Genomic DNA, 71,663 nt, shown 5'->3' with positions numbered 1-71,663 from the left:
GGCGGAGCGGGAAAAGGGCAATGCTAGGGGTGTGGTTTTTTGGGGGGGAGAAAGAAAGATTGACCTTCGGGGAGGCGCGACGGGTGCGCGTGCGCACAGCCAAGTGCCTGCGCGCACGCAAAAAAAAAAATGATAGGAGAGTCTCGGTGTTTCCTTCGGAAGGATATTTCTTTCATGGTTTGGGAGCATGCGCTCTTGCGAACGACGCGCGAAGTGGGCGGGCGCGTCTTAGACCTTCTTTTTAAAGAGCTGAATCGGCTCAGCTTTAGAGCTCGTTGGCTCCTCTCGCTGGTCAAGGCTTCATCCCGACCCCTCAGCCTCCGCAAACACACACGCCCCAAAATCATCCTCCTCTACTGTGGAGGATGATTGTTTGCACTACTGAACGTTGACGCGTTTCTACTCACGCTCTGGACTTGGAGGCCCAGTAGGCAGGAATTCAACGGGTGAAGCTTTTTCCTGAGTGCCAGCTTTACAAGTTGAATTTCGGCCTTTAGCAAGCTCCTAGCAGCTTAATATTTTTTGGTCCCGCTTTAGGTAAACGTTGAAACGCACATGCGTTTTCAACCAGAGGTTATTTCACCATTAATTGATAGTAATTTTATAGAGAAGAGGACTATAAAGCAGCATATAAATACAAAGTATAAGATCAAAAGGTGACCCAACGCAATTAAATAATTGCAGCAACGCTTGTAACAACTCCAGGAACACTGCTTCAATCACAGGAATGCTGTAAAAATTACAAAATCACATATTCAGTGAACAGGAGTTCATTGCAGGGAAACAAATCAGATTACAGTACAGTGGTACCTTGGGTTACATACGCTTCAGGTTACACACTCCGCTAACCCAGAAATAGTGCTTCAGGATAAGAACAGAGATCGTGCTCCGGTGGCACGGCAGCAGCAGGAGGCCCCATTAGCTAAAGTGGTGCTTCAGGTTAAGAACAGTTTCAGGTTAAGAACAGACCTCCGGAACGAATTAAGTACTTAACCACTGAGGTACCACTGTACAGACATCGTGCAGACATCCCCACCCTCACTGGTCTGCACATCAACCTAAGAATGCAGCTTTAAAAAAAAAAATCGATTTTTTTTTAATTAAAAGTTTTCAACAGAGAATACAATAAAAGCCAAACGAAGCTAAATTAAAATAAAGCAGAGAGAAAAGATAGAATAAGAGAAATATGATGAAGAAGTATAAATTAATACAAAGCCCTCTATCAAGGCTGTGTCTTAACCTTTATTCCACCCAAGAAGGGTGAGCCCTCACAGCCCCCACTTGGGAGCTTCTCCCTTTTCTCCCCAGCCTCCCACCTTCAAAGGTCCTCTCTACCCTTTCCCTCACTCAGGGCCCTTTATCTTCCACTCATTACCATCTTGTGTGTATCCCCATTAATCCAAAATAGGAAACATCAAAGAAGAAAACATAAATATAGAGTTAGCAGAAGAAAACAAGAATTAGAATTCATAGAAGAAAGAGAGATAAGATATAAGAAGGGCTTCCAATTCTCCATCTACCAATTATGTACATAAAGATTATTCAATAAAGTACATAAAGTACAGTGGTACCTCGGTTTAAGAACAGTCCGGTTTAAGAACGATTTGGTTTACAAACTCCACAAAACTGGAAGTAGTATCCCGGTTTGAGAACTTTACCTCAGTCTAAGAACAGAATCCAAACAGTGAAAGGGCACCGGCAGCGGGAGGCCTCATTAGCGAAAGCACGCCTCACTTTAAGAACGGTTTTGGTTTAAGAACGTACTTCCGGAACGGATTAAGTTCGTAAACCAAGGTACCACTGTATTCAAAATATACACTCCAGGATAACATCTAGCTGTGTTTCAATATAATATCCAGCTATTTCTCAATCTGCTCAGCAGTGTTTTCCCAATCTTCAGTCCCAGTCATCACAAGTTTGTTCTTTTTTTTCCACCCCAAAAAGTCCAAAAGGAGCCTGTTAATTAGTGCTTTTTCATCCTCCAGCAGTCTTTGTTTTCTGGGTGCTAATTAACTGGCAGATAGAAAATCCATTTCATACTTGCTTCCAGTCTCAAAAATAATTAAAAGAAGGAGGTTTTGCTGACCCGGTGCCTTGAATTAAGGGCTATTATGTGGTGCATGGACCCAATAAAGTGTCCATGAATATTCCTCCATTCCCCCCTCAAAAAAAAAGTTCACATAGAAAGCTATCTTTCAAGGTGAAGTGATTTGACCTAGCCACTCCATGACCTGCTAATTTTCTATGTGCAAGGGAGAAGGGGGTGCCACAAATTTCTCATAATGTATTGTTTGGGTTTCAGGCTATAGCTGGATACTGAATAAGCATGGAAACCAAAAAGCTCAAATCATATTAAAAATAATTTGGAGTTTGTTACCAGCAAGGTGATGGTGTCCTCTAAATCCAACTGCCAGGGATTCAACTATATATAAAATGACCAGACTGGAGTCGGGGGTAACAGAGAGGAAGAGAGACAGAGGAAGCTGTCTTATATTGAGTCAGAGCATTGGCCCATGTAGTTCAGTATTGTTTACACTGACTGGTAGAAGCTCTTCAGGGTTGGAATGGAATCCTGAAGCTCCCTTCAAAAAGAGTATGTTGTGGTAATGGACCAATCATCCTGATAAAAAAAGACCTGAAGAATGACAACTCTATCTAACTCAAACTAGTAAATTAGAACAAAGCATTCCCAATTCTCAAAAATCGTGACAAGCAAAGGGCAAACACAATTCATATTTATTTTATAACATATGGCAAATGTTTATTGAATACATAAATTGTTCAGACTGTGGCAGGAATCCACCCAGTACTCATAGGAAAATGTGGCTTGATCTCTTAGAGGAATCAAATTAAACTTGTAACACATGGTATGATAAAAGTCTGTAGTTTTATCAGGAAAAATTTTTTGTTGTTTACTGTGGTAACAATTGTTTTCTCAAAATTTACCTTCTGTTCCATGAAAATAAATAAAATCAGTATTTTAAAAGATAGGGGTAGGGTGGGAATAGTGACCAGCAGTGAGTTATCAGAGACAAGTTCCAGAAAACAATGGGCACAATTGCAATAATCTTCTTGACTAAGCAGTGAAGCAATTCAATTATGTTAGACTCTAGTCTTAAATAACCTCCTTACCAGCACTCGTTTTGATGGTGTTGCAGGAATTTATGTATAGGTTGGGGGGGTTGCCCCTCCAGCAGATATCATGCACATGCAGCCCACTACCAAAATCAGCACAATCACTTTTGTGACTTTTGTGATTTGTCCCCACAAAACACTTCATCACAGTTTCTTCCTATCTATTCAAAGGGCCTTTGCTGCACGATACCAAATGTAACAATTCACTCATAAATGTATCTATGTACTGGCTCACAGGGAAAACTTCAGAAATTCATATAGACATGTGAGCTCAGCTATTCAGCAGCCCCTCTGCCTGGGTGATAATCCCTGGCATCTTGATACCTGAGTGCCAGACAGGTAGCCATTCCAGAAATAACAAACCCAGATGAAGACAAAAGGGTGTGATTAGCTGGGAAATGGGGAAATGTAAATATCTCTTTTGTTACACTTGATGGGTGTTTGGTGGAGGGCAAGGAGAACCATGGGGCAGGGTCCAGGATGCTCAGATTACTGCCACCAGACCTCCCCTTTCATGATGTAACCATGATGTATGAGTGAGGTAGTTTGGGGGCGGGTGTAACATGGGGATAAGCAGCTAATAAAAGTTTGGGGGCTCTTTTGTTCAGGGCTTCCATTTTGTTCCACCTTATGGCAGGTGGGTTTTTTTGTCCAAGGGAGCCCTCGGATTTCTCCATTAACAATGGTAATGTGCATGACGTTAGATACAGTAAAGGTAAAGGTAAAGGGACCCCTGACCATTAGGTCCAGTTGTGGCGAACTCTGGGGTTGTGACGCTCATCTCGCTTTATTGGCCGAGGGAGCCGGCGCACAGCTTCCGGGTCATGTGGCCAGCATGACTAAGCTACTTCTGGCGAACCAGAGCAGCACACAGAAACGCTGTTTACCTTCCCGCCGGAGCAGTACCTATTTATCTACTTGCACTTTGAAGTGCTTTCAAACTGCTAGGTTGGCAGGAGCAGGGACCGTTGCGGGGATTCGTACTGCCAACCTTCTGATCGGCAAGTCCTAGGCTCTGTGGTTTAACCCACAGCACCACCTGCGTCCCAGATACAGTAAGTAAAGGTAAAGGGACCCCTGACCATTAGGTCCAGTCGTGACCGACTCTGGGATTGCGGCGCTCATCTCGCTTTATTGGCCGAGGGAGCCGGCGTTTGTCCGCAGACAGCTTCCGGGTTATGTGGCCAGCATGACTAAACACCATTTACCTTCCCGCCGGAGTGGTATTTATCTACTTGCACTTTGACGTGCTTTCAAACTGCTAGGTTGGCAGGAGCAGGGACCGAGCAACGAAAGCTCACCCTGTTGCAGGGATTCGAACCACCGACCCTCTGATCGGCAAGTCCTAGGCTCTGTGGTTTAACCCACAGCGCCACCCGCGTCCCAGATACAGTACTGTACTTCAAAATGTGGCACACAAGCCCTGCTGTGTTTGTGGGCCCTCTTGCTGATTCTGCTAGGTGTGGGCCAGGATGTCTGCCTCAAAATCCTTTCCCACTACGGCTAAACAAATCTAAACCTGGGCTTTCCTCCTTTCTTCATCAACCCAATCCAACTCCAACACACTATCCACTGCACCACACAGAAACACTCACAAAAATCAGCTCCTAAATCAGCTCACGAAGGAGCAACACAACATAACGTGTTGGCAGATATGATAGAACATCATCAGGGAATCACAAACTGGTAGGAAGAGCATTTGGGGTGATTGAGCCACATGTGCCCAAACATCATATGAGAAAATGAGGCAATTGTGTGATCACCATCAGTTGTATTGTGGTTGAATTGATTCTGGCAATATATATATATATATATATATATATATATATATATATATATCTGTCACTGCTAGAGGGCAGCCAAGCACCACAGCAGAAAGGCTGGAGAAGAAACTGTATCAGCTTCGACAGAGTGAAAAATAAAATAAAAGCTGGGCATTAGGGAAGGCAAGAGGTTCAACTGGCAAGTTTTAGAATTAAATTATGCCAAGCTAAACAAAAATGTGCAGCAACAAAAGTTGCAGCCTTTGGTCACGGTGGCACATGGCAAGCACATTATGGGATTATATTTCAATCTCTGGGCCAGTTTCTAAATAAACAGAAGCAAAAGCAGGCCTGTAGCTGGAGGTAGGGATGCTTAATGAAACAAATAATCCTTGCAGAACAGAAATGCAGGCCACTAAATATATTTACAACCTATTGTTGAAAAATGAAGTTTTTTATTAATGTAAAATTGAAAGTACTGTACAAACAAGAAAAAATGCAATCAAAATTACAAAACATAGCAGTGCGGAGTTGTATTTCCTCAGTGCTTTTTTCTGGGGTGATGCATACCACTAAATATTTTGTGAATCTATGTTTGGCCTCATTGAGGGGCAGTATTTCAATATGAGTAGGAAAATGAGAGTATCCCTAAACTTTTTTTTTTTTTTTTTTAGAAAAAAGGTCTGTATTTCCCAATAAAGAGAGAGCATATAATGTAGAAAAGTAAGAGCAGAAAAAAACACATTATGAAAGCCAAACTGGTTGAGGAAAAGTTTTGTACAGTATGTCTGAATTTGGCACGTGAAGAAATGAAATCCCACCGAATGGGGTAGAGATTGGGAAGCCTTATACTGCAATCCTAAACATTTTTACTTAGAACTATGCCCTACTGAGCTCAATAGGATTTCCTGTCTGGTAGGTTCCTGATTTTTCTCAGTTTCCGTTGTTGTTTCCTGCCTTTTTCCCTGACAGGGACTCAAGGCAGTTTACAGCTAAATTTTTATTTAATTCCATTTATCTGTTGAAGGTGTTCTACATGATCCCTTCCCTCACACATTTTTTTCTTTACAACAACCCTGTGAGGTAGGTTAAGCTGAGAGGTTGTAATTGGCTCAAGGTGGCAGATGTGTACATGTATATGACATCTATGTATGTGGCGAGATCAAATGTGGGAGAAGCTTCCTGGTGTAGAATAGAACGTCTCTATTTTCATTGGGATGGTGACAGCAGCCACGAAATCAAAAGACGCCTGCTTTTTGGGAGAAAAGCAATGACAAACCTAGACAGCATCTTAAAAAGCAGAGACATCACCTTGCCAACAAAGGTCCATATAGTTAAAGCTATGGTTTTCCCAGTAGTGATGTATGGAAGTGAGAGCTGGACCATAAAGAAGGCTGATCGCTGAAGAATTGATGCTTTTGAATTAAGGTACTGGAGCAGACTCTTGAGAGTCCCATGGACTGCAAGAAGATCAAACCTCTCCATTCTGAAGGAAATCAGCCCTGAGTGCTCCCTGGAAGGACAGATCCTGAAGCTGAGGCTCCAAGACTTTGGCCACCTCATGAGAAGAGAAGACTCCCTGGAAAAGACCCTGGTGTTGGGAAAGATGGAGGGCACAAGGAGAAGGGGACGACAGAGGACGAGATGGTTGGACAGTGTCCTCAAAGCTACAAACATGAGTTTGACCAAACTGCAGGAGGCAGTGGAAGACAGGAGTGCCTGGCGTGCTCTGGTCCATGGGGTCACAAAGAGTCAGACACGACTAGACAACAAACAACAACAACAATTTTCATTGGAGAACAGTTGGAGGGTATGCAATTGCTGGAGATCTTGAACAGGAGAGTGCGATTGTGTTCATCCTCTGCCGACTGGCATGCTGAGAGCAGGCTGCCGGACTGGATGGGCCATTGGCCTTATCCAGCAGGACTCTTTTTAAGCTCTTACACTGCATAAAAGTTTTTATTGCTCTTAATCTTGCCAAGGTGAAACAAAGACAGCTTTCAAAGGTATTCTGTCTTGATAAGAACATATCCTTTGTCTCAAAAAGCACTGGACTGATGCAGCCTCTATTGTGTTCCTTAGGGCATGGCTTCAGCCTTTAGTCTATCAGTTTTTATTTTTATGAGACACATACACACCTTCAAAAGACTAGGAGGAGGAGGAAGGCTGAGCCTTCTGCAAACACAGCACAGTGGAAAATATCTCCACTAGGTTGAACAGGATTAAAATCCTGAACAGATTTACAAGAGTGGAACAGAAAAGGCCAGTGGAATGGTTCCATGCAACCAGATTCAATGCATGTTTTCTTGGAAGTAAGTTCCACACTGCAGTCAATTCCATTCCTCATGTTCTCAATCTTAAATTCAGTTTGCATTTTTGCAGCAATTTGCAAGTTTCTTCTTAAAAATTTGCATCAGAATTAACTAGCATTTTCATGTAAACACATTTTTATATGCACATTTGACTAATATACATTTTTTGCAAACATTTTCTCCCAATACAATGTATATTTATATGCTATTTTCACTAATATATGCATTCCTATGCAATTTTCTCTTAATATGCCTCTTTAGATGTACTGTACTCTTTTGCATTGCAAAATTTGGGAAAATGCATAGTTTGAAGGACAGCCATGTCAGTTCAAACATTGATTTGAGAAGTACAAATCAGGTAGTTACTCATTAAAATGCAAACAAAATCAAATTTCTCCTCCATCTGGATGCAGAGGAGAGATGGGAGGCACCACTTGGGGAACCCCCAGGGGAAGAAGGCTCAGAGCTGGGGATGGGACAACAATGGCTTTTGTAATTCCAGGACTGTCCTTGGAAAATAGTCCCCAGTGCATATGAGCCACCACTGAGTGCCTGAGGCAACTATGAGGAAGTGGTATATATATATGTGATGAAAGAGCTAGACATGTGGAAAATTCTTTTAAACACACAGAAAATGTTAGGCCCTCATCAAACCACTTCCCTCTCCTTCAGTTGCTGCTGATGGGTTTCTTGGGGCTTTCAACTCCACTGCATAAGTCTTGTGGTTTCTAGAAACCTTCACCTGTTGCTAATCTTTGTTTCTGTTTGTTTCCTTGCTTGAGATGCAACTCAAATCTTTCCACCTCTCTCCAATGTCGTTTTTACTAACCCTGACAATTACCATGGTGGGGGGGACCACATCGCTTAAATAGGATGCACAAGTGAGTTTCAGCAATACTAACAAATTCAAACCCAGGCCTGTCATGGCATCATCATGTTTTTAGCTGTTTGTGGCAATAGACTATGCTGTTGATTTAAATTGTTGCTTAGGCTTGAATCAGGATAGTAGTTTCCCATCCTAGATATTGACTCTACTTCCTTGGAGTTTTTAAACAGAGGTTGGATGGCCATCAGTCATGGATGCTTTGGTTGCGATTCTTGCATTTGCAAAGATTTGGACTAGATGACTCTAGAGGTCTCTTCTAATGCTACATTCCATGAATAGTGCACTAGAAAGAAGAAACAATAATTCAAAGGACTTGGGTGTATTGTTATTCACTCACTAAACAAAGCCCTCTCCCATTTCCATAGAGTTTACTTGGGTTTAAACTATACTTAAAGCCTGAATTTTCTATCTAAGTCAGCTCAGAGCCCTATCAGGAACCCCTCTTAGCTCCAATGTGATTTGAAGGACCACTCCTCACTTTTCTGGCTCACAGACCAAAGAATGGGTGCGAGACTGTTGCCTTCCTGGCAGAGAATTCTGAAGATGGGAGCTTAACTCTTGTAGAAGGCACAGATCTCAAATCAATGTCTTTGTGTTCCGCTTGCTCCAAGATCACATGTAAAAGTAAAGGGACCCCTGACCATTAGGTCCAGTCGTGGCCGACTCTGGGGTTGCGGCGCTCATCTCGCTTTATTGGCCGAGGGAGCTGGCGTACAGCTTCTGGGTCATGTGGCCAGCATGACTAAGCCGCTTCTGGTGAACCAGAGCAGCGCACGGAAATGCCGTTTACCTTCCCGCCGGAGTGGTACCTATTTATCTACTTGCACTTTGACGTGCTTTCGAACTGCTAGGTTGGCAGGAGCAACGGGAGCTCACCCCATCGTGGAGATTCAAACTGCCAACCTTCTGATCAGCAAGTCCTAGGCTCTGTGGTTTAATCCACAGTGCCACCCGCGTCCAATAGATCACATGTACTCCTCCCCTATTTTTATTTCTTTTCGTGTGAGTCACAAATTGTTGCACTCACTCTCCATACTTTTTGCATAGTTAGGGATCCCTTTTTCTCTATAATCAAGGTGTGTGTTGATGTAAACAAAATCTGCTCCTTTTCCCTTATCCAAGGGTATCCAAGAGCCCATATAGTGTCCTTAAGTGGGTTCCCTATCGGTAGGTGAAAATAACAGAGACCAGCCAGAGAATATTGAATAGTAAGCCTGATCTTTATTAAAGCTGTTGCAACAGGGTCCTCACTCACCACATGCAGGAGGGAGGAGGAACCCAGAACAATGGTGTGCAAGCCCTTATATAGACTTTTGAAATTGCCCACCCTGTAGCTCATGACCATCCCCCAAAACATCATACATACATCACAGAAAGAGGTGGTCTAGAACAGAAATCCTGTCTGCCAGGATACCTGACGATGGCCAGTGATTGCTCACTTGGGCAGCCTGGCCATCTTTTGTGATGGTAAATATTTTAATTCCTGAATCCAGGTCACAGGCTCACCCTATTCATACACAAAGATGCCCTAAAGACCAGTAAGCAAAGGACAATGGAGAGGCTTTCCCATTTCCTTCCTCCTTGCAGAGAAACATTTGAGGTCAATTTGGGAGTGTCAAAATGGTTTCAGGATTGTTCTCCTGTACTATTTCAGACAAGTCGTTTACAAACTTATGTATGTGTTTGCTGTGTAAATTTATGAACATTTAATTTACAGTCATACCTTGGGTTGCGAACATGATCCGTGTGGGAGGCACATTTGCAACCCGCAGCATTTGCAGCCTGAAGCGCCGCGTCTGCGCACATGTGTGATGCAATTCAGTGCTTCTGTGCACGTTGTCATTTTGTGCTTTTGCGCATGCACGAGCACCGAAACCCGGAAGTAACCTGGTACTTCCAGGTTCCAGTACTTCCAGGTTCAGCACGGTCTGCAACCCAAAAACGCACAACCTGTAATGTTCGTAACCCGAGATATGACTGTACAGTGGTACCTCAGGTTAAGTACTTAATTCGTTCCGGAGGTCCGTTCTTAACCTGAAACTGTTCTTAACCTCAAGCACCACTTTAGCTAATGGGGCCTCCTGCTGCCACCGTACCGCCAGAGCACAATTTCTGTTCTCATCCTGAAGCAAAGTTCTGAATCTGAAGCACTATTTCTGGGTTAGCGGAGTCTCTAACCTGAAGCGTATGTAACCCAAGGTACCACTGTATATATTTGAGACCTTAAATTCTTATTACAGTGTACATACTGAATGATTATTTGATGCCTGCATATTTGCACCCTTGCTGTCAGAAGCAGCACATGAATATTCTGTCTCTTTTCATTTCTGTGTGATAAACCAAACTTTTTCTAAGGTATACATGTGTTTTTAATTGATGGATAGCCTGGCTCTACACAAAAGATTGTACCCTTCTTAGAACTATACGTACATTGAGTTCACATGTTAAGTGGATATATACCTCATAACACATCCTCCCCCCATCTAATAAGTACATATTTATTACATATATATCACATCTTTCCTCCAGTGAACTTACAGTGGCACACAGCGTTCTCCACCTTCCCATTTTATCGTCACAACAACCCTGTGAGGAAGGTTAGATGATGATTGGTACAGTATAAGCTTACCCAATGAGCTTTATAGCAGAGTAGTGATATGAATCTTGGTCCCCAAGATGCTGGTACAACCACTATGCCACACTATCCCTCTGTCTTTAGAGGAGAGGAGAGGATAATGCTTAATGAATCTGATAAATTGTTTTCTTCCAGTCCACTAAAACTAAAGACATAATATATCTGTTTTTATTAAAGATGCAAGAAACCTCTCTGCTCTTTTTGCAGTTCCAGATTAACCAACATTCATGCATGGACCAGATCTGGACCAGCTTAGCTGCAGCAAACTGGGCCTATTTGTGATGAGGATTCTTGAGATCATAAAGGTATTTAATACATAGTACAGTGGTATCTCGGGTTACTTACGCTTCAGGTTACATACACTTCAGGTTACAGCCTCTGCTAACCCAGAAATAGTGCTTCAGGTTAAAAACTTTGCTTCAGGATGAGAACAGAAATCGTGCTCCAGCAGCGCAGCAGCAGCAGGAGGCCCCATTAGCTAAAGTGGTGCTTGAGGTTAAGAACAGTTTCAGGTTAAGAACGGACCTCCGGAACGAATTACGTACTTAACCTGAGGTACCACTGTAATGAGAATGTGTCCGCAGTTCATGCCCCAGAACTCAAATCATGTGGTTCAGTATCCAAAATATTCCAAATGATTTAAAAACAACAACACACCTTTGCTGCCAACATAGTGGGTTGCCCATCACACTTAAATTAAGCTATGGTTTAAAGGTATATGCTCAGCATTCTAGGAATTATGAAAGTGGCAGATTTATTTTCAACCCGCTTCCAATTATGGCCTACTCCTATACATAAGCATACCAAACTATTTTAGACATTTCTTTTGTCACATGGAAGGGTTGCCAACTATTTTGTCTAGCACAGCGCCTCTCCCTTCAACAGCCAGAGCTTTTCCTGGGGAACCTGCACCAGCTGGATTTCTGCCCTCGGCTGCTAGCTACTCTGTCCCATGTCCTGCAATCTGAAAAAAGATAGTGCAGCAAGATAGTGAACTGTGCCAACACCACATCCAATTTGTCTCAAAGCTGTCTGCAAGAGATTCCTCACCCCCAAGAAAACAGATGTTTGCATAACTATTCTAAGAGAGGTGCATCAATCAGATCGTGGGTCAAAATAGTAATAAACACATAAATAATAAATAAAAATTTCTTCCCTTTAATAAGGTAGCACATTTCACTCAGAAGTACTGTATACCCAGCTGAGCTGGTGGTACTTATTCTCTCTAGTAGGTGGGCACAGGCAGTTCCATTCTTACTTGGAAAGCCCAATTTACTCAGCTGAGGACACACCAGATGCTGAGTGCCACGCGCCATGTACCTCCCTTTTGTACATGTATGATGCTGGTTTGGCTACATAAGGAACCACCTCTGGAGAACTGACTTTGCTGTTAGTATAAATATGCTAAATGGAACCTCCACAGTCAGAGGCTGTCTACCTTTGTACTAGACACTGGGACAAAAGAAAACAGAAGGAACACAGAAAGCTGTCCTACTGAGTCACACCAGTGATCCCATCATGCTCAGTATTGTCTACAGGTGAGTGGCAGCCGCTTTTCTTAGGGTTTCAGGGATGGCTAGTTTCCAGCCCAAGGCCAGGGATCTAACCTGGGACCTTCTGCATGCAAAGCAAATGCTCTGCCCCTCTAGGCCACCCGAGGACCAGAATCATTGAAACTGAGTAGGAGGGGATCCAAGGGGTCATCAAAGCTAGTCTGAAGGAGCGTCTCCACCCCCATCATTCTGCCCGGACATTGAGGTCCAGTGTTGAGGGCCTTCTGGCGGTTCCCTCCCTGCGAGAAGCCAAATTACAGGGAACCAGGCAGAGGGCCTTCTCGGTAGTGGCGCCTGCCCTGTGGAACGCCCTCCCACCAGATATCCAAGAGAAAAATAACTACCAAACTTTTAGAAGACATCTGAAGGCAGCCCTGTTTAGGGAAGCTTTTAATGTTTAATAGGTTATTGTATTATAGTGTTTTGTTGGAAGCTGCCCAGAGTGGCTGGGTAAACCCAGCCAGATGGGCGGGGTATAAATACATTATTATTGTTGTTGTTGTTGTTGTTGTTATTTATTACTGAGTTCCGGAGCGGGTGGGGAAAGGGAGAGGCTTTGCTGGACTAGACGGTTCTGACTCTTAGGGCTCTCTCGTCGCCACGTCTCTCCTGCCCACATGCCCCTTCCGAAAGATCAGCTACCAGACGCTCAGGTCCAGCTCTCTGCAACACCAAAATGCTCCACCCCTAAGCGCTTCTGAGTGGCCTGTGGGTCTCCAATGCGCTGGGCGGGGCGCACAGAGGCAGAGGAGGCGGAAGATGCCCTGCCCCTCCCAGCCCAGCCCAGCGCTCCTTTCCTCCCTCCCTCGCTCCCTCTTTTCTTCTTCTCTTCTTCCTCTCAGCTGAGCTCAGTTCGGACCGGCCCACTCGTATCTTACTTCGGTGGGTTGGAATCAGCTTGAGCTCCTTTTTGCTTTTCCATTGCAACCCCAGGTAAGACCCCTGAGCAGGCCGCTTGGAAGGGAGAAAGAGAGGGAGGGGGCGGAGACGGGCGCAACAGATCCGGGTTTGGGGTCCCCCTCCTCCTCCTTTCCCCTCCTCCGGGCGATCTGACGTGTCGGTCCCTCCCCTCTGGGTCTGGGAGATGCTCTTGATGGGGTGGGAGTTATGTGGGTTGGGGGCGCGATCTTGCTACTTTTGGGGGGGGGGTTGTTCGAGCTGTATCCGCAACTTGGAAGAAATCATCAAGGCTTTGACCAAAGAGCCCCTTAAAAGCGAACAGATTTATTGCGGTATAGAAGTTTTCGCGGACTCCCACGGTCCGTGAGAACCAGAAGTTTAGGGAGTCGGCGTGTACTAGGCAGGGAAAAGGCAGAGTGGAGGGCGGGGGTGCGCGCGCTATACGCTTTGTGGTGGGGGGGTGATACGTGGATTGGGATGGTCGTTGTTTGCAGGATTTCCAGTTTAGCACTCTCTTGATATGGGTCTCTCTCACACACACACAGCTGGGTCACCTGCTCCTTTATCACACGCAGCTCCTTAGCTTATCTGCAACACTTGTTGAGGCTTCTGTGAAAGAATCTGGGACTGTCAAAAGGGTGCTGGAAGGCTAGGAGGAGCGGCCAATCAAATCGCTCCCTCTGAGGTTTGAGCCCGTAGGATACAAGTTGCTCTTTGATGTAGTGTAGAGATCCTTGGTCTTCCGTGGGGACTCAGAATTGGACCAAAACATTTTCTTTTCTTTCTTTCTTTCTGTCTCTTTTCTCTTCCTTCCTCCTCCTTTCTGTTTCTTTTTATCTCCCTCACACAAGACTTCGCCACAAGAAGGAAGGAAGTAAAGTTATTCTTCCTTTCTCCTCATACGAGAACCAAGGGCTGTCCAGTGAAGCACTGGGGAAGAGGCGACATGATAGAAGTATATAAAATGATGCGTGGTGTGGAGAATGTAGACACAGAAAAGTCCTTCTTCACAAAGCACATAGTTAGAAACTATGGAACTCACTCCCACTGGAAAAAGTGATGGCCACCAACATGGGTAGCTTTAAAAGAGGTTTAGACCAGTGGTTCCCAAATTGTTCCCTCATCACTTAAAAATCACTGAGGGTCTTGGTGGACCACTCAGTTGCAATGTGTTGGGCTAGATGCCGAATTATCTTCTTTAATTTCCTTCAAACTGCTATTTTGCTACATTTTATGGAATTCCAATTATAATACAATAAAATAAAATGCAAGAAACAGAAGAAGCAGTAAAAATTACATGTAAAGTGGTACCTCGGGTTAAGTACTTAATTCATTCCAGAGGTCCGTTCTTAAACTGAAACTGTTCTTAACCAGAAGCACCACTTTAGCTAATGGGGCCTCCCACTGCTGCTGCACCGCCAGAGCATGATTTCTGTTCTCATCCTGAAGCAAAGTTCTTAACCTGAGGTAATATTTCTGGGTTAGCGGAATCTGTAACATGAAGCGTATGTAACCTGAAGCATATGTAACCCGAGGTACCACTGTAAAAGTTGGTGTGAATATGTAATGCGGTGGGTGTTCCATCTCCTGTCTTCAACCTGCAAAACCAGAATCATGTTGGGAAACTCCTGAGCAAACCTTGCAGACAAGAGTTTGGGAACCCTTAGAATAGATAGATGCATGGAGGATAAGGCAATTGATGGCTACTAGCCACGATGGCTATGTTCAGCTTCCACGGTTTGGAGGCAGTCAGCTTATAAATGCCAGTTTCTAGGAACTGCAAGTGGGGAGAGTGCTATTGCATTCAGGTCCTGCTTGCGGGCTCCCCAGAAACATCTGTTTGGCCACTGTGAGAACAGGATGGTGGACTACATGGACCACTAGCCTTATCCAGCTGGGCTCTTATGTTCCACCTCCAATGTTAGAGGCAGTATACTTCTGATTACCAGGTGCAGGGAACCACAGGAGGGGAGAGTGATGTTGCACTCAGGTTGCCACTGTGAGAACAGGGTGATGGACTAGATGAGCCACTGTCCAGGTGCAGCAGGTCTTTCTTGTGTTCTGTCTTGTGTCCTTTCCTACCCTTCCTACTACTATCCTTTTTAAGAAAAGAAAGAGGGAGGAGGGAGGGAGAAGAAACTGGATGTCCAGATTCAAAGATAGATGTCCTCTATCCAAGTTCCTTAATTTTTATTTACTCACCTTGAAAATAATCTGGTGGAAAGGCAGGTAACCCCCCCCCCCCACATTCAATAAGAAAATAAATACTTGTGTAGAAGAATACATTCTGATACAGCTGTCACAGTTAAAGAAAGCTTAGATGAGTCATTTATTATTATGCCCAGGACAGGTTACAACAATTAAAGCACAATTTTAAAAACAGTTTAAAACAACTTACAATCACAGAAATAAGGCAGGTGCTGAAAATATGCAGCTTGGGTGTCAAAAGCCAGGGTAAAGAGCTTAGTTTTAGTCAATGAATTGACTGTATGAATTTGCATAGCAAAAAAAAAAGCACTCATTCTTTTTTAAAAAGAGAAAAAAAAATTTCCCCAAGAACTTGTTCTTTGAAAAACAAAATCACACTTTCCTTATTTTTAGAAGGTGCAATGCACAAGTTTTGCTTGGGGATGAAAAAGTGTCTTAGGTCTGAAAAGACCGGAGAACTAGATGTATGGGCATTTGTGGGATCATCATGCTCTTAACAGCTTAGTTTGTACTGAATTGTATTATTATTATTATTATTATTATTATTATTATTATTATTATTATTATTAATCTTCCTATGCTGTTGTGTTTTTGATACTACAGGGGTTGTCATGTTTGTTAGTGTCTTGATGTTTTTATTGTGAGCCACTTTGAGCTCATTATTGTTGTTGGAAAAGCAGGGTACAGATATTACATTAAACAAATCATCCAAACTGGGTACAACAGTGCTGTGCTGTGCTGTGCTGTGCTGACATTACCTATGCACTCTAGCCACAGCCTTGCCCTATGTAATATAGGTATAATAATAGAAAATTCTGTCTGCATTGACATGCTGGCAGGGTCATTTGATAAATGGGGGAGGGATAACATTTTTTTGTATGAAAGAACACCTGAGTTTGAAATATCATGAACTCCGGTTGTTGTTTTGCTACTCCTTTGTTTTTGAAACTATACCCCCCCCATTACAGCTGTATCCACCTCACCCCTCAAAAAAAAATCCTGGATACTTGAACTGTTTTGTACAGGGCAGTGATCACTTTTCCAGCACGGGAGGTGAGCATAAAAGCCTCAAAAGCAAACCAAGAAGTTCCTTCTCTAGAGTGTAGAAGACAATGGGTGTTTCACCCTAGCTAGCCAGATCCGCTTTCTTAAATGTCACTCATTGTTCCGACTTAATTCACCAGCTGAAAACACTGTTGAGATAGTAGCTGCAGTGGAGGTTGGCCCATTCAGGCAAATGGGGCAGCGCTCTACCAACCTTGGTCCACTCTCAGCTGCCCCCCCACCTGCCCTCCTTCCTGATAAGAACCAGTCCAGGGAGTGGCATTGGCTGTCAGCTTCCTCTTCCGCCACCACCATCACTTCCTCCCCATTTGCAAAGCTCAATGGGAAAGAGGATGGGGACAAAGCTAAGATGACTCTGCCTATCATTGGCTTTGGCACTGCCTAATGTTTGGGCTTCCAGCCTTCTGGCCCACCAGTCACAATGGGCGCCAGCCATCACTGAGTAACTGGCTAATTTTGTGCAAAAGAAATAAGGAGACCATCTCCTGCGTGTTTTGCCTCATATCCCAGGTTTTAGTGCTAGAAATTTACATTAAAAATAGAAAAGCTAGGAATTTAGGGATTATGGCACATACATGGGGATTGGGGGAGCAATTGCCCCCCTTGCCCACTCCAATAGACACCCATGAGTATAATCTTCCTTGCCTCCTTCCACTCCCTTTCCCATTCTGGGCAATCTCATGGGGTGGGGTGGGACATGCCAGTGATGGGAAAAACCAGAGGAAAAAGTGGACAGAGCAATGGATGCACATTTTGCCTTTTTACAAGTATTATTAGTTTTATGCATGTTCGTGCACCCCTCTCTGTCTTCCATCCAGGCAAGCAAGGGGCATTTGCAGAGTTCCAAGGACACTTTCAAAAGCACCCAAGCAGAATGTGAAGCAGGGCCAGTAGGGAGGGTGACTGAGGAGGGCATGTGGCCTGGGGAGAGACCCAAGGGCTCTAGGTTCCCAGTCACTGCCCTAAAAGTGGATCTCTGAATCCCCAAAGATCAATAACAACTCTTCTATATTCACTATTAGAAAGGGGGGGCTTTTAATACAAAGCAGCAAAAGTTGGGGGAACTTCTAAATTAAGAACTCACAGAAAGCTTTTTTCAAAATGTGAGCTGAAAGCTGAGACACAGTCTGGGGTGCCACACCTTTCTGGAAGGGAAGGTTTTGTGAATTAACGACTTCCTAAAGTTAAATCAATGCTGATAATTTGTGCAAAAATGTGTGTTTCATGGCTGCCACAGGGCTAAATAGCAACTGGGTACCTTTCTTTTTTAAGTAAACCTGCAACCTCTCCTGCTGCTGCTGCTGTGCATTTAAGGACAGCATGAAATCCAGTGCAAGACATAGAAATAACCAGTCTGATCAAGCTGGTGGCCATACGCGAATGGAACTTTTCTTCTATACATACGTCTCTGGTTGCCCAAATGTGTGTGATCACTCTGGTTCCTCTTCCTGATCCAGCTGCCAGGCTGCACACAACAAATAACTCTGTAAAAAGCCGTCATAGTCAGTGGAAAGTAGTGCATTGGAGTGAATGGGGCAGTGCCCCACCAACCTCAGTCTATCCTCAGCAAACTCCCACCTACCTGCCTTCTTACTTACCGTATTTTTTGCTCTATAAGACCCACTTTTTCCCTCCTAAAAAGTAAGGGGAAATGTGTGTGCGTCTCATGGAGCGAAAGCAGGCTGCGCAGCTATCCCAGAAGCCAGAACAGCAAGAGGGATTGCTGCTTTCACTGCACAGCGATCCCTCTTGCTGTTCTGGCTTTCGAGATTCAGAATATTTTTTTTCTTGTTTTCCTCCTCCAAAAACTAGGTGCGTCTTGTGGTCTGGTGCGTCTTATAGAGCGAAAAATACGGTACATCCAGTGCAGACAGTAGCCTGGCTGCCAGCTTCCTCATCCTTATGCTCAGTGTTGCCCCTTGTAGAACTCTTTAGGGAGGAAGATGAATGCTGATTGCCATTGGCTTCTACTCTGCCTGCCATTGGCCTCTCTGCTGTCTGCCCAATGGCCACCAGACACCACTGGTAATAACACCAATCAGGAGTTTGGGAGGGGGCTTGAGCTAATTCTCCCATTCCCCACTCAACCAAAGGTCAGCACAATTGCTGCTCTATCTGAAGGAGCTCCCTACATGTAGCCCTCACTGCTACATGAACACACCGATGGAAATGAGCCAACCATGCTTTATTCAGCTTCTGATTGGAGAAAACAGGGAGCCAGCAACTGGTGGCCATGGCAGCTGCAGTATCGTCCGCCTCTTATTCTGTCCCAGCCCAAAGTGCAACAGGAGTTTTGCGTTTGAAATCCATTTGCAAGTCCAGTCCTGAGGTCTGTTGCACAAGTGAATTCTGATGGTGCCTGAAGTGGAGTAGCACTGCATCCACACCAACAGACTCCCCCTCTGCATGCACACAGGCAAAACACGAAAATAAACTCTTTAAAAAGCAACAAGGAACGCCATGATCCATGGCTCAAATAGATACAGAAAACTTAACTATAAAGGGACGCTGGTGGCTCTGTGGGTTAAGCCACAGAGCCTAGGACTTGCCGATCAGAAGGTCGGCGGTTTGAATCCCCGCGACGGGGTGAGCTCCCGTTGCTTGGTCCCTACTCCTGCCAACCTAGCAGTTCGAAAGCACAAAGTGCAAGTAGATAAATAGGTACCACTCTGGCAGGAAGGTAAATGGCATTTCTGTGCGCTGCTCTGCCAGAAGCGGCTTAGTCATGCTGGCCACATGACCCGGAAGCTGTATGCCGGCTCCCTCGGCCAGTAAAGCGAGATGAGCGCTGCAACCCCAGAGTCGGTCACAACTGGACCTAATGGTCAGGGGTCCCTTTATCTTTACTAACTATAAATTAGAAGCTACTGTAGAAATCACCAGTGTTCCCACAGGCACAGTGGGAATCCCCACTGCCTCTTTGATGTGAAGTACAGTACTTTCCTTTTTGTTCCTCCAAAGGTACATAGAGCGGCAGGAGGAAGTTGGAAGAACGACTCTCTTTCCCACTTCCTCTTTCCACTCTATGCGGTTTTGAACGCATTGTTATGTCTGCTGGATCCAACTTTTATGCATGTCCCATGCAAAAGCAAAGCATGTGCGCACACACGTTTTCTCTTGTCTGTCTGTCACCAGGGCTGGAGTGCAAGGCAGGAGAAAAAGAAGTGACCGGTGGAGGGGAGGGAGTGTTCACAGTATTTGCTCAAAACTCAAATTGTGCCCATAGCCTAAATAGATTGGTGGCCCTTGAGTGACATCCGCTGCTGCAGATGCTCAGACGCTTCACATACAGGAATGTGATTCTAGTCCATGGGTAGGCAAACTAAGGCCCGGGGGCTGGATCCAACCCAATTGCCTTCTAAATCCGGCCCACGGATGGTCTGGGAATCGGTGTGTTTTTACATGAGTAGAATGTGTCCTTTTATTTAAAATGCATCTCTGGGTTATTTGTGGGGCATAGGAATTCGTTCATTCCCCCCCCCAAAAAAAATATAGTCCGGCCCCCCACAAGGTCTGAGGGACAGTGGAACAGCCCCCTGCTGAAAAAGTTTGCTGACCCCTGTCTAGTCCTTGTGATCACATACATTTGAGTGTTTGGGCTTAAACTGCTTTGTGAATTTAGTGAAGAGAAACATGTTCCATAGGATGTGTAGATGTACGTGTGTGTGTGTGTGTGCGTGTGTGTGTGTGTGTGTGTGTGTGTAATTACACCAGGTATCCAGTTTCTCTCATTACACCAATGACTTTTCATTTGGGGGAGGGGATTGGATTGAGACCCAAAAGATCATACATCCAATCCCCTTTTATTCAAATATATGAAAACATCGTCAGTAGGAACCCATTCAGTCTTCTCTTAAATGTTTGCAGGGCTAGTTCCCCTGGCAGCCCTGCAAAATTTCAGGAGACTTTTCTTTCTAGCTGCTACAGGAGCTATGAGTCCTATCCAGCCAAATCCTCAAGAAGAGGAAGGAGAGAGAGAGAGAATATGAGTCACTGCTGCTTGTAATTTGCACACCCACCCACCTCAAGGCTTATTATAGAAGGGGGTTCCTGATCACTGGCAGGCTGAAGTCACCAGCCACTGTTAATGGGAGAGACAGGAAAACACAAGCCTACAGAAATCAAAACTTCCCTCTTAGAAAAGAACATGAAATTAGACAGTTGTTAAAATCCAGTCATTTGAGAGTGTGCTATCATCTCAGGCAGAGGATTTTGCTACACGGAACATCAAGGTTTAGCATAGTTGGGCATCTGCCAAGGCTCAACTCACCAGCCTGGGAGCTCGCACACAAGAACCCCCTGGACTTCCTACAATGAGGAGGCAGATTCTTCCCCAAGTTCCCTCCAATATCTGGAGCTGATATGCTAAATCATAGTTAAAACTGAGAGTTCTGCCCTCCTCTGAGCCTGAAGAGAAGGTGGAAGCTGACGGCCAGTGCCACTCCCTAAACTGGTTGCAAGTAAGAAGGGCAGTGTGGGGCCAGACAGTTGGTGGGGCAGTGCCCCGTTTGCCCCAGTGGACCAATCTCCATTGAGTGACAGCCAGTCTCACCCCTTTTAACAGCTGGATTCTGAACACAACTGCTCCATATCTCAAGGGCAGTGGGCACAGACATAGGGAGGAAATGATGTTCTGTGGGAGGCAGGACCCAAAAGCCCTTTGGCAGTGTTTACGCTGGGAGTAATTGCAGTGTGCAGATGCCAGAGCCATCACCATAGGGATGGGATGAGGTGCAATTATTCCAGATGGGGCGGGGGCGGGGAGAGAGAAACAGGCACACCCGATCAAACACTAAGCCCGGTAGCTGTTCCATTATTCCAAGCTCTGAGATGCATCAGACTGCATGCCTGGTTACAGGAAGGGGATGAAATATTTCTTCATATGAGGGCAGGGGAAAAAATATCAGAGTTACTTTGAGAATATTTTGTGGTTTACAAGATTAAAGAGTGAGGTTGCTGTCAGGCTCGCTGTTCCATTCCTCTCATATTTTTGGGCAGCCTATATTATGACCTGCTTTCTTTGCATCCAAAAGTGCTTAAGCTAGAGTGTTCATCTTTGAAAACCCAGGGCTGCAGCCTCTCATTGTGTCAGGGCACATTTCTGGGTTGCCAAGGTAATAGCAGTGGTTTTTTTCTAATAAATGTTTAGGGGTACTCTCATTTCGACTCAAGAAAATCATCATTTTATAGTTCAAATTGGGAAAAGTAAATACAGTAAATAGACAAAAGTACAAAGATTCACAAAATGTTTAGGGGTATGCGTCCCCCCCAGGAAAACTGCGAGAAGTGAAGTTACAGGGAACCAGGCAGAGGGCCTTCTCAGTAGTGGCGCCTGCCCTGTAGAACGCCCTCCCATCAGATGTCAAAGAAATAAACAACTATATGACATTTGGAAGACATCTCAAGGCAGCCCTGTTTAGGGAAGTTTTTAATGACTGATGTTTTAATGTATTTTTAATCTTTTGTTGGAAGCTGCCCAGAGTAGCTGGGGAAACCCAGCCAGATGGGAGGGGTACAAATAATAAATAGTAGTAGTAGTAGTAGTAGTAGTAGTAGTAATACTGGAGTATTGGTGGTATAAATGGATTTCAGCAGGAAGTTATGAGACATGCACCGATTGGAAAAAAAAGCAGTATGTTTGCCCCAAAACATTTGCCAAGCAGAAACAGTGGAGTGATGTTTAACTGCCCCAGTATGATAAAGTACCCAGCACATCATGAATGTACAATCTAAACGATGTCTCAAGGGACCCTTGCTCTATTAATCATATGGATTTCAGTCAAATTGTTAATGATAATATGCATTCTTTGTAAGCACTTGTATTAAAAATAATAATTGAACAACCTTTTTAGTCAATTAAGGCCGCAGTCCTTCCTAAGCATCAAGCATATTGAACTTGACAGGATTTACTTCTGCATAGCCATGTGCAGGATTAAGCTACAAGGATGCAGTTCTGTGCACTCTTAGTTAAATCTTATTGAAGTCATGCATGTTTTTGAGTAAGCATGCTTAGCATCACTCTGTCAATGTTTCTTTCTGGAAGCAAACCCCAAAGAACACAGTAGGACTTAACTTCTGAGTAATCATGCATAGGATTGCATTGTCAAGTGAATTTATAAATCTACGCAGCTGCATTGTCATATCTACTCAAAAAGATAGATTGGGTGTCAAGCAAACTATGTTTCCAATTTTAATCTAGGACTCTCTCTCCACACACACACACACACACACACACACACACACACACACCACTTCCCTACATTATCAAATGTTTTGGGGAAGCTGTTCTAGAGGAATAGAAATCTGCAGGGCTGCAGTTAAAGTTGCATAAAGAGAAGCATTTATTTTTCTTTGCCGGTGGTTTTTTCCTCTCTCCTCCGTTGCCTTTGCTTTGCCTCCTCTTCTTGGTGTGCCATCAGCTGACCAGAGGGCGGAACAGCTGATGGTGAGATGAATGGCAAATCCTTGTTTCCTACTGGTTTTATGACCAATTCTGGCTGTCTGCCAAAAGCTGGTAAAAATAGCCCAGAAGCACTTGAATGCCAGGAACACAAAGGGAGTTACTTGAACGCACTTTTAGATTAGGGCTATAAGCTTGGGATTGTTTTCCTTTTACCTATAAGCGCGTTAATGAAAGCTGTCTTTGGGACCCAGTCTGTACGCTCACAAAATGAGGCTCTGTGCATTATAAATCACTGGGGTTGTTTCCATGCTAGTCATATTCAGAGCAGACCTGCTGAAAATAATGGATATTACTGTTAGAATTCGTTGGAATTCCTATTAGATTCCTTAATTTAAGTGAGTCTTCACTGAGTAGGACTTAATTGGTCTTCTGCTGGTGGGATGGAGATGGGCAAATTCAAATGGGGGGGGGAGTGGCCCTCCAGTCCTCTGTGCCTGGCCCTTGGAATACTTCCCAGGCCACGCTCTGCCCCAAGTGTTTTTGCCTAGATGGAATATGTCCTTGATCTCCGATAATGCTTCTTGCTTGTCTGGATGGAGGAGAGAAAGGAGGTGTGAAAGTATGTGCAGAAACTCACCTGCTGTACAAAGGTTAAATTTACATTTGTTGCTTTGACCACTTTTGCCTCTGTCTCTACCCATCACTGGCATGTGATCCCTGGAAGGTTGCCCAGAAGGGAGTGTGGCCCTTGGGCTAAGGAAACAAAAGGTTCTCCACTGCTACACTACCAGAATTTGGCCTGATCTGAGAGAGAGAGAGAGAGAGAGAGAGAGAGACAGAGAGAGAGAGAGAGAGACTATATATACATATCAGAAATAGAAGCCCAAATGCATGTTTGGTTTAGATATGTGTCTCAGTTCTGAAAACATTGTAGACTACTGTTAGTAAATAATGTAGAAATCTGCAAGAGAAAAGAAATCAAATTAAAAATGTAGCGACTTAAACTTTATTTAAAATGTTTCCTAGGGAGTGTTGTTTTTTTAAAAAAAGTTATGGGGATGACTTGTGTCAAAGACGCCAAGGTAGGACGCAAGACCTACTTTAAATAAGCTGCTTGGAATGTTAACTTGCTTTTTTATTTTTTGGATGTTATGAATCAATCTTTTGCTAACCACAGACTCTCCAACTTCCACTCCCAACTTCGCCCCCTTTCTATGCAGTTGTACTTTGTCTCCCTTCCCTGGTCATCTAAATTTCTCTGCCCCCTCCTCCAATTTTCAAAACCTACTTATATGCATGATTGAACACTTTGTCCTTGGGCATGCCTGGGAGAGGGAGGGAATTTCTTATTCAAAGAAACAATGTGGTGAGGGAGGTGGGGAGATGTATCCTGGTAGCATTCTGGGCCCCAGGCAAGAGATCTGTGGTAGTCCCCTCTCTTCTCTGCCCCATACATACAGGACTGGGACAGCTGGGGCTGACCATCTGCCCCGGCACCCTACCCCCCTGGGTTTTTGTCTTGTGCAAGGGAATTGCAACATTTTAATTTTATTTGTAAATACATGTATTTGCTCCATATCCTCCAATGTGTCCAGGCCCAAAACCAGGATGCACATCTTCCAGGCCACATGCCCAGGTGAGTCACATGACCTGCATGAGATCAAAGCCCTGGAAGAAGCACTTTTCTCAGGTCGAGATCACCCAAAATAGCCGCTGTGCACAAGTGAAAAAACAGGATGCCCTGGTTTTCCCGGGACAGATGTTTCCCGGGGGTATGTTACTGCTATTCATTAAGAATATCAGAGCAATTTACAACAATTATTAAAGCCATATAGTAAAAACTGTATAAAAAATTACAATCCGAAACCAGATAATTATTATGGAAATATGTACTCTTAATGGCCTGCACAAATCTGACAGAATAGAAGAGTTTTTAATCAGGCATTTAAAAGTTGAAACCAAAGGTGCCTGCTGAATCTCTGTTGGTAGAATTCTGTTCCAGTTGGAGCTTCCAAACATGTTGGCTATTGGAGCCAACTCTGCTGAATAAGAACAGGGATTATCCTACTACTACTACTACTACTACTACTACTACTACTATTATTATTATTATTATTATTATGTTTATATCCTGCCCTTCATCCAGAAGGAGCCCAGTGCAGCAAACATGTCAGTAATAATAATAATAATAATATTAAAAATAGTGTTAAAACAGTTAACAATATTCTCTCAGCAAGTGATTTCAGGGTTGTCAGGACCAGTGCCTTTCAGCCATCAAATGACTAGGTAAACAGGAGTGTTTAAAACTTTCTCCTAAAAGTCCGTAATGAGGAGGGTATTCCACAAATGGAGAGCCATCACCGAGAAGACCCTGGCACAGGTAAATAAATTCCCAGTAATACTGACTAAAGGCAGGAATGTGGTAAGGATGGGAAATGAGATAAGGAAGTGATGCCAGTCCTGCCTGAGCTTGTTGGAACGGGACTGGAAATTTTGACTAGAGGGGAAAACGCAGGCATGCTAAACCTGTTTGTGTGCCCCGTAAATCAAATCTCAGTTGAAATGGGTTTGCCTCAGGCTTGCAACATGGTATGCAAAAGCACGACTGCATTCTTCCTAAGCACAACTGCAACCTAATTTTGAATCATGATTACACAGACATTTAGTCTTCTGAATCGATACCAGCTTAATGTTTAAGTGAATATGCATAGGATTTCGGAGCCTTAAAAGGATGCAAGCCCTAAACAGACGCTACTGTACATCTTATTAAAAAATGATTCAGCAGCGCATAGAGAATATGTGCATCAACTTGTATCAAGAACACACCACTTGAAGATAAGTGACTCAGCAATTGCGTAGCCCCTATTGGAGTCCTCCTCATGGATGAAAGAAGACAGAACCAGCTGCAAAAATGATCTCAGCATAATTTATGGAATTCCCTTCCCACGGAGGTGCACTGAGCATCTTCACTGTGCAACTTCCATTGCATGCTGAAGATACATCTCTTTACCCTGGCATTTGACAACTGAGATACATGTTTTAAGAACCCATCATGTTCTTCTAATGGTAACTTGTTCTAACTGATTTTGTATTGATGTTTTATGTTTTGGTAATGTGCCTTGGGACTTTATGGTGAAGGGCAAGTGAGTAACAACAACAACAACAATGGCTTGCAACCACTGTACTGCTAGTTACCATTTAGAGAGCAGTATATGGCAAAGGTAAAGGTAAAGGTAAAGGGACCCCTGACCATTAGGTCCAGTTGTGACCGACTCTGGGGTTGTGGTGCTCATCTCGCTCTATAGGCCGAGGGAGCCGGTGTACAGCTTCTGGGTCATGTGGCCAGCATGACTAAGCCGCTTCTGGTGAACCAGAGCAGCGTATGGAAGCACCGTTTACCTTCCCACTGGAGTGGTACCTATTTATCTACTTGCACTTTGACATGCTTTCGAACTGCTAGGTTGGCAGGAAGTATATGGCAAACAACTGTACAATTCTTCATGGTATTTGAGCTCATGATCCCCTATGTGAAATTGGCAATTCTTGTTCCCATTTCACACAGGGAGAGGCTGGATGCCAACTTGTTTCAATAGCATACAATGAATCTATAGCTAAAGCAGGGGTCGAATGCAACACCAACACCACTACCTAGTTCTTGCCTTCCTAACTCAATTACCCCTTATTTTAGATACATTTTTAAAGCAGAGAAGGTAGCCACAGCTAATGAAAGTAAGATTTCAGTCTTGATCTCACTTGCACAGATGGCATGTCCTCCACACTTAATCTCTCTCACACCCACACACCTCTCAGCAGTCTCCTTTCTAGACTCCCAAGTATGTCATCAGTGCAAAAAGCTGCTTCACTCAAGGCAATAGACTTGCGAGTCCCCTCTTTGGAGGTGCAAATCCCCTGGGTTGTGTTTGTAAATAAGCTATGAATTGCAGATGTGCCCATTTTGCTGAGTGCATATAAGCGCTTAGGAAGTAGGAGCACAGTTTGCTCATTCATTCATATGTGCCTTAAGGGCTAAAACCTTGATTTCTGTCTGCTGGGCATAGAAACAGAGGAAGCTGCCTTATAACGAGTCTGACCATTAGTCTTTCTAGCTCAGTACTGTCTATAGTGACTAGCAATGGCTCTCCGGGGTTTCAGGCAGGAGATACTTCCAGTCGTACCTGGAGATGCTGGAAATCAAATGGGGGGGTCTTCAGTAATGCCAGTAATGGGAGACCCATTTCCCTTGAAAGATCACTTGTTCGCATCTCCTGTGGCTGTGGAGGCTGTTCGATTTAGGCAAGCAGTGCTCTGCCCCACCAACCTTAGTTTGCCCCAAGCCAGACCCTGCCTCATGCAGGATTCATTCACTGTTTTCCACACGGCAGTGATTTGCTTGTAGGGAGTTTCAGCTTCTGCCAAGTGGCCCTGATATTAATAGTCAAGATCATACAGAAGAAAGAAGGGGAGGAATTAGAGCACTCTCTTGACCATCTTTGGGCTTCATCTTGTAGTTTCCCAATTGTTAGGGATGACCGCAGTCACTTCCCCTGAGGCTCAGCTTAACTGGAAACAGAGTTATAAGCCAGGGAGGCGTGGCTTGGGTCAGTGTCGCAACCTCCCTTGGCCATCCTGAGTGCAGTCAGTGGAAGGGAAACTACTACTACTTCTTCAAAGAACCTGTGAGTTGATACTGGAGGCAAGGAGCTTTCTTGTGGCTTAACAGCTTCCCAGTTGAGGGGGGGGAATAACCTAGTAGCAGCAGGCGGAAGAAGACAAATCAAAGGAAAAAACAAAGGTTTAGCAAGTAAGGGCTAAATAGAAAATTTAGAAACAAGAGTTGCTTTTCTAGATCTATCATCCAGTTTCCAAATTTGCTAGGTTGATGCCTTTGGGTACAAGATTGATGCCCATCCCCAGGGATTTGTCCCCAGCTTCTACTTCATCAAGGTATACTGTCCCTGTATGTGGAGGTTTCACCACTTCCACTAAGTGCTACTGATAGGGTCTTAGGTCCATGGTTTGTTTGTTTTTTATTTTTAAAGTCATGACATCTCAGCTCATGGCCATCTGGCGGATTCCATAAACTAAGAGTGTTGAAAAGGGGGAAGAATTAACCTGTCATTTTTGGCTTCTCTCAGTTTCTCCTTTGTCCAGTCTTCAGTTTGGTTCTCCACGTTGCCACATCAGTTGTGCATGTTTGTTTTTAAAGTCCTTGTGAAAATTCCCCAGCATTTTAGTGTAATTTTTTCCTAATGCGCACGTGCACACACACACACCAAGCAATTTCCCATAATATAAGGCATTTTTGTTTGTTGCTTTCCGTAATATATTCATTTGGACACACACCTTCCTGTAATATTTACATTTTTCTAAACATTTGGCTGCAGAATTGCATTGCAAAATTCAGATGAGTGTGCATTCTGAAGGAAAGGTGTGTTTTGGTTCTGTAGATCAAGCTGCTGTGTTAACAGCAGGCCAGGCAGGTTTTTTCTGGTCACTGGGTACACCAAAGATCCTATTACTGTCATATAAGAACATAAGAAAAGCCAATTGGATAAACAAATGGCCCATGTAACCCACCATCCTGTTCTCACAGTGGCCAGCCAGATGCCTGTGGGAAGCCTGCAAACAGAACCTGAGCACAAGAGCAGCCCTCTCCCCTCCTGTGGTTTCCAGCCACTGGTATTCAGAAGCATACTGGTTCCAGCCATGGAGGCACATCAAATTCCAAAACAGTTCCACCAAAATAAATATGTGTCCTCTCCTTTGAAATAAAAGAAACATTTAGTTAAACTGTGAGCCCATACACTTCTTAACTGTAGCTCAAAATAAGCAGCTTCCCAGCCAGGGTGTCTGAATAATTGACTCACTCGCCATAAACCAGCCAAGCAAGTGGCTATGTTTTGTTGCAAACGGCCCTGTGTGCCGATCTCTGCAAGAATGGTGAGATATAAAAAACTCTGAAATAAATATTTACAAGCTTCGATTAAACCAGCTTGTTTCTGCCCAGGCTGAGTATGAACTTTGACACAGCAGTGGCTGGTCTTCAGGGGAGAAGGCAATTCATTTGGAGGTCACCATTGCTAGTAGGTCTTCTCCAGTGGTGCAGCCCCAAAGGGGGAAGCATCAAAGTTGTTCCTTCAGAGTGTGATGATGAGGATTAGGGCACTCCTGCAAGGCTGAATGCTTCTGGATGGGCTTGGCTCCTAGGTGAGAGACTGGAACAGTTGGGTAGAGTGAAGCAGTTCTAGAATTCCGGGGAGCTGCATCTGTGCCAAGAGCATGTATAAGATAACCTTTTCAGCACTTCAGGCAGGGAGTCTCTCCCATTCCTACCGGGAGATGCCAGGGATTGAATTTGGGACCTTCTGCATGCAGAGCAGTGCCCTGCCACTGAGCTTCAAGTCTTCCCAAATTGAAATCAATGGGCTTGAGCATTCCTGTTCTTGCATTGAGTCAGGCTGACAAGGGTGCAAAGGATGAAAAATTATTCAAAATAATCTGGTCCAGTTGTGCAGGGCGCATGGAAATTACATTGAATTGCTGTCCTGTTGCATTGCTTTGAGGGCAAACAGACATCTTTGAAGGATTCAGAATCGAATCCACAAGAGACCAAGCCTTATCCTCACTTCTCAGATAAAATTAGAGCTATGCAAGAAGGAGTGAGAGAGGAGAGAGACTAGAAACCCAGAGGCGTTGGTGATTATTAGCAAGAGGGCTGCGAAAAGTCCATACCAAAACTGAAAATTCTGTGCCAAGGGATCCCATATTCCACCTCAGTAAAAGTGGAATTCTGTGACCTGCAGAAATCATGCATGTCTAATCACAGAAAGGGGGGAATTGTTCCTTTGAGAACCATAGCCTCACTTTCTGCTGGAACTCCTTCTCATAGATTTTCTCAGACATTTTGTTGTTGTTGTTTAGTCGTTTAGTCGTGTCCGACTCTTCATGACCCCATGGGCCAGAGCACGCCCGGCACTCCTGTCTTCCACTGCCTCCCGCAGTTTGGTCAAACTCATGCTGGTACCTTCGAGAACACTGTCCAACCATCTCATCCTCTGTCGTCCCCTTCTCCTTGTGCCCTCCATCTTTCCCAACATCAGGGTCTTTTCCAGGGAGTCTTCTCTTCTCATGAGGTGGCCAAAGTATTGGAGTCTCAGCTTCACGATCTGTCCTTCCAGTGAGCACTCAGGGCTGATTTCCTTCAGAATGGATAGGTTTGATCTTCTTGCAGTCCATGGGACTCTCAAAAGTGTCCTCCAGCACCATCTCAGACATTACCACAACACATTTATTTGCATGTGCCTTATGGACAGGAAACTTGATTTCTCCCTGTGTGCAGCTGTTTGCTGCAGGAACCTTTCTCAAAGGAAGAAACAATTGGCAAGAGTAAAAGTTTCTGTATGTTTGATTGCTTCTTCATTCATTCATGTATGCCTTAAGGGCTAAAAGCTTAACTTCTGTCTGCTGTGCTTGGGAAGCTGCCTTATACCGAGTCAGACTATTATTAGTCCACCTACCTCAGGACTGTCTACTACACTGACTGGCAGAGGCTCTTAGCTATAGCCTTTCCCAATCTGTTAAAGCAGTTAAAGGAACAGGGTGGCTAGAAGTTGGCAGTTCTAAAGACTTATGCATGTTTCCTTCTGGTTGCTCCTTTCCTGAGAATTCTTAATCACTGCGTGCCAGCCCTGAATAGGCTGCATTCCCCAGTCTTGCTTGGAAATAACATGCTGGCCTGGAGGTGGTTGGAGAGAGTGACTGTAGTTCCTGATCATCTTATACCACCATCCTGCCAAGTCTGACACAGCTGACCAACCAAGTTTGTGAGGAATGACCTGGCATTGCAAATAGGCAGACATGATCATCAACACCATGCTTTGCAGGCCTGCCTCATCTCAGGACTGAGGAAACAGTTCAGATTCCTGTCTGCCAGGGCTCAGTCAGGTTTTAAGTGCTGGCTAGTTAGGTGCTTAGGGACGCGGGTGGCGCTGTGGGTAAAAGCCTCAGCACCTAGGGCTTGCCGATCGAAAGGTCGGCGGTTCGAATCCCCGCGGCGGGGTGCGCTCCCGTTGCTCGGTCCCAGCGCCTGCCAACCTAGCAGTTCGAAAGCACCCCCGGGTGCAAGTAGATAAATAGGGACCGCTTACTGGCGGGAAGGTAAACAGCGTTTCCGTGTGCTGCGCTGGCTCGCCAGATGCAGCTTTGTTACGCTGGCCACGTGACCCAGAAGTGTCTTCGGACAGCGCTGGCCCCCAGCCTCTTAAGTGAGATGGGCGCACAACCCTAGAGTCTGTCAAGACTGGCCCGTACGGGCAGGGGTACCTTTACCTTTACCTTAGTTAGGTGCTTGGGTGATATTTTACCAGCTCCACATAGTCTTCCTCTGTGCAGATCATGCAGTATTTTGGAGATCAAGCTGACAGGGCATTTTCTAAATCACCATTTCCCAAATTCCTGAGAGCTGAGCTACATTTTTTAAAAAAACACACACAAATTGAATTAAAATGGGGGAGGGGGCTCACTTGTACACCGGGTGGGGGGAGGTTTACTTCTAGCCTGTCTTTAGAGAAAATAACCTGCCCTCAAAGGAGCCCACCCTTTGATGTGTCTGCTTGAGTCTCTGTGATGGACATGCCCCTTGAAGCATTGGTGCATGCAGAGATGCAACAGAGAGCTTCCTCTGCGACAGAATAATTCTGCTAAGTCGCTGCATTGGAACAAGCTGAATTATTTAATCATGGCCAGAATTATCTGCTCTTGAGTAGAGGCTGACTGGAAGGAAGGAGGTACAGAACAGAGACTCATAGACCCAACTGCAAAAGTCCTGAATGATTCTGATGCATCTCAGCCCTGGAAACTTCAGCTGTCTTTGCAAAGCTGTCACAGAGGAGAGTGCAGTAAAACCACTTGCCCATATTAGGAACTTGTGAGTGAGGCTTTAGGAAACTATCTGAGAGAGGTTGCATTTTAAACACACATGCTTAGTAAGTGTTTCCACCAAACTGGGAGGGGGGGGGAAGGAGTATTCCAGCTGCTGAATTCAACTCAAAGTGCTGGATAGACAACAATGAGAATGGGTTGGCAGCATAGATGCTAACTCTAAGGGGCCCATGTCCCCCCCCCATAAAATATTTTGGGGTGAGTTGTGGAGGAGGCTGAGCACAGAGCTGAGAGTGACACAGTACAACGCCAGTGGCTGACAGCTCCTCCTGCCACAGAGGGAAAGGAACAGCCCTGGGCCAATGGCTGTGGTAGGAAGAGGAGACCGAGCACCAGAGAGAAGCCGCTGCCAGCCATTGAAGCTGGGCTGCTGCCCCCTGACTCCTCCCAGCACCCCTGCGTCATATGCATGTCATGTATGCATCATCATGCACGCACCCCCACCCCATCTTCTGCTCAAGCCGGCACCTCTGGAGGATAGATGTTTCTGATTTGAAAAGCTTTCTCCTTGCTGCAGAATGCCAGAGCTCAGAGAAAACAAGGGATATTTATTATTGGTGAACCCTGTGACTCTGTGGATTGATTATGGCCAATTCCCATCATATCTCTCTCTCTCTCTCTCTTGCTTGCTTTTGGAATCTAGACCCAACAGAATCTCCCATTTTGTGCTTCTAAGCCTTTCCTGCATTGTGTTCCGTCACAATTTGCAACCAAAACCCTCATTTTGAAACAACATTGGACTCCCTCTTTGTATAACATTCCTAAAAGCTGCAAATCTGTTTAGATTTGCAACAGCTTGTCAGTTCTCTGTGTGCATACTGTCTCTCTGTGGGTTTTGCCTGTCCACCCTAGCCTGTTTTTGTTTTAAGTTTCTGACCCTTGTGACTCGGGAGTAATATACTTAACAAAATCTGAATGGTAGGGCTGAAGCACTTCCTCCTTCCCTACTGACTCTCTCAGGTACTAAGATAAACTGTGAGGTCCTCTTGGTAGTTGCATTTTTAAATTGCTGTGACCCTCCCTGGGACTGCACGGAGAAGAGTGGCTACTTTTAAAAATAATAATAATAATAATAATAATAATAATAATAATAATCCATGTAGACTAGCAGTTAAAGGGGAATTGGTGCTCTTGTGCAACAAACCCTTAAAAAAATAAATCCAGACTTTTTGCATTAAGGAAAGCGATGAGAAAATGCACTGGAATGTGTGGTGTAACAGTTGCTTGATGTGATGTCGTCTATGCTCCCTGCAAGCAAATCAGAATGAATGGTCAAGAAACAGCCAGAGTTATCTAACCTTCCTGCAAATGTTGCACAATAAATAAATGAATCAGGATGAATGCTCGGTAAACAGATCAACTTTAAGTGACTCTAGGAACTGTGATCATACTTCCTCTCCTGCCCGCACTCAAAAAGATATTGATTGTAATTTCACCAGGTGTGTTTCCAGATAACATTGCAGGTGGAGGAACCAGACCATGAGCTGCCAGTTCCCCATTCTGGCCCGTATAGCTGACTTTGAACTTTGTGCTTAATTGTCAAGTTTGATTCCTTTCTCAATTTGTTCAGAGGGTGGATCTACTCTGTGGTTGGCTGACTCAGTGAGCTCCTAACTGTGACTGTGGTTTTAGGGTGTGAGCCTCGGACAGCTTTTGCTGTTGTACTAGGATGTTTGCTTAGGCTCTAAACCAGGGGTCAGCAAACTTTTTCAGCAGGGGGCCATCCACTGTCCCTCAGACCTTGGGGGGGGGGGGGGGATGAACGAATTCCTATGCTCCACAAATAACCCAGAGATGCATTTTAAATAAAAGGGCACATTCTACTAATGTAAAAACACCAGGCAGGCCCCACAAATAACCCAGAGGTGCATTTTAAATAAAAGGACACATTCTACTCATGTAAAAACAGGCAGATTCCCGGACCACCCACAGGCCGGATTTAGAAGGCAATTGGGCCGGATCCAGCCCCCGGGCCTTAGTTTGCCTAGCCATGCTCTAAAACCTTTAAACCAGAGGGCACTACGTCTAGGGGTATTTAATGTTTTGTTCTGGGTTTTGGGTTGTATTTTTGTTTAGTGAAGTGGCGTGGGAGAACACAGGTGTATAAAATTATGCAGTGCGCAGAGAAAGTGGCTAGAGAAAAAATCCCCTCCCCCCTTGTAACACTAAACTCAGGGGCATCCAATGTAGCTGAATGTTGGAAGATTTTGCAAAGATAAAAAAGAAAGCACTTATTTACACAGCTCATGCTTAAATCATGGGACTTGCTCCAACAAGAAGTAGCCATGGCTTTAAAAGAGGATTGGACGGATTCATGGAGGAGGCTAAAGCTACTCTCCACAATGGCTGTGCTGTGTCCCCACGGTCAGAGGCAATGGTCCTCCCAATATCAATTGGTGGAAATCACAAGTGGGCAAAATGCTGTTGCACTCAGTTCCTGCTTGTGGATACTTCCCATTGGGGCATCTGGTTGGCCAGTGGGAGAGCCAGTTGCTGGACTAGATGGGCCCCTGGCCTCACCTTAACAGCAGGACTCTTCTGAAGTTTTTCGTTCTGCATTCTTATCACGCTGCTTCTCCAGCATTGTGCCAAATACCTTTGGTGCTGTTTGCACATATCCAGGTTTTCTGGGTACACATTCTCAGATTCACCTTTTCCTGACAATAGGTTTTTATTCTGAAAACTGTTTGAAACTGCAATGAACAAAACCTCTTTTTCTTGGGTGCCTTTGAGTGCTGAAATCCATAAATAGTCTTTGTGTGCCCTCTGCTGGTCTGAAGCAGAACTGAAGTATTTGCAGCTGTAGCAGCTAAATCATTTTGAAAAGTTCAAAAACTTCACAGTTCCTCAGATGTAAAGATTTCTGAGAATTTCAGAATGCCTGGAATTAAGGCATAAGATAGAACCTTTTAATTAAGCCCACTTTATGCTAAAAAAACACAAAAAATAACAGCCAACAATGTATTCTACTCCATTGTGGGCGGTGGTGGTTGTTGTTCAGTTGTTTAGTCGTGTCCGACTCTTCGTGACCCCATGGACCAGAGCACGCCAGGCACTTCTGTCTTCCACTGCCTCCCGCAGTTTGGTCAGACTCATGTTTGTAGTTTCGAAGACACTATCCAACCATCTCGTCCTCTGTCGTCCCCTTCTCCTTGTGCCCTCCATCTTTCCCAACATCAGGGTCTTTTCCAGGGAGTCTTCTCTTCTCACGAGGTGGCCAAAGTATTGGAGCCTCAGCTTCACGATCTGTCCTTCCAGTGAGCACTTAGGGCTGATTTCCTTAAGAATGGATAGGTTTGATCTTCTTGCAGTCCATGGGACTCTCAAGAGTCTCCTCCAGCACCATAATTCAAAAGCATCAATTCTTCGACGATCAGCCTTCTTTATGGTCCAGCTCTCACTTCCATACATCACTACTGGGAAAACCATAGCTTTTACTATACGGACCTTTGTTGGCAAGGTGATGTCTCTACTTTTTAAGATGCTGTCTAGGTTGGTCATTGCTTTCCTCCCAAGAAGCAGGTGTCTCTTAATTTCGTGGCTGCTGTCACCATCTGCAGTGATCATGGAGCCCAAGAAAGTAAAATCTCTCACTGCCTCCATTTCTTCTCCTTCTATTTGCCAGGAGGTGATGGGACCAGTGGCCATGATCTTCGTTTTTTTGATGTTGAGCTTCAGACCATATTTTGCGCTCTCCTCTTTTACCCTCAATAAAAGCTTCTTTAATTCCTCCTCACTTTCTGCCATCAAGGTTGTGTCATCTGCATATCTGAGGTTGTTGATATTTCTTCCAGCAATCTTAATTCCAGCTAGGGATTCACCCAGCCCAGCCTTTCGCATGATGAATTCTGCATATAAGTTAAATAACCAGGGAGACAATATGCAGCCTTGTTGTACTCCTTTCCCAATTTTGAACCCATCAGTTGTTCCATATCCAGTTCTAACTGTAGCTTCTTGTCCCACATAGAGATTTCTCAGGAGACAGATGAGGTGATCAGGCACTCCCATTTCTTTAAGAACTTGCCATAGTTTGCTGTGGTCGACACAGTCAAAGGCTTTTGCATAGTCAATGAAGCAGAAGTAGATGTCTTTCTGGAACTCTCTGGCTTTCTCCATAATCCAGCGCATGTTTGCAATTTGGTCTCTGGTTCCTCTGCCTCTTCTAAATCCAGCTTGCACTTCTGGGAGTTCTCGGTCCACATACTGCTTGAGCCTTCCTTGTAGAATTTTAAGCATAACCTTGCTAGCGTGTGAAATGAGTGCAATTGTGCGGTAGTTGGAGCATTCTTTAGCACTGCCCTTCTTTGGGATTGGGATGTAGACTGATCTTCTCCAATCCTCTGGCCACTGCTGAGTTTTCCAAACTTGCTGGCATATTGAGTGTAGCACCTTAACAGCATCATCTTTTAAAATTTTAAATAGTTCAGCTGGAATACCATCACTTCCACTGGCCTTGTTATTTGCAGTGCTTTCTAAGGCCCATTTGACTTCACTCTCCAGGATGTCTGGCTCAAGGTTCCAGCTCACGCGGAGAGCCTATGTAGGTTTAGCAGGCTTCCCCTTCTGCAGACGTGCCCTTCAGAATTTGCCCGTTTGTGTAAATGCATTTCAGAACAGCTTAATATTTTAAATACTCTTAAGTGGTATACAAAAATTCAGTAATAAAAATAGGTAAAATACAAAATCAGTAAAAACAGCATTATAAAATCATATAAAGTTCAGAAGTAGTAATGCTTCTGAGTACTGGTTGCTGGAAAAACCACAGGAGGGAAGAGTGCTCTTGTGCTCGGATCCTGTTTCCAAAAGGCAGGTTTCCAAAAGGCATCTGGGTAGCCACTGTGAGAACAGGATCCTGGACTAGATACACCATTGGCCTGATCAAGCAGGCTCTTCTTCGTTCTTATGCAGGGGTGTAGTATGGGGGAAAGGGGGGCCATAGCCCTGAGTGCATAACAACAACAACAACAACAACAACAATAACAACAACAACAACACCACCAAATATGAATTACAATAAAACGTAATAGAAATACAACATCAACAACAAACAAACAATTAAAATATGGCTTAAAATACAACTTAAAATGCGGCTTAAAATGCAGCCTCATGTTACCCTCTACCAGGGCTAGCCCACCCATGAGGTAAGGTGAGGCGACCGCCTCGGGTGGCAGGATGCACAGGGGCATCAGATCCCAATGGAGATATTTATTCCCTCCTTGTTCCTGATGTAGACCTTCACTCACGCCTCCTTCTCTGGTGGGGAGGGGCGCCATTTTGTGCTTTGCCTCAGGTGCCAAAATGTCTTGAGCCAGCTCTGCCCTCTACCCAATCTAAACATATATTTCTAAAGATTTTAAACTGCTCACATTGTAAAATATCAGAGCAGGGTACAGAAAGCAAAAGATAAGCATAAGAGAAAATACAGGTAAAGTCACAGCAGTGCACCACCTAATAAATGGATGACAATTAAGAGAGCCTGTTTGGCCAGAGAGCTAAAGCTGTTAAAAAGCAATATTTTAGGACGGAAACCCAACCAAACTTGAACCAGGTGTCCCCTCCCCACAAGGATCCCTTTCCCACCCTGCCTGCTCCAAGGGTTTCCGAGGCCCGGAGCCCAGCCTGGCCTCGCCACTACGCTCCCAGCCCCCTCACTGAATTGGCCCCCCAGTCGGCATCTGGGAGATTCATTCGACAAGGGCTGTGTCAGCCAGCTGGGCTCCCCCCTGCCCCACTGGGTAGGCAGCACAGCACAGCTCTGGTGGTGAGGACAGGGTTGGTGTGGCAGACCCTGTGAAGCCTCCAATTGCCGCCCCTCCCTAGCATGCAAGTCCACATGCACCCCAGGGGCCAACAAAGAACACAAGGGTGCTGTTTTTATGTTCGCTTCCAGATGAGCTGTCACTGAGCATTCATCAGCAGAGATCAACATCTTCTAAATGCTTGCCTTCCCACCCTGTCTGCAGGATGGTATCTCTTAGGATTCAAAACATTTGCTTGTGGTGAAAACTGTTTTTACCAAGCCGTTTAGCAAAATTAGCTAAAATTAAGGCCTTTGAGTGTGAGGCAGTATTCTTGAAGGCACTCCTTTCTAGGGGACTCAATCACTGCGACCGAGCTCAGCTGATTTGAAGGAGGGAGTGGTGGGAAGATGCCAATAATTTCCTCTTGACACCTGCACTCTGGCCAGTGTTATATGAGTCACCCTTTCCCCTGAATTAGCAGTTGGAATGCTTATGCACATTCCATTGCACCCTGTGGGAAAATAGGATTTCAGCTTATGGGCAGTAGCTCATGTTTTTAAGCTGATATATATTCATTGGTGTTTATATGTATTTTTAAACCCTCTTATTCTGGGCTCACTGGAATGGGAGGAGCATGTGAGCTGTGCAGACAAGAAAACTCCCTATGGAATATGAAAGTGCATCTTTTGGTGTCTGGTTGCATCATAATGTCCACTGTGTTGCCATATTGTTCCTTGAGTAGAGTGTATTGTGGGAAGCTGCCCTCTTGGCTTACAAACAGTGACCCTTCAGTAGTTTCTCCTGCCCCATGGGAGATGGGGGAAAAAGACGACCAGCAGGATCAAGGCATTAGCTGAGAGGAAAACTCTTGAGGACATCCAAGGAAGCTTTTATTTTTGTTTTGTTTCAAGAATTTATTATTACAAAAGGTCTTGGACAGAGTTACTAGCCGCCATTTCTCTGCCAAAAAGGAGAGCAATTTCATCAGCTCAGCAGGGAAGAAGTTGAGCAAGATGAACACGGTGTTCTGCTAATATCCCCTTGGGAAGAAGCAGTTCCAGATGCTTTGCTTGGACCCCGATTTGCTTCTGTAGGAGGCCAGTCCTCATTGCCTGAGCTCCAGTCTCAGCCCCACACTGTGCTACGTGCGCAGGGTATTTCTGTCAGGGTATTTCTGGATCAGCTGGAGAGTGTTATGCAACCCTGAGCTAGTCCAGTGAAAATAAATGTTGCATCTTGTTGCCGGCTTTGTTGGCATCCATCTGTCTTGAGATGGACACCACCTCCGGTGGTGAAGTCAGACTGCTGTGTTAGCAGCACTGAAGTGATCTACCTGGGGCGCAAACCTAGGCAGTGTGTATGGAGGTCCTGGGCTGCTGAGATGACAAGACCCCTCTCTTAGCCTTACTGATGTGTTGTTCCAAAGGAAAGCAGAGCGATAAATTTGGCACCAGCTTGGCTGCTGGAGTTGCCAGAAGGAGGCGTACAAGGTGTCATTCAACTGTTTTAGGGGCTCCACTCCAGATTTGTGTAGGGTTTGCTCCTTAGCCTTTTCTTCTCCTGAAGATATCCTTCAAGGCAACAGACATTTAGGATCAGAGTTGTCCATCTCCTGGATAGGCTATCTCCCCAGGTTAACGAACCCCATCTGACCCTCACTTCCTGTTGGACCCACTACTGGTCTCATCCACTCAATCCACCAGAGCCTGTCTTCACATGTAGGCAAAGACTCTAACTCACTGAGAGTTTGAGACCCACTAGCTACCCCCACTTGGTTTAGCGGGGCAGTCAAAGCCACTGTGTGGCTGCTGTTGCATGCTGGCAGCTTCTAGGAGCCACAGGTGAGAGCTGAGTGCAGGTTAGGAACCAAAGGTGGACAAACTACCTCAGAAGGAGCACAAAGTCACCGCCCCCGCCAAGGTACTACCCTTACACCCCATCCACCCCTACAGGATAGGGGTGCCATCTAGAATAAAAGATAGGGAGGGGAGATAAGCCCTGCCCTGCATAATCTATCACAAGGTGTAGTGTGTGCACATCGTTTGAATGGCAATGTCCATCAACTTTGGGGAAGCCCGACCCCCTCAAATATTTTTTTGGGGGGGCAGCAAAATGACCTCAGTCCCTATGAGTTGGCTCCTTTGCCTGCAGGGACACAGATACATAAAATGTTTGAGTTGAAAGTTGACTTTCTGGGCATTGAGCCCACTCTCTGGTTCAATACGGGAATTCTGAAACGACAAGATTTCTGACGGATAGCCAATCAGCCTCTGCTTAAAAGTTTCCAGTGAAAGAGAGCCCCCTATCCCCTGGGGCAGACTGCCCCACTGTCAAACATCTCTAACCATTAGGGAGTGTCTCCACTTAATCTTTTCTTCTGGGTGCTAAACATCCTCAGTCCTTTCAAGTGTTCCTGATAGGAACTGGTGTCTAGACTCCACTCACCTTCCTAGTCGCCATACTCCTGATATGCTAAAATTTGTCAGTGACCTTCTTGATGCATTTAAGTTTATCATGTCCTTAACATCTGGCAGGGCTGGGCACAGGAGCCTGACAGTGCAGGATAAAAGCTAATGACCCGAACAAAGTGTTTCTGTTTATGCAGCCTAAAGATTGCATTAGCTTTCTTAGCACATGCATCACTTTGCTGGCCCGTGTTCAGCTTGCGATCAGCTAAAGACATCTGAAGCCTGTGATTTGTCTTCTTTTTGGCTCCCTCCCCTCCCCCAATCCCATTTATGGTTGGAAGTGCAACAGCATAAATCATTCCATTTGCAGTATAAGAGTTAATCCTGTTATTGATAAAGTCAAGAGGGTGGAGGGTCATCATGCTTGCCGAGGTAGCACATGGGCTCTGGAAGGTTGCTGATGAAGTAATAATAATAATAAATAAATAATATAGTAATAATAGTAATAATAAATTTTATTTATACCCCGCCCTCTCCGGCCAGAGCCGGTCTCAGGTCAGCTAACACCAGTAAAATTACAGTAAAAACATAATGGGGGGGGGGACCAATTTAAAATACAGGTTAAAATGCAATTTAAAACGCAGCCTCGTTTTAAAAGTAGCCCATAGTTCAAAACCATAAGGGTCAGACTGAGTCCAAACCAAAGGCCAGGCAGAACAGCTCTGTCTTCCAGGCCCTGTGGAAAGACGTCAAGTCCCGCAGGGCCCTAGTCTCCTGTAACAGAGCGTTCCACCAAGCCGGGACCAGTACTGAAAAGGCGCTGATCTAACCACCTTGCAACCTGGGACCTCCAAAATGTTGCCATTTGTGGACCTTAAGGTCCTCCACAGGGCATACCAGGAGAGGCGGTCCCATAGGTACATGGGTCCTAGGCTGCATAATGCGACACCCCCTGGCTGCCCCCCCAAATAGTTCCTCACCCGTCTGCTAAGGTCAAGGCCATGTCCCTCCATTCAGATGAGCAATCTCAGGCCCTGACTTAGACCTTCAGCTGGCATACTGTGAGTCTCTTCACTGCCACTCTGCAGCAAATGTCCCTTTGTCACCTGACTCAAACCCAGGCTCCCAAGCTCAGATTTCCCACCAAACGTGTTGCTCTGGTCTTATATAATTTCTTGGCCAAACACCACCAGTGGCTGTGGGTTGCTTCCAATGGCTCACAGCCTGAATGTAATAGACACCACATGTCAATGTGTTATGATGGCCCTGAGAGACGTGGCCTCTGACCCCTGCAAAGCAGAGCCTGTACACAGAGGCGTGGCTGGCTGCTGCCTTCCAGCTGGGGCAGGGCGTGCCTGGGATGGGCTTCCTGTCAATTGTTGCACACTGATGGGAGATAAAAGGCAAGCCCCAGGACTCCTCCAGCCTCTCATTCCTCCAGTAGTTTCCCCGGGAGAGCAGACCAAGGCGAAGGCCGGGTTGGTTCACGTTTGAGCAGAGGAACCTCTCCAGCTGCTTAAAAGCAGTCAGGTGAAGCTGTCCGAAGATGACTTCCCTTTGGGGATTTGCATCTCTCCTCGGGGCTGTCGCTGTGTTTTTGGCTGCGGTGAGTGACAAAGACCTTTGGGGGTCAGCAAAAAGAGTGTTGTGGTCGCTGAAAGACTGACAAATCTATGGCAGCAGAGGCTTTTATGGGATCCTTTTTGTGCGGCTCTGGGCACAATTTGTAGTGCGTGTTTAAAACAACAACAACAGAGAAAAAAATTTGGGTGGTTGGGGTGGTGTGGTGGTTGATCATTTGAGCTGTTGGCCAGATTGCTAAGTTTTGAATCTTGTCTCAGCTCCAGGCTCCATAGTTTGCAGTGCTCTCTTAGGCTCAGGTACCCCATCTGTAATGTGTGGATGAAAATGTTGAACTTCTTATAGAGGGTTGCCGAAAATACTGTGTGAGTGTACAGTAAGTTTTTTGCCCACTAAAAAAACAGGTTATTGGTACTGTCAGTGCTTTTTTCCTAAAAAAAAAATATGTTTAGGGGTACTCTTTTTCCTACTCATACAGTGGTACCTCGCGTTACATATGCTTCAGGTTACAGACTCCGCTAACCCAGAAATATTACCTCAGGTTAAGAACTTTACTTCAGGATGAGAACAGAAATCGCGCAGCGGTGGCGCAGCGGCAGTAGTGGTACCTCAGGTTAAGAACAGTTTCAGGTTAAGAACAGACCTCCAGAACGAATTAAGTTTTTAACCCGAGGTAGCACTGTATTGAAATACTGCCCCTCAATGAGGCCAAACTTAGATTCACAAAATGTTTAGGGGTATGCGTACCCCACCCGAGAAAAAAAGCACTGGGTACTGTTATGATTACCATGAATTTTGCGAAAGTCTGGGGGAAATCTGCTTTAGTAATATTAATTCATTTGATTAAGGCAAAAGATGTTTTAACATACCAGGAATTAAAACTGGTAGTCAAAGATTTTCTTTAGATTAATATTTTCAGCTGAGAAATTGGGTAGAAAATTGATCTAAGAAAGGAAGCAACTTTTGAGAATACATTTCAGCAGGGAAAGGCAAAGATTGATACCTAAGATCTATAATGCATTGGTATATATTGATGGTTAAGATGGAATAAATATTGCAATAAATGGAAGGCAGAGTTATGGAAATGTATTCCAGATAAAATGTGGGTATCTATATGCAAACAAAGTAAACATTTATCCTCTAAACTAAGTTTGACCGAATCATTTTCAAATATGGGCCAGATGGTATATTAGGATTTTGGGGATGTATTGCATTAGAAGCAGAAAAAAGTATTAATTTATTATTCATTGATCGTAACTAAACATTAAAAGTTCAAGACTGAAGAGAAAGAGCAAGTTCCAAAAGTGATAGACTGGGAGATGGTGTGTTAGAAAAACAAGAAAAGTTTGGGAGACTGAATTATTTTAAAATATTATGATAACATTAGGTTTTAGGGATTATAAATTGGAACAAAATAATGTTAATTGCATATGTATTTGTAGATAAAAATGATTAAGAGGAAGTTGTTTATAGCTGGGGCTATGATTAACTGTATTTATTGATATGTGTACTAAGATTTGTATATATATGTTTTGTTTAGGTGTATGTAGAGATTTAAGTTCTTAAAACTTAAAAAAAAAAAATTACACATCCATGGCATCACAACATCATACAAAACAAAATTACACAAAGTGCTTTAACATAGCCATAAGAATACAGTGCAGAACAATTTACTACATGTTAAAATAGGGAAAAAACACAAATACATAATAGAACAATAGAATTGTAAAGTTGGAACCCCCTGCAATGCAGGAATCTTTTGCCCAACGTGGGGCTCCAGCCCATAATAAGAGTCTCATGCTCTACTGACTGAGAACTTGGATCCACTTAGCAACTACCACCAGGGGAAGTGTCCAGGTAATACAGTGGTACCTCAGGTTACATACGCTTCAGGTTACAGACTCCGCTAACCCAGAAATAGTGCTTCAGGTTAAGAACTTTGCTTCAGGATGAGAACAGAAATCGTGCTCCGGCGGCGCGGCGGCAGCAGGAGGCCCCATTAGCTAAAGTGGTGCTTCAGGTTAAGAACAGTTTCAGGTTAAGAACGGACCTCCGGAACGAATTAAGTACTTAACCCGAGGTACCACTGTACATCTAACCAAAACATTTTCTGGAGAAGTAGCAGTTATATTACACCTCTCTGACCAGCCACTTGATGCAAGACCTTTTTCTTATCTGTCAAGTTGAGCAATGCCCTATTGCAATAGCTATAATAAATGCCGGATGCTGGACTTGAATTGATTTCCTTTGTTTTGAACAAAGTGGAGTAGATATAAATTCTTACCACATCCTTGTATCTGCATACTTCGTCCCCCTGCTTTCACTCGTCATTACCTTACATTTTTGCAAATGTTTTTGAGATAGAGCAAGGGTGATTCTTTGGTGATATAATGTTATTGTTAAATGCATTAAAAAAAATAACGGGAGAGATCAGCCTGATGCTGTGAATGCACCAGGCATCCAAAGCACATTTAAAGCACATGACTTTCCCTAAAAAATCCTGGGAACTGTAGCTTGTACAGTGGTACCTCGGGTTAAGTACTTAATTTGTTTTGGAGGTCCGTACTTAACCTGAAACTGTTCTTAACCTGAAGCACCACTTTAGCTAATGGGGCCTCCTGCTGCCGCCGCCGCGCCACCGGATGCCAATTTCTGTTCTCATCCTGAAGCAAAGTTCTTAACCTGAAGCACTATTTCTAGGTAAGCGGAGTGTGTAACCTGAAGCGTATGTAACCCGAGGTAGCACTGTACTGGGAATTTTGCTATGTGAGGGATAAACTACAGTTCCCAGAATTCTTTGAGGAAGTCACATGCTTTAAATGTATGGTGTGTATGCAATTTGGGACCTTGACTTTGGTAGTGCTCGGCTTTTGAGCAGAAGCTCAGTCACAGAGCATGTCCTTTTCCTGTAGATCAGGGATGGGGAACTTGTGGCCCTCTGGCTCTTCCTAGACTCAAACTCCCATCACCCCTGACCATGCTGGCCAAGGCCCATGGGATTTGGAGTCCAACTACATCTGTAGAGCCACAGGTTCCCCATCCCTGCTATAGAAGGACTCGGTTTCACTCCCTAGCGTCTCCAGGTAATGGGTGTCAGGAAAGTCTTTTCTCCACCTGAGACCCTTCGGAACAGCTGCCAGTCAGAGTTGATGATATCGGCCTAGAGATAGACAAATGATCTGATTCGGTATAAGGCAGCTTTGTATTGTTTGAGGAGTTTTATAGTTAAACAGGGATTCAAATCTGAGTGATCCAAAATATTGGTTGGCTTTAGAAGCTGACTGCACAGGTTCATGGAGGAAAATAAGGCTATCAGCAGCTACATGCCCCTGAATACCAGTTGCTGGGAGCAGGTTCTGCTTCCTAGAGGCACCTGCATGGAAGCAGATTCTCTTTATCAAAAGGGGAACCTTGTCTGTCTTGCCGGTGGGAAACAACAGAGCCCTGAGGCAACTTAAAGGCTCTTTGCGCTCCTTGTGATCAGTTCACCAGCTTATCTGTGCAGTGCTGTTATCATTCACTGTGTCTCCTGTGGTCTTCCTTAGCTGGGGGGTTGGGGGGGTGTCATACATTTTGCATCGCCCTCTCATAATTGCATTATTCCAACATTGCGTCAGAAATGCTGACTCACTATTTGGAAGAGGCCATAAAACAAATCAGTCATGGGTGTAGCCCAGGGAGGGGCGGGGTGGGGGGCAACTCCCCCCACCTAAATCAATAAAAGTTAATAAAAATACATAGCAAACTGAGGTTTTGCTCCCCCCGCCAACAAAAACCCTGGCTACGCCCATGAAATCAGTTGTTGATCTTTAAAATCACAACCAGGTGAAGAGTTGAAATTTGGAATCCAGTGGACCACTTTGCAATTCTCAGATGTTCCTCTTAAAGCTATTGTTTGCTGTTCCACTAGCGGGAACACAGCTGTGATATTTAACTTGGATATGGGGAACCCATGGCCCCCTAGCACTGTAACTGTTTTTAGTTCATGTTGTGAACTGACTTGGATCCCGCAATGGGAGGAAGGCAGGGTGTTGTGGTTGCAGTTGTTATTGAGGATGATGATACAGTATTATTATTATTACTACTGATTTATTAATTGCCTTCTAAACTACCGTCTCAAGGCGATTTACACATAAGATAATTAAACCAGTTAAAACCTCGAAAACAACAAATACATTTAAAACAAGACTAATACCCTAACAAGTGGTCACTTGTGGTACAGACCCATTTATCCAGCTGCAGAAGCCCGTCGGAACAAAAATCTCTTCTCCCCAACCCCCCACCCCAAGAAAGTGCATAAAGGGGGTGCCTGTCATCTTGACAGGAATGCTATTCCACAGAACAGGGGCAGCCCAGCTGGAAGCCCTGGTCCATGTTGCTATGGGGCTGGCTTCTGAGATCTTTGGAACTTGCAGGAGAAACTCTCTCACATCTCTCAGCAATCTCCTGGGTGTATAAGGGGAGAGGCAGTGTCTCAGATAACCTGGTCCTCAGCTGTTTAGGGTCTTCACCTTGAACTTGGCTTGGTAGCAGATTGGCAGCCAGTGCAAACCCTGCAAGCAGGGAAATTAATTAATTAAGCTCCAACTCACCATCTTTGACCATTGACCAGGTTGGGTAGGGATAATGGGAGTTGTAAAGGTAAAGGGACCCCTGACCATTAGGTCCAGTCGTGATCGACTCTGGGGTTGCACGCTCATCTCGCTCTATAGGCCGAGGGAGCTGGCGTTTATCCACATACAGCTTCCGGGTCATGTGGCCAGCATGACTAAGCCACTTCTGGCGAACCAGAGCAGCGCACGGAAACGCCGTTTACCTTCACACTAGAGCGGTACCTATTTATCTACTTGCACTTTGACGTGCTTTTGAACTGCTAGGTGGGCAGGAGCAGGGACCGAGCAACGGGAGCTCACCCTGTCGCGGGGATTCGAACCACCAACCTTCTGATCCGCAAGTCCTAGGCTCTTTGGTTTAACCCACAGCGCCACCTGCGTCCCAATGGGAGTTGTAGTCAGCAACACATGGAGGGTTACAGGTCCCTCTCCCACCAGTTTATTTGATAGTTTGTCTAGATAAACACACACACACACTGGATCAGATAAAATCAAATAAACCTAACTTGGTGACAACAAATGTCTTTGGCATCACAGGCTGAGAGAAGCTGGATAAAACAGGTGGAGTTAAGTAAGGGTGTGGAAGCCGTCCCTAGTGTTGCTCGACCTGCTTAAAGTAAAAATGCTTCTTGTTTTTGACAGTGCACTGCAGAGCTGATCAGGAGCGGCTCTTTCCATGGGCGATGGCTGGGTTGATTAAGGTTTTAAGTAACCAGAGCAACACAATGAAAACACCACCCTGAGTCACTCCTGCTGTATGCAAAGCAGCTCTGCCTAACCTCAGTGTGGCTTACAGTGCTGGGTGCTGATTTAAAGTTAGGGTGGTCTTTGCCCAGAGGAATCTTATAATATCCCAGGAGGCTTTTGCATAGTGTACACTGGGAAACGGCCACAGCTTAGCAATTGAGAAGGTGCTTTGCAGGGCAAAGGGCCCAGGTTCAAATCCTGGCACCTCTGCATTATTATTATTTCATTAGTCATAAAGGTAAAGGGACCCCTGACCATTAGGTTCAGTCGTGACCGACTCTGGGGCTGCGGCGCTCATCTCGCTTTATTGGCCAAGGGAGCCGGCGTACAGCCTCCGGGTCATGTGGCCAGCATGACTAAGCTGCTTCTGGTGAACCAGAGCAGCGCATGGAAACGCCGTTTACCTTTCCGCCGGAGTGGTACTTATTTATCTACTTGCACTTTAATGTGCTTTCGAACTGCTAGGTTGGCAGGAGCAGGGACCGAGCAACGGGAGCTCACCCCGTCGCGGGGATTCGAACCACCGGCCTTCTGATCAGCAAGTCCTAGGCTCTGTGGTTTAACCCACAGCGCCAACCTTGGGTTAAATATGCTTCAGGTTGAGCGTTTTCAGGTTACGCTCCGTGGCGACCTGGAAGTAACAGAGCGCGTTACTTCCGGGTTTTGCCACTCGCGCATGTGCAAATGCTCAAAATGACGTCGCACACATGCGCGGAAACGGCAAAATGCGACATGCGCAGACGCACAGTCTCGTGTTACGTTCTACTCAGGATGCAAACGAGGCTCTGGAATGGATCCTGTTCGCATCCAGGGGTACCACTGTATATTTATTTCTTGCTTTCCCCACAAAAGCGTCCCAAAGCAATGTGCAGTATAAAAACAACATGCAAGCCAAATATAAGAGTGAGAATAAAACAATAGCCCATAACTGTTCCATCTGCTTTTGACTTTTGCATCTGACCTCACCTGTCACTGGCATGTGAGCACTGGAAGGGCATCTGACCCTTGAGCTGGGAAAAGGCTCCCCTCCTCTGTTTAAATAGAAATATAGTAAATAAATTAAAGAGCAGGAAAGAGCAGAATGAACATCAGAGAGGGTGGGTGAAAGGAAAGATATTGCAGGTGGGGAGATCTGTTGCTTTCAGGTCTTTCCAGAGGCACCTGGTTGGCAACTGTGAGAACAGGATGCTGGACTAGTTGAGCCCTTGGCGTGATCCAGCGGCGCTTTTCTTATGTTAAGGAGGAGGGAGGGAGGAAAACAGAAAACCAGAAATCGATTGCAAGGGACAAGGCAGTAAGGGAAAGCTCTACTATATAACTAATCCAAGTTTATGAAGACTGGAAAGGAGGACTGGATCTCTGGGGGATACCTGGCCAACCCTGTTCCAGAGGCAGGGCAGGGATATGACGCAGCTGAACAAAGCCTTCTTTGTGCCGCCCAGACTGAACTGAGTCATTTATTTCGTTTTTATTTTCGTAATTCTTTCCTTCTCTCTTAGCCCATCAGCATGGTGGAACACGCAGAGTTCTTGAAAGCCGGGAAGGAGCCTGGTCTTCAAATCTGGAGAATCGAGAAGTTTGACCTGGTCCCAGTGCCCAGAAATCTTTATGGGGATTTCTTCACCGGAGATGCCTACGTCATCCTCAACACCATCCGCCAGCGCAATGGGAACCTGCAGTACGACCTTCATTTCTGGCTAGGTAAGGTTGGGGTTTGGTGCAGGGACCCCGCAGGTGGCTCAGGGTGAAGACTTGTTGAGAAATCAATACAGGAAGCCTTTCACTTCCTATCCCTACCATTGCTAGGTAAAGATAAAGGGACCCCTGACCATTAGGTCCAGTCGTGGCCGACTCTGGGGTTGCGGCGCTCATCTCGCTTTATAGGCCGAGGGAGCCGGCATACAGATTCCGGGTCATGTGGCCAGCATGACTAAGCTGCTTCTGGCGAACCAGAGCAGCGCACGGAAACGCTGTTTACCTTCCCAACGGAGCGGTACCAATTTATCTACTTGCACTTTGACGTGCTTTCGAACTGCTAGGTTGGCAGGAGCAGGGACCGAGCAACGGGAGCTCACCCCGTCGTGGGGATTCGAACCGCCGACCTTCTGATCGACAAGTCCTAGGCTTTGTGGTTTAACCAACAGCGCCACCTGCGTCCCTTCTACCATTGCTACCATTCCATGATTTTAAACCTATCTCTGGTTGATTTCTGCATTTTTAAAAACTTGTTTTATTGTTTTTATGTATAATTGTAAATTTGCTGCCATGAAATTGAAAGTGCTTTGGGGGAAGGGATGTAGTTCAGTGGTAGAGAATCCGCTTTGCGTGCAGAAGCCCCCAGTTTCAATCTGTGGCATCTCTAGGTAGGGCTGAGAACGTCCTCTGCCGAGATACTGGAGAGCCAGTATTGATCAGTGAGCGGGTTGAGGCAACTGTTTGACTCGGAATAAGGCAACTTCCTATGTTTCTAATATAGATGAATAAATTATTATTATTATTATTATTTATTATTCACCTCATTTTAATAATATGGCTGTCAGTGAGTGATAGCCATAATGGCTATCCTTTGCCTCCAGTGCTTCTGAAGACCAGTTGCTGGACACAAGTTAGTTGAAACTACATGAGGGGAGGTTGCTCTTGTGCACAGGTCCTCCTTGAGGGGCCGCCACAGGCGTCTGGGTGGCCACTGAATAGTTGGGCCATGGGCCATATACAGTGGTACCTCTGGTTATGAACTTAATTTGTTCCAGAGGTCTGTTCTTAACCTGAAACCGCTCTTAACCTGAGGTACCACTTTAGATAATGGGGCCTCCCACTGCCACAGCGCCACTGCCGCGCGATTTCTGTTCTCATCCTGAGGAAAAGTTCTTAACCCGAGGTACTACTTCCGGGTTAGCAGAATCTATAACCCAAGGTGTTTGTAACTCAAGGTGTTTGTAACCTGAGGTACTGCTGTATCCAGTGGGCTCTTCTTATATTCTTCCTTTTCAAAAGTGCTGCATAGTTCAGTGTTCAGTTTACTGACAATAAACCAAAGCAGTGAAGATGCCATTTCATGATTGATATATTCAAGGTTAAGGCTTACCTAGAGTAATCCCTATTGAACTCGGTGGAGTTTATTTCTCAATAGGCATGCTTCTCTCTCCTTTTCTGATTCCTAGGGGACCAATGCAGCCAGGACGAGAGTGGATCCGCTGCCATTTTCACAGTGCAGCTGGACGATTACCTTGGTGGGAAGGCAATTCAGCACCGGGAGGTACAAGGGCATGAATCGTCCACTTTCACAGGGTACTTCAAATCAGGCATCAAATACAAGGTAGGTGTATGCAAGTTCAGTTCCTTGCTTGGTAGTACATCTGTACCTCATTAGCAAAAGCATTTCTGGACTGCCTGCCATCCAGGAATATAAATTCAAACCAGGTGATTTTTTGATGAGCCCGTCCTTGGAATCATAGAGCTTCCATTACTCCTTCATATTCCCCAAAATTATGGAATTGTTGGAGCTTCAGACCTGCCTGCGTTAAGTCTCCCAAAGTACAGGAGAGCTATGGGCGCTATTCTACTAGTAAGGATTTCTGTTTGCTCAACAGTTGGATCTGTTTTCTATAAATACTTGCATATTTTAGGGGTTTTATCCTTGTTTTGAATATTGGTTTTTGTATGTCAGTTTCATGGGGTGTGGGGAGAGCAAGCAAACGTAACAAAAAATCTCAAGTTGTGCCATCTCCACTTGATCAGGCTCTTTTAGATGGCAAAATTGTACAGTGGTACCTCGGGTTAAGAACTTAATTCGTTCTGGAGGTCTGTTCTTAACCTGAAACTGTTCTTAACCTGAAGCACCACTTTAGCTAATGGGGCCTCCCTCTGCCACCACGCCGCTGGAGCACAATTTCTGTTCTCATCTTGAAGCAAAGTTCTTAACCTGAAGCACTATTTCTGGGTTAGCGGAGTCTGTAACCTGAAGCGTATGTAACCTGAAGTGTATGTAACCCGAGGTACCACTGTAGTTGAATTGCACGAACAGCAACCTAGGGCATAGGTAGACAAACCAAGGCTCGGGGGCTGGATCCGGCCCAATCGCCTTATAAATCCAGCCCACGGATGGTCTAGGAATCAGCATATTTTTACATGAGTAGGATATGTCCTTTTATTTAAAATGCATCTCCGGGTTATTTGAGGGGCCTGCCTGGTGTTTTTACATGAGTAGAATGTGTGCTTTTATTTAAAATGCATTTCTGGGTTATTTGTGGGGCATAGGAATTCGTTCATTTCCCCCCAAAAAATATAGTCCGGCCCCCCACAAGGTCTGAGGGACAGTGGACCGGCCCCCTGGTGAAAAAGCTGCCTGACCCCTGTCCTAGGGTGTGTGTGAACTGACACACCACCCTTCTCAGCTATCTGCATTTGACAAATTGCTATCCTTCTTCTCTCACCTTGCAAAACTCTTGCTAAGACAATCTCACAGAAAGGTCACAGCTCATCCTCTTAATTTACATTTCCCTGTAAACAGGGAATAGTTAAAATACTCAAGCCTGACCCCAAAAATCCACCAGACAACGACAAGGATGAAGTGTGTTTATACAGCTGTTGTGTAAGCTTACGAAGAACAGAAAGGGCATGCAGTGCAGACTTTTAAAGCCACAGTGACCATTTCTCCCAGAATAAATGCAGCAATTATAGAAGGAAATGATAAATAGATAAAGAGGTACATTTGAGGTTCCTCCAGACGGACAGTATTTTGTAGGAGGGAATCAAGTGCATATCAAGGAAATTTAGGTTTAGGGAATTAAAGTGCACTAGTGCCCTGGAGCAAGGGACGCGGGTGCTGCTGTGGGTCAAACCACAGAGCCTAGGACTTGGTGATCAGAAAGTCGGTGATTCGAATCCCTGCGACGGAGTGAGCTCCTGTTGCTCGGCCCCTGCTCCTGCCAACCTAGCAGTTCGAAAGCACGTCAAAGTGCAAGTAGATAAACAGGTACTGCTCCAGCGGGAAGATAAACGGTGTTTCCATGCGCTGCTCTGGTTCACCAGAAGTGGCTTAGTCATGCTGGCCACATGATCCAGAAGCTGTACGCTGGCTCCCTCGGCCAGTAAAGCAAGATGAGCGCCGCAACCCCAGAGTCGGTCATGACTGGACCTAATGGTCAGGGGTCCCTTTACCTTTTAGTGCCCTGGAGCAATAAGCCCACAATGAAAAAGAAATGTTTTGTTTGGGTTTTGCAATTAGGAATGGGCTCCTCCAGAGGACCTGTTTCTTCAGCATTCTTTTTGATTTGCTTGCACAAAGCTTATTAAATTATACCTGGTTTATATCCGAATTCTACATGGCAAAGAACACCCACCCTGATTTGCTTGTGGGTTCTTAACTTTCCCATGAAGCATGCATTCATCCAACACTTTCCCCTGTGCATGTTAGCATTTCCTCATCATTTCCCATGCTATAAAAATTGAAATTCCTTGTTGGATTTTTTTGTGCTGGTCGGTGTTTCCCATACTTGGGTCTCCAGCTGTTTGTTGTTGGACTACAGTTCCCATCATTCCTAGCTAGCAGGGAATTGGTAGTTCAACAACAGCTGGAGACCCATGCTTGAAAAACACTGTGCTAGGGTGACAGAACACTTTGATCTACTTTAATTGAATTTCTCCTTCAAAATAGGGACAGTCTACAGGCAGTCAAAGTGACACAGAAATGCACTAAAAGGTGTGGAATGAATGTCTAAATGGGAAGACGTATAACCACCATGCAAGCAAATAAGGATGAATGCTCTTTGACATATAATGAATGCTCTTTGACATATAACTCCTGCAAAGAACTTAGAACAAACACTTAATAAAGACGAGATATAATCAGACCTCTTCATTTCAGGTTAAATTCTCAGTGAATAGGTTGTCTGTCGTAACTCTTACTCAGCTGCTAGGGACAGCTTTCTCATTGTGATAATAATCTGTCTGGGACCCAGGTGGACCCAAGCAATGTGTTCAGCTTGGTGGATGGCCAGTCAAATTGTTTCTTTGTTCTTCTAGGCTGGTGGTGTGGCTTCTGGCTTCCGCCATGTGGTTCCCAATGAAGTGACTGTCCAGAGACTCCTTCAGGTCAAAGGAAGGCGAACTGTACGTGCTGCAGAGGTGCCCGTCACCTGGGACAGCTTCAACACCGGTGATTGCTTCATCTTGGATCTGGGACAGGTGCGTTTCTTGCAAGCCCTGAGGGTAACCGGAATTCGTTCTGTTTCGTTAAACAAACAAACAAAACTTATCATTTTTCCTTAGGTAGGAATAGCTAAATCTGTCAATTTCAGTTTCTCTCAGTTTCTTACATTTTTGCTAGTCTTAATTTCAGTTTTCCACAAATCACATTAGTTTGTATTTATTTATTTATTTATTTAAAAGTCTCTTGAACATTTTAATTAGCATTTTATTGAAAAATTCTAATATACATATTTTTTCAAAGAAGTTTCCCCATACACAATGCATTATTGTTTCTTACTTTCACCAATATGTGCATTTTTATACACACTTTACCTCAGAATATGCATTTTTGTGTACATTACATGTCTGGAAAACTGCACTGCAAAATTCAGAGAAGAGTGAATTTTGAAGGATAATTGCATTCCGGTTCACACATTTTTTCAGAAAGTAAAAGTTAAGTAGATTCACCTTTAAATGTAAACTGGATCTAGTTTTTCCACCATCCCTATGCATCTCTGAACCAGAACATGACACCTCTTTGAGTTTCCCTGGTTCTGTGCTGGTCCCCTTTGTTATGGGGCATGAAAAGACTTGGAGGAGATAATAACATGCCGTCAGTCCAGGCCTGATGCGAATATGTCCTGCCAAGCAAGCACATTTTCCCAGCTGATTGTACAAAGTGCTCAGCTCCAGCCTGAAGCTAGCTTTGTCTGTGACACATTCCCAGTTTGAGGGCAGGCACAGGCTTAACGTGGACACAACTGGTCTGGCCCCCTCGAATAAATTATTTTGTTATATTGCTGATTTTGTGGAAGCTACTTTGAACTGTGGAGAAGTAGCATATAGGTGTTGTCAATTATCCAATCATTACCTTATTTAGGCTGTTACCTGGTTCGCACATAACACTAAACTATGGTTTATAAAAACTAGGGTTTATATAGACTTATGTGTGAACTGTGGTTTGTTAGCTATGATTGCTCAATCATAAACCTTAAAAAGGTAAAGGTACCCCTGACCGTTAGGTCCAGTTGCGGACAACTCTGGGGTTGCATGCTCATCTCGCTCTATAGGCCGAGGGAGCCGGTGTTTGTCCGCAGACAGCTTCTGGGTCATGTGGTTAGGTCCAGTTGCGGATGACTCTGGGGTTGCATGCTCATCTCGCTCTATAGGCTGAGGGAGCCGGCGTTTGTACGCAGACAGCTTCCGGGTCATGTGGCCAGCATGACTAAGCCACTTCTGGCGAACCAGAACAGCACACGGAAACACCATTTACCTTCCCGCTGGAGCGGTACCTATTTATCTACTTGCACTTGACGTGCTTTTGAACTGCTAGGTGGGCAGGAGCTGGGACCGAGCAACGGGAACTCACCCCGTCGCAGAGATTCGAACTGCCAGTCTTTTGATCGGCAAGCCCTAGGCTCTGTGGTTAACATTAATCATAGCTTAGTATTGTTTCATGTTCTCATTGGTGTTTTCAACCTTTATGTGGCATGGTTTAAGTGATCAGCTGCCAGGTGCCTCAGCTTTAACTGCGGTTTGTTAAACCATGCTTCACATTAACTACAGTCTAATGATATGTGAGTACAAGGTCACTTCTTTGCATCATAAGAAATCTGACTCCCGCTTCCTGCTATATAGTAATAGTATTTGCCTCTTTAACCTCCTTCTTTCTGTGCCCTGCAGAATATTCATCAGTGGTGTGGCTCACAAAGTAACAGGTTTGAAAAGCTGAAGGCCACCCAAGTCGCCAAGGGGATCCGGGATAACGAGAGAAGTGGACGTGCAAGGGTCTATGTCATAGATGACGGTGCTGAGCGGGAAGAGATGCTTCAGGTCCTGGTCTATTTACTTTCTCACAAATCCATACGTGCTACTCAGCTGCAATCCTATATGCAGTTACTTGGGAGTAAGCCTAACACAGGGAAACTTACTTCTGAGTAACTATGTGGGGTCAAGTTACATGTTTTGCAGAGAATCCATGACTAGATTTTGCAGGGAACTTAAATGCAGTTGCCGTTTCTGCCTATTTGCTTGCATCAGCAGAGGGATGGGGCATTCTGTTAATTTCTCAATCTCCTGGGTGAGAGAAAATGGGGCAGTGTTGCTACGTGTACACAGGTACCATTTCATCATGTTTTTGTTAATTGAAACATGAAAGGTTCAGAGTTGATGCTGAGTGTGTTAGAGCTGCTGCCTCCCACCAACCCCTTGCACATTCAGTAAAACTGCACCGGGATACTGAAGGAAACAGGTTTGAATTCTGAATAATAATAATAATTTATTATTTATACCCCACCCATCTGACTGGGTTTCCCCAGCCACTCTGGGTGGCTTCCAACAGAATATTAAAATACAATAATCTATTAAACATTAAAAGCTTCCCTAAACAGGGCTGCCTTCAGATGTCTTCTAAAAGTCAGATAGTTGTTTTTCTCTTTGACATCTGATGGGAGGGCATTCCACAGGGCCCTCTGCCTGGTTCCCTGTAGCTTTGCTTCTCGTAGTGAGGGAACCGCCAGAAGGCCCTCGGAGATGGACCTCAGCGTCCGGGCAGAATGATGGGGGTGGAGACGCTCTTTCAGATATACTGGACCGAGGCTGCTTAGGGCTTTAAAGGTCAGCACCAACACTTTGAATTGTGCTCAGAAACGTCCTTGGAGCCAGTGTAGGTCTTTCAAGACCGGTGTTATGTGGTCTTGGCGGCCGCTCCCAGTCACCAGTCTAGCTGCCGCATTCTGGATTAGTTGTAGTTTCCAGGTCATGAGAGAGGAGGGAGGTAAACAGTCCTGCTTGTGGGCATCCCATGGGCATCTGGTTGGCCACTGTGAGAACAGGGTGTTGGAGTAAATGTACCTACGCCCCCATCCTCCTTCCTGCTGAGTTCCACTAGAGCAGGCACGTCCAACTCCCAAGAGACTGCGATCTACTCCCAGAATAAAAAAGCAGTGATCTACCCATTATCATTGGAGGAAGGAGGAGTTTGCGTGGGGTGGGTGGATTGCCCAGAGTTGTTGAGCCCAGAGTTGTTTGTTGAGCTTTTTGGGGGGTAGGGTTGCCCAGAGCTCTTCAGCTTTTACTTGTTAACTTTTGGTAAACTTTATTTAATCCCAAAATCGATAAGGCTCCCACGACCTACCAGGATCAGCCAGGGATCTACCGGTAGATCGCCATCTACTGGTTGGGCATGCCTGTACTAGGGCAACATTGCGACTTAAGGAGGGAACTTCCAGCCAATACCACTCCCTGGACTGTTTGCTAACATGAAGGCCGGTAGGCAGGGTGCTGGCTGAGGGCAGACTTCAGTTGGTAGGGCAATGCCCCATTTGCCTTAATGGACCAGCCTCCCCTGTCAAAGCCATGCCCTAAAATTAGCCTTTGCACTGGTCGATTTCCATAAGGTTTTGAATTTGGCTTCGCCTTCCTGCCCTCTCCATTTTCCATAACTATCCTCTTGTGCAACAGGCATAAATCAGGGTTAAAAAAAAGAGAGTAAATGATTATTTTTCCATGTGGGATCCTGTTTATTTCTTCAGTTAAAGCATCTGGCGAGCAGAGAGCCTGTTTAGTCAGCATGCACTCCTCTAGAAACTTTTATATATTATTATTAATAAATTTTTGCGTGTTTGATTTTCAGGTCCTGGGACCCAAGCCCACCCTGCCAGCAGGCACTACTGATGACGGTGCAGCTGACGCAACCAACCGAAGGCTGGCTAAGCTGTACAAGGTATAACAAGATCCAGATGCCCAGTGAGCCAGTGGGAGGGAGCCCTATGAAACAGTGGAGAGAGACAGCGCTCAAAGCAGTATTTGGGGGTGTTTTTTTTATCTCCCAGGGAGAACAAAGAGCTGTTTTAGCTTTGCCTGTCAATGATTGGCTTTGGCTAGAGTGCATGGCGGGAACAGTGTCAATGCCATGAATGCCAACCCACCCAATAAGCTGAACTTACATTTTATTTTATTTTTTCGTTTTGCATTTGCAATAGAAACCTGTCCAATGGAGTACTGTATAACCAAAAATATTAAGATATGTGGAACCTGCAGCAAAATGTTGCAGAATATCCCCATCCCCTAACAGAAGTGTTGGGGTGTGTGAGAGAGTTTATACTGTGCCATTTAGTTGCTTAGGGTTCCAGACAGCTGGACGTGCATTCTTCCAGGAGACTAGAAGGCCACATTTACACCGTACGTTTAAAGCACTATCACTTTTAACAGTCATTGCTCCCCACAATGAATCCTGGGAAATGTAGTTTGTTCAGGGTGCTGAGAGCTAAATGTACTTAAGCTTTGTTTTAATCAGGGTTGGCTGACTGGGGTTAAGCCAACACATTTGTGGAGGAGGAGATTTGAGCCGTGAAAAGGAGAGAAGTGGCAGTATTTGTGAGAGAGAACAGTGGAGATGAAATGTGGTAGCTGGTTGGAGGGCCCCTTCAGACTGCTTTTGGGTTTTTTTAGTGGGTGGATGTCTTCTGCAACATGTCATTAATGGAATAATCAAACTGAATTTCAATCAGAGTAGACCCATTTCAATTAACGGACCTAAGTTAGTCATGCCCATTAATTATGGTTGGTCTGCTCTGAGTAGGACTAATGCTGGACACACCCCAAGAATAACAATCTGTTCTGCTGTACTGTTACAGGTATCCAATGGCGCAGGGAATATGGCGGTCTCTCTGGTGGCTGATGAGAATCCATTCTCTCAATCAGCCCTGAGCTCGGATGATTGCTTCATTCTTGACCATGGCACTGATGGCAAAATCTTTGTCTGGAAAGGTAAAAGGAGAGAGATATACAAAAGCCATATGGCTGACACAGGCCATGTTCACACCACACACTTAAAAATCCTTTAAACTGTTGTGGCTTCCCAAAGAGTGTTGGGAGCGGTAGTTTGTTAAGAGCTGTTAGGTGACCCCTATTCTCCTCAGAGAGCTACAATTCCCAGAGTTTGTTTAAGAACCAACTCCTCTTCCCAGGAATTGTAGCTCTCTGAGGAGAATAGGTGTTGTCTAACAACTCTCAACACCCTTAACAAACAGCAGCTGCTTTGAGGGGAGACCATGAATATTTAAAGTGCCATCATTGTGCTTTAAATGTATGGTCTCTGTGTGCGCTAGTGAAATACATGCGGCTGGGGAATCAGGGGTGGGTTCTCAAGTTCTATGGAGGGTGTGCCTTATTGTTTTGTTGTAGGGGGTTTGAATTTTCTAAAGGAGTTGATAGGCTATGTGTTAGGAGTTGATAGGTTATGTGTTAAATACACATAAACACACACTGTAAACAAAAGAATGAGTATACAACAGATTTGGGGAACCTGTGGCCTTCCAGATGTCATTGATCTCCAGCTCCCATCAGTCTCAGTGGGCATGGCTGATGGAGGTTGGAGTCAAACATCTCGAGGGCCAAAAGTTCCTGGTGTACCAAGAAGCACACCACCTGATAATATTACTTTATGCACTTCTCTAACTTGATGTTACATTGAGGGATTGTGGAGGGTCCTGTTTGTTTGTTTGTTTATTTGTTCAATTTATAAAAAAAATTATCCCACTTTTCTTTTTGAAGAAACTCATACTAAATGCCATTTTTGGCAGCAAATTTAAATGTATTGTCACATCTAACTTTAGGGGAGAAATTGGTGAGGGTGTGTGGAACAGCATAAGGGCTTGCCACTAGACAAGATTTGAAGGTATAATTAAAAGATGGCAAATAGTTATTTCATTTGTTGCTTATAAATTTTCCCACTATGCTGTGTGTGCATGCACACACATATTTTTTGCTGCAGGCCTCAAAATGTCTTCATGTATTTAAATTTTATCAATAATAATAATAATAATAATAATTTATGATTTATACCCCGTCCATCTGGCTGGGCCTCCCCAGCCACTCAGGGTGGCTTCCAACAAAAGATTTAAAATACATTAAAACATCAGTCGTTAAAACCTTCCCTAAACAGGGCTGCCTTAAGATGTCTTCTAAACGTCAGATAGTTGTTTATTTCTTTGACATCAGAAATACATTCTGTCTCCTATGATTGATTTTTTTTGCCTCAGAAATATGTTCTGTCTCACATACTTGAATTTGTGCCTGAAGCACAAAATGTCCACTTGAAGGACTTCTAAGACCCTTCCCCTTTAAAAATCACTCCATCTGGTAGCAAATTTTATATTCTCTTTTAATATATCTATCTTCACTCACTCCTGTTGCTAACTTGAAGGTAAAAATGCCAATGCTGAGGAAAGGAAGGCTGCCTTGAAAACCGCCGCAGAATTCATCACCAAGATGGGTTATCCCCGACACACACAGGTGAGGATACAAGAAAAGTTATCCATAGACTTCCTTCTGTTACAGCAGGGATGAGGAACCTGTGGTCCTACAGGTGTTGTTGGATTTCAGCTCCCATAAGCTCCAATAGCCAGGGCTGGCTCACCCTTGAGGTGGGGTGAAGCAACTGCCTCAGGCAGCAGAAGCCCCTGAGGTGGAACTCCTACAGGCACCCCATTCGCTGCCGCCCCAGTCAGTGGCGGAGAAGTGACACCAGCAGCAGTGCCAATTTCCAGTGATATCTCACAAGATCTTACTAAAATCTCATGAGATCTCAAAGAGTGCGAGTCATCTAACAGGATTTTGACAAAATCTTGTGAGATTGTGATGGAAATCAGCAGTGGAAGTGGCACAGAGGCAGCGCTGGGGGGGCACAACAGCAGTGCCAGCAGAAGAGGTGATGGGGCACATGATACAGCAGAGCAGCGTGGCACTTTCCATTTTACCTCAAGTGACAAAATGGGACACACCATCCCCGCCAATAGTCAGCATAGTCAGTGGGCAGAGATGCTGGGAGTTGTAGTTCCACAGCATCTGGAGGGCCACCAGTTCCCCACCCAAGTTAAGGAATGAGGTTAGGATGCATGGAAGGTAAGTGGAGAAAAGAGATGTTGCAGAAAACACACAAGGTTCAATTCAAAGCAGTATGTGGGAGGGCTGAAATGGGATGGTTGGCTCTCAAACCATGCTTAGGGAAGGTTTGTTGAGTTTTGGTTAATTTCTTCAGTTGACAAATCATGGATTGTGACTGTCCAGTAAGCCAGAATGTGAAACTATGGTTTGAATTTGACTTTCAGTAGCTTTTACGCTAACCCTGGTTTGCGGTGATGTTTACATTGTCATAGTTCGATCACCACATAGATTGCTGGTAAGTAAAGGGAGTGAAGTTAAGAACCTAAGGATTGAGACGACAGAATACAAAAGAAGGCTAGCAGGGTTAAACCATGGTTTGCTTTGGGTACATCTGGAACCTCAAACAACGGTTTGCCATGCTGTCTAAATTGAGCCAATATGGCTCAATAGCTAGAGAACTGCACTGAGGCCTAGTGTCAAGAATAAATTGTGATGATAAAGCTTTTTTATATAAAAAAAAGAACACTAAATAAATACAATTCTGTCCCAGTTTGGCTTCAGCTGAGACCATTCCATCTCAGGATAATTTCTTTGTTTCAGATCCAAGTCCTTCCAGACGGTGGCGAGACTCCTCTCTTCAAGCAATTCTTCAAGAATTGGCGTGACAGGGACCAGACAGAGGGCATGGGTGTGGGCTACATCAATTCTCACGTGGCCAAGATTGAGAACATTCCTTTCGATGCTGCCACACTACACACCTCCCCAACAATGGCAGCCCAGCATGGCATGGAAGATGATGGCACTGGAAACAAACAGGTAAGTGGGGGAGAGGGTAGTTATGCAAAATCGTCACTCTATTAGGCAAAAGGATCTGTCCAGCATTTGGCAGCTCAGGACTCTGAGCAAGAAAGACAAAAGCTGAGTGTGTATTGTACTGCAGTCAGTGAGTACAACAGGAGTAATTATTGTTATGATTTGGGGGGTCAGTGTGAATGATACCTTAGGTCCCTTCCAGATCTGTGATGTTGTGTATGTGGGGTAGAATACATATGTTAAGTTAATGGCTTTGGCTGGTCAGTTAAGTGCTGTGAAGTCTTGAAGAGGATGCCATAGAGATAAACGGGTTGGCCTTTTCCCGCCTCACCTGGCTGGAGGCCATGGTCATCCTAGGAGGAAGAAGAAACTGACCAAGGAAGGCTGTCTTAAGTGACGAGTTGTGTGAGTGAGTTTTGGCTAATGTTGGAAGTGGAGACAGAGAGCAATGTTTTGCTCTGTGCTGAACCTAAGCTGTGACTGGGGGCTTCGCTGGAAACCTAACAGGTAATCGAGATCTGTTGGGTTGTTAAGTCTGTGGGCCCTTCATCCTGTGCTCAGGTTGTGTATATGTGTAAATATAGCCACCTATCCTAAAGATGTCTCCATTGGCCTCTCCTGTGGCTGATCTCCACCCACTGCAATTCCTAGACATGCTGTCTTCAGTGGTAGCTTGAGTCCTTTGGGACTGGGAGGACAGAAGGCAGGGAGCCCCACACTAGGTGGCGCCAGAGCCAGTGATAGGCAGAGCCTCCTCATTCGAGTATTGCCTTCATCATCCTCCCTGCTAAGTTCTACAAGGGCAGCACTGGAACTAAGGACAAGGAAGCAGGAAGCAGGGCCACCCTCTGGACTAGTAAGTTGAAAGCCGGGCAGGTGGAGGCTGGCTGAGAGCAGACTGTGGCTGGTGGGGCACTGTCCCATTTGCCCTAATGGACCAGCCTTGATCCTGGAGGCAGATCACTGCCATTTCTTTTAAGTAGCCACCAATAGCCTTTTTTCTCCCTTAATCTGCCTCATCTCCTTTTAAAGCCATGAGTTTGCCATTTGAACCATCCATCAAAGTTGGCAACTTTCAAAGCATTAGAGGACTTAAGTCATATCCACAGCATACATTAAAAGCATAAAGAATCCCGGAAACCATAGTTAGTATCTCTGCGAGGAGTAAACTACAGTTCCCAAGGTTATTTTGTGATGGGGGAAACCATGACTGTTGAAATTGCTATAAATGCACTTCAAATGTGTGGTGCAAATACACCTGTCCATACACCTGTCTCTCGCTTTCTCTACTCCTTTCACTTGCATAATCTGTATGTCTTCATTTATTATTTCAAGAAGCTGGAACTCATTCCACCAATGGTCTGCTGTTTGCCATTTATCTGATTTGGATGCCATTTCTCTTCTCCCCCCCCCCCTCAGATCTGGAGAATAGAAGGTTCTGCCAAAGTCCCAGTGAGTCCCTCAAATTACGGACAATTCTATGGTGGGGACAGCTATATCATCCTGTATGATTACAGACATGGTGGGAAACAAGGCAAGATCATCTACACTTGGTATGATAACTTTTTTTCTTATTAGTATTTTTATTAGTATTTTTTTAAAAAAATTAAGACAACTTTTGCCCTCAGATGTTGCTGAACTACAACTCCCATCAGCCACAGCAAGCATGGCCGATGTCCAAGGTTGATGGGAGTTATAGCTCAGTAACATCTGGAGGACTAAAGCTTCCCCACACCTGATTTAAGGTTTTCTAAGTCATAACAATACGGGACGCGGATGGCGCTGTGGGTTAAACCACAGAGCCTAGGACTTGCCGATCAGAAGGTCAGCGGTTCGAATCCCCGCGATGGGATGAGCTCCCGTTGCTCAGTCCCTGCTCCTGCCAACCTAGCAGTTCGAAAGCACACCGAAGTGCAAGTAGATAAATAGGTACCACTCCAGCGGGAAGGTAAACGGCATTTCCGTGCGCTGCTCTGGTTCACCAGAAGCGGCTTAGTTATGCTGGCCACATGACCCAAAAGCAGTATGCTGGCTCCCTCAGCCAATAAAGTATGATAAGCGCTGCAACCCCAGAGTCGGTCACAACTGGACCTAATGGTCAGGGGTCCCATTACCTTTACCTAACTCATAACAATGTAAGAAGAGCCTGCAGGATCAAGTCAAAGCCCATCTGGTCCAGCATCCTGTTCTCACAAATGGCCAACCAGGTGCCCCAGCAGGAAACCTGCAAGCAAGACCTGAGCACAAAAATCCTCTCTCCTTCTTCAGCTTCCAGAAACCAGTATTCAGAAGCACATAACCTCTGCCCATGGAGGCACAAAATAACCATCATGGCTAGTAGCCATTGATAGACTTATCCCACATCATTTTTAAAAGCCATCCAAGTTGATAGCCATCACTGTGGGAACAAGTTCCACAGCTGAACTTTCATTGTGCAGAGAAGTACTTTCTTTTATATTTCCAGAAACTTCCAACATTAAGCTTCATTGGATGTTCACAAGTTTCTGGTGTTTTGAGAGAGGGAGAAAAACTTTATTTTATATAACGTTTATTGTGTCACTGCTTACTCCCCTTACTCTCTAAACTAAAAAGCTCCGAACTGGTTTCCAACAAATGTTTCCAAAGCGGTGTAAAAGAGGAATATAAAAAAAACCCTACATATATAGCAAAAACAAATAAATGTATACATAACCTTAACAAAAAGTTGTTGAAAGCATCAAATTACACAAATAGTGTTTAAATTATAAAATGACCAAGTCGCTTTCAGAAAAAGCCATTTTTAAACGGTAATTTTTTAATCCTCAACTAAAAGCAAAAATGCTAGGTGGTTGTCCGTTCGATTCAGAGCTGGTTCTATAGAGCCAGAGCCACAGTGCTAAAGGACCGATTTCTAGATCCACATCCACACCATAATTATAGAGTACCACTTGAATAGCCATGACTTTCCCCAAAGAGTTCTGAGAACTGTTGTTCTTTAAGGGTACTGAGAGTTGTTAGAAGACGTCTATTCCCTTCACAGAGCTACAAGAGCTGCATGCAATCCCCAAAGGATTACCCCTTGAGAGGAAAAAGGTTCCCCAATTATGCTGTGTACACTCATATTTTTGCCCTTTGTTTTTTCAGGCAGGGCGCTGATTCCACCCAAGATGAAGTCGCAACCTCTGCTTTCCTTACTGTCCAACTGGATGAGGAGCTGGGAGGCACTGCAGTGCAGGTATTGCCATCTGGGCCAGCCCATGTGGCTTAACTAAAGATGGGTTCAGTTAGATTGAGCCGAAATAAGGGGACAAGAAACGAAACAGATCTGTTAATTGGCAGAGCTGTAGCATGCTCCGAGAGATGATGAGACTATGCACCTGTGATCATTCAGGTTTTAAGACTACAGGACTACTTTTAAGACTGCTTTCATGCTGTGCAAAGTACACATATGTGAAAAAATCCAGAACTTTTAATTGGAGCAAATGAGAGTGCTAACAATATAAAATGAAAGGTTGCCATACATCTGGAATTTATTGGACATACCTGGAATATCACAGATGGAAGCAGTGTCCAGGCGAAAATCGGCCAAATGTCCGGGAAAATCCAGACGTATGGCAACCCATGTTGGAGGTGTCATTTTTGCCGATTTTTCTTAAAAGTAGCTAAAAGCTAAAGGTTTTGTGTCTGATTTTTCACTTTTTGAAATATGGCAACCCTATAAGATGAAACCTGAATGTTGAGCAGATATTTCAATAAAATTTGTCTGCCCAGATCAGGAAAATGGACAATAATTAAATTATATGGCAAAAGTGTTTAGAGAGATCACAAGAAACAGAAAAGAGATGGGGGTCCTCTAGAACAGTGGTTTTTTTGTGGGTGTATTATGCAATATATAATTGACACAAAGAAAGTGGATAAGTGGTGGATTTATACTGGACCGTCCTTACATTGTTCCACTTTTTCAGTTATTTTTCAGTGCTTCCCCAAGGTTTCCACATTATCATCTGGAGGGGCACTGTTGTGCAACAAAAGCAGGAGAAAAAATAAACCAGAATATTTGTGGTATAAAAAGTTACAAGATTCCCACATAAAGTTATGGGGCACACACTGATTAAATGAATCAGTATGTCTGCCCCGAAAGCTTCACAGGTGCAAATAGCACTGAAAGCGAAGTCACGTCTAACTCCCCAGATACCATCGCAAGCACAAATAAACATGAATGCACAATCAGGAGAGTGTCTGCAGGGCCCTTAATGTCCAGTTAGCTGGCTGTTTGGTTAAATGGCAGATGATTTGCTAGCTTTTAACTCCTCCTGCTGATTCACTGCCCTCAATAGTTTTGTATGCTCCGTGGATCCTCTGGTCTGTTTCCATGGTAGCTGCACATCGCAGGCATTCTGATGGGAGGTTGATGCATGACAGAGCTTGAGCCCTCAGGTGTTTTCTTCCTCTGTGGAGTGACCATGGCCTCTTTTGTGACAGAAACGAGTGGTCCAGGGCAAAGAACCGCCTCACCTCATGAGCTTGTTCGGTGGGAAACCTCTGATCGTGTACCAAGGTGGCACCTCCAGAGAGGGAGGTCAGACAAGTCCTGCATCCACAAGGCTCTTCCAAGTCCGGTCTAGCACATCTGGCACTACCAGAGCTGTGGAGGTAAGTGACCTGTTGATACCTGTTGATCATGGACAGGCTTCATAGCAAGGCCTTACTTTTGGGGCCTTCTCATGGTCGGTTGTTCTTTTGTCACCAGCTGCTTTCTTAACTAGTGTTGCTGTCAAATCTATCTGAAATAAAATTTGGGGTTCCATTGATGTGGAATCCTGTTCCAAAGCAGGCAGCCACCTAAATCCAAGCTGCTGTTCTTGGAACAGGTGTGTGTTCAGCCCGGGAAAACTGGTTTACACTATTTGCAATCTGAGCAAAATAAGAATGCACAAGAGCTGTTGCTCACAAAAGACTACAAAATCATTGCAGTGTGATTTCTGTGCAATTAAAAAAAATTGTGAAGAATATACATGGTTTTTAATTGGAGCGAATAGCAGTGCTGACAAGATGGAGTTTGAAAAATGAGCATGCAGCCTTGGGTTTCTGCTGGAAAAATGAACCACAGTGACTTCCATTTTTGGGATACTTAACACACCATGCCCAAATGTTCAGCTTTAATTTCTCAAAGCTAAGTCTATTTTACTTGTGGAAATATAAGGAAGAGCATTCATGCGTTATATTCCCTATGGCTAAATTATTACAATGGAATTTTGTGACTACCTTCACTTACGTTCTGGAATACAGTCGTACCTGGGTTAAATATGCTTCAGGTTGAGTGCTTTTGGGTTGCGCTCCGCAGCAACCTGGAAGTAACGGAGTGCGTTACTTCCGGGTTTCACCGCTCGTGCATGCGCAGACGGTCAAAATGACGTCATGCGTGGAAGCGGCAAATCACAACCCGCAGACACGGGTTGCATTCGCTTCAGGATGCGAACGGGGATCTGGAATGGATCCTATTCGTATCCAGAGGTACCACTGTAATTCCACTCTCACATCCCAAACCTCCTGTCACTCCTAATTCCCGGTTGCCCAATGTTCCTCAGGGAGTCAGTGTTTTGTTTTTCCAAATGGCCTCTGCCTTGTTGAAAAGGAAAGTCCAATTGGCACCTGTAAGTTCTGTAATGTTGGGGAAGCCACTGGGTGGCTAAAAAGTGTCTGTGCTGGCAGCCCTGATGGCAGGCTTACATTTGTCCCTTCACAGGTGGATGCGGCTGCTAAGGAGCTCAATTCCAACGATGCCTTTGTGTTGAAAACCCCCTCTGCTGCTTACCTGTGGGTTGGCAAAGGAGCCAGCGAGGCCGAGAAGTCGGGGGCCAGAGAGCTACTGAAGGTCTTGGGAGCGCGTGCAACTGAGGTTGCTGAAGGCGGAGAACCAGGTTTGAAGTGTGGACCATCCACACATCAGAATGCTTTATTAGTTGTTCTGTGATGCTTTCCCTAATGTCATAGCTGTCAACTTTTCCCTTTTTTTAAGGGAAATTCCCTTATTCCGAATAGGATTCCTCGCAAGAAAAGGGAGAAATTGACAGCTATGCCTAATGTTACAGCATTATTGCTCTTTGGAGGGCCATTCTTGTGCTACAATGCAACAAAAATGCAGCCAAAAACTACCTGGGAATACTTGTGGTAGGAAAAAATGAATCAGGATTTTTGCAGGAGGTTATGGGTGTGCATCAACTGGAAACAAAGCAGCATGTTCACCCCTAAAGTCTTGCAGGTGTAAACAGTCCTGAAAGCAGGATTGTGTATCACTGTCCTAGTACCATCACCCCACATGGACTTTGGTGTGTTTTTAATGTTTTTTACTGATAATTTTAATTGTTTTTATTTATATATATATTTTAAAAAATGACATGCAACCTGCTTAAGAGGTTTTGCTGCAATCGAATGATATATACATTTTGTTAAATAAAAATAGATAGACCATGAACACCAATCATCATGAAAGAAGAATAAAACAGACATGGGGACAGGCCATAGTTCTGATTAAAGGCACTGGGGTTTGCATGGTTCATTTCAGGTCCTAAATCTATCACTGCACTGTCTCAAAGCCAGAGGCAGCCACTTTCTTCCTGACGATGATGGCAAACCTGTATGTTTGGTTCCTTCCTGTCTTGCAGCTGGTTTCTGGGAAGCACTTGGTGGAAGAGCTGCCTATCGCACCTCCCCACGGCTAAAGGACAAGAAGATGGACGTTCACCCACCTAGACTGTTTGCCTGCACCAACAAGAGTGGGCGCTTTACTGTGAGTACCTCATGCATTCAGGGCATTGCTGAGAACTTAGACCACCTTCAGGCTGTCAGCATTTTTCAGGAGAGATGCAGGCAGATACCAAGACATTTTGGTTTGTGCAATTACAGTGGATTAAAATGCACTGGTTTGTAGCCAGCTAAACTTATTGAAACTAATGGACCGAAGTTAATCATGTTCATTAATTCTAATGAGTCTGTTCTTAGTAGGACTAACATCGGATGAACCCCTTGTCACCCTAGCACAACAAATCCACTTCTTAAAAAACCCCAAGACTGTTTCTGGTTAGGAAAGAAATCGGAAAATGCACAGAAAAAGTGTGGGATGAATGTCTACACACACACACACACACACAAATATGGACAAATGCTTATTGTTGCATATCTTCCCCACACATAAATCTCAGCAAACACTTAATGAAGACTAGATGTAGTCTAACCTCCGCACAAGCAAATCAGGATGAGTGCTCAATGAACTGGTTGCACATATAGTCTAATATTGTACTGCATTGAGGAATCAAAACCAAAGGAAGGTTTTGGAGGACAGTGGCAATGGCTAGTACAGTGTCAAGGGCTGCTGAGTCTCTGAAGGTGTGCTTAAGCCAGCGAGGGAGAACCTGTGGCCCTCCAGCTGGTAGTCGACTACAAATTCCGTCATCCTGGACAATTGACCATGTGGTCTGGGGCTGATGGGAGCTGTATTCTAACCACGCCTATAGGGCCTCACCCTCCCCATCCTTAGCTTAAGATAACCCAGTCTCATACCTGCTTGGCAGACAGGTGTGTGGCACCTTGTTGTGTTTGCTCAGTGATGAGGGAAAGTTACTCTGCACATGTCCCCTTTCCTAGGAGCCAATCCGCAGTCTCCTTTGCGATGACTTAGGCCAATCAGGGTGAAAGGAGGTGGGTCAGCCTCTGAGGATTGGCTCCCTAGGGTCACTCTGAAGTAGGCTCCTGGGAAGAACACTGTGCAGGACAAATCTAAGCATTTAGGAACACCAGCAACACAAGGTGCTTCAGTTTCAAGAGAATGGTGTTCAGGTTCTGTTACGTACAATGGAGCTTCAGGGACAGTGCAAGCCTCTTTGTGCAAGCTTCGGTTGTTTGTCCCCTTTAACATATCACCCTCTTAAATATTTGGTTTAGATTGAAGAAGTACCTGGAGAGCTGACCCAAGAGGATTTGGCCACAGATGATGTGATGCTCTTGGACACCTGGGACCAGGTATGTTACTATCTCTTCACTAGCAATCAGTTCTTTTTGTGCTCCATATCAAGGAGACAAGTGTGGAACAAGGGAAATTCAAAATAGAGTCACATTCAGTGATGCACCGTGAGAGCCAGTGTGGTGTAGTGGTTAGAGTGTTTGAATAGGATCTGGGAGATCAAGATTCAAATCCCTACTCAACCAGAAAGCCCACTGGGTAACCTTGAGTCGGGCACAGCCCCTCAGCCTAACCTACCTCACAAGATTGTTGTGAGGATAAAAGGAAGAAGGGCAGAAGTATATGTGTCGCCTTAAGCTCTTTGGATAAGAAGGTGGGATATAAATTCAATAATAAGGATGGGAGGGAGAAAATTGATTCAGGTCACACTTGAAGGCAAACCTAGTTCACACTTTCTGAAACAACGCAAACTGAAACGCAACCATCCTTCGAAAGAGACATCACTTTGAATTTTGCAGCACAGGTTTCCAGCCAAGTTATGTGTACAAAAATGTATATACTGGGGTGAAGTGTGCCTGAAAATTAGTGAAAATAGCATACAATATTGGGGGGAACTACCTTGCAAAGATATGTATATTAGACAAAATTACATTAAAAGCAAACGTGTATATTAGGATAAACTTGTACTTAAATGCTGATGAGCTATCATGAGGACTTTAAAAATGCAGAGAGCAGAACAAGACAGGAAAAATGAGACCCCAAAACAGATTCAACCATCCCTAGTTATGCAATAAGCTTCTTTATACCAGCTGGTGGGAATCACAAGTGGGGGTACGACTGTTGTCATCAGTCAGGTTCATGGGCGTAACCAGGATTTTTGTTGAGGGGGTAGGACTATTTTTAGGGAGGGCTGTGATGCGATTGGTGAATTAGTTAAGTATTTTTATTTATTTACTTGATCTGGGGGCAGCTTTCCGCACCCCTCTGGCCACGCCTGTGGTCAAGTCCTGCTTGCACGCTTTCCAGGGCCATGTGGTTGGTCACACTGTGACAGTGCACATACGGATGTTAACATTTTTCATTACCTTTTTTTAAAAGGTCTTTGTTTGGGTTGGAAAAGACGCGAACGAGGTGGAGAAGACAGAGGCTCAAACATCAGGTAGGATGGGTATACACCTCTCATTTCTGGATTCATTTCTCACTGACCAATCAGGCCGTACACATCAGCACGTAGTAAAGCCACACTGAAATAAGCGCATGCAGAATGCGTTACCATGAGCTCTAATTCTCAAGAATTCCATAACAGTGGCCACATTCACACCCTTCATGTAAAGCACTTTGATACCACTTTAAACAGTTATGAGCTTCCCCCAAAGAATTATGGGAGCCCCATCGCCATTGGCCATGCTTGCTGGGGCTGATGGGAGTTGTAGTTCAGTAGCATCTAGAAGGCCAAAAATTCCCTACAGCCATCTGAAAATGAGCCTCAATCCATCATCTGGAGACCTCTTTGTTGTAGTCCCTCAAAATTACTATTCCATTTATTAGTCACATTTTTGCACTCAAGTGCCTCAAAGCAACATACACAGTGAAAAATAAAGCAGAGACATTAGAATTAGACACAGAGAAATGAAACAAGCCCCACCCACCACACTTAAAGGATGGTCACAACAAAGGCCACAGACACATCTAACTACCCTCACAATAAAAAAAAGGAGTTGTATACAACTTATGTTCTATTCAGAGTACACCCACTGAAATCAATGGATCCAAGCTAGCCATGTTAATTATCTACAGTGGTGTGTGTTGAATAGCACTAGCATTATATGCAGGCTCAGAAGCCTGGATAAATAAGAATGTTTTAGCTTGGCACCTAACAGACAGCAGTGGCACCAGGCATGCTTCCTAGGGAGCCACCACTCAAAAGTCTTTCTTATGTCATTACCCTCTGCACCACCCTCAGACATAGAAATGGATTCACAGGGTCCTTCCCCATGTCCTCATATATGCCAATAAAAGCTTATTGATCTCTCTTAGGGGATTGCCCCCTTAGGATCTCAGCAAGAAGCTCATTTTTCTCTTGTGTTCTCTTCTTTTCCTTCTTCACTTGCATCTTTACAGCCAGGAGATATATTGAGACCGACCCTGCCAATCGTGACAGGAGAACTCCCATCACACTCATCAGACAAGGGTTCGAACCCCCCACCTTCACTGGCTGGTTCCTTGGCTGGGAAGATGATTACTGGAGCACGGATCCTCTGGACAGGGCCATGGCCGAGCTGGCTGTGTAAAAGGAACAGCTTTTCTTTTTTAAATACATATATAAAAGTTTGGTGCCTTCACTGCCTCTAAAGAGCTACTCCTTTCCTCTACCACCAGCTGCAGAATTATGTCACTCTTTTTTAAAAATAATAATAATAATAATAAATAGCCTAAGTAGCTTTGCAGTACCTGAATCTCACCATGAACTGTACTGGCTTTTCTGCTGCTTTGAAAATGGTCTTTAATAAAGCTTATGAAGGTTTGTTGGTTTCAGATAAAACTTATTGAGAGACGCTGGGGACTATGTCTTCCAGGAATCATCCTAAGAACATATGTAGAGTCTGGCTGGATCGAGCCAGAAGTCCTGTTCTCACTGTGGTCAACCAGATCCCCCCTGGGGGAATCTGTGTAGGTGGTCATCACTACTGCTTGTGGTAGAGTGTTATAAGCCTCTTGCCGAAGTCCTCACCAACACAGGCAGGGTCGCAGGTGCTGCACAGTCCAAACAGACAGTCTTGGTCTAAAGGTTATCCAGAAACAACATCAGGAAGCAGTCCAAGGTCAATATCACATGGGGTTCTTCTAGCAACCACATGGGCCACATTCACACTGTGTATTTTAAGCACTACGATACCACTTTAAATAGTTATGGCTTCCCTCAAAGAATTGTGGCAGCTGTAGC

General features: G+C 44.8%; 1 protein-coding gene across 2 annotated transcripts; it reads left to right on the top strand.

Moving 5' to 3' along the window:
* Nucleotides 1–12,828: 12,828 nt before the first annotated feature.
* Nucleotides 12,829–71,237, top strand: GSN (gelsolin). Of its 2 annotated transcripts, none has more exons than XM_083597287.1 (17): nucleotides 12,829–13,217; nucleotides 48,390–48,591; nucleotides 50,052–50,206; nucleotides 52,915–53,076; nucleotides 54,763–54,912; nucleotides 56,714–56,803; nucleotides 57,717–57,849; nucleotides 59,288–59,376; nucleotides 60,568–60,783; nucleotides 62,200–62,333; nucleotides 63,904–63,994; nucleotides 65,242–65,412; nucleotides 66,506–66,680; nucleotides 67,425–67,549; nucleotides 68,701–68,778; nucleotides 69,818–69,878; nucleotides 70,841–71,237. In XM_083597287.1, the coding sequence occupies exons 2-17, from the start codon at nucleotides 48,399–48,401 to the stop codon at nucleotides 71,008–71,010; spliced, it is 2,193 nt and encodes a 730-aa protein (XP_083453413.1). In that variant the 5' UTR covers nucleotides 12,829–13,217; nucleotides 48,390–48,398; the 3' UTR covers nucleotides 71,011–71,237. The 2 variants fall into 2 exon arrangements, with proteins under 2 accessions (XP_083453413.1, XP_083453412.1); XM_083597286.1 differs by lacking the exon at nucleotides 12,829–13,217 and adding an exon at nucleotides 41,260–41,555.
* Nucleotides 71,238–71,663: the final 426 nt, after the last annotated feature.

Source organism: Podarcis filfolensis (assembly GCF_964270895.1).
Source record: "Podarcis filfolensis genome assembly, chromosome: Z".
In the NCBI taxonomy this organism is placed as follows: Eukaryota; Metazoa; Chordata; class Lepidosauria; order Squamata; family Lacertidae; genus Podarcis; species Podarcis filfolensis.
This window is presented reverse-complemented; position numbering and strand designations above follow the sequence as displayed.

Excerpts from the sequence above, each read along its gene's own strand:
- GSN (XM_083597286.1), top strand. The coding sequence starts at position 41,496 with ATGACTTCCCTTTGGGGATTTGCATCTCTCCTCGGGGCTGTCGCTGTG. Across the intron at positions 54,913-56,713 it reads AGCGGGAAGAGATGCTTCAG|GTCCTGGGACCCAAGCCCAC; the intron begins GTCCTGGTCTAT and ends TTTGATTTTCAG. Across the intron at positions 57,850-59,287 it reads CAAAATCTTTGTCTGGAAAG|GTAAAAATGCCAATGCTGAG; the intron begins GTAAAAGGAGAG and ends GCTAACTTGAAG.